Raw genomic sequence first — 72,089 nt, forward strand, 5'->3', positions numbered from 1 at the left:
TTTACCATTTTCCATTCCCAACCCCGATGGTGGCCGGGGAAGCGAGCGACGCAGCGAGATATGCACAAATATGTGTGTTTCGCTCGTGGAAAGGATTACCTTTTGGCCGGGTTGGCCGGTTGGCGAGGAGTATTATTTTGGTTCCCTAGAGCCGCTTCCACCTTTGCTACATCACCGAGATGGCCGAAGCATATTCATATCACTGGCTGGTAAGGGCCAAATGGTTCGAGCCGTTGTGCGTTCGCTTTCAAGTGCGGGTTTAGATGAGAAAACAAACAAAGAGTGAGAGGGCGAAAAAAAAAAAGCAGTACAGTAAACGTATAAAAACAAATAATCAATTCCGATGCGGAGAAAATCACGCTCCCGGCCCTGGCAATTGCCGGTCAAACACGGGTGCACTCGAGCTCACGAGGGTGCGGCAAGTTTTCGGTTCAATCTCTTCTCGAATTGCTCGAGCCAAAAACCAATATTGGCGCACGGTACGGTGACCGAGCGGCGCCTGGGAAAATAAGGCTGAGGCATTGTTTCTTTGCTACTTTTGGGCAATGCAATTTGCAGCGCTCTACACCTACACCGAGCCCGCCGTTAGCGTTGGTCACAAGCCCCCGAGATGAGTTTCCGGGCGGCTGTGTGGGATTTATATGTTTTTTTTCTGTTTTGTTGCTGTTCTGCTCCAGCTTTATTTGATCCGATTTTCCACCGCATCGTCCGAGTGCCTCCCCACCAGGTGAGTGAAGCTTTAGAAACGCAGCCATTGCGTTGCGTTTGAAATCGTTCCCCCGGAAAGGTGAACGCATTTCTCGTACGGTGTAACTTGCAAACGCTGCACTGTTGTTTGGTAAGTCGAAATCTCTTCTTTGAAAACCTTAGCTGAAGATTCTTTGAAAGCTTCGATGGAGATGGATTTGCCTGATTGCCTGCCGGTGCAAATCAAATGTTTAAACTACACCCGTTTACCTACACAAAATTCTGCCCAGAAATCCCTGTGCTCGTGGTTCGGTTTTTCCAACCCGGAATTAGCATCAATTGACTTCGCTAAATCGGTTCCCAGCCGGTTGTTCCAGGCCGCAAGAGAAAAAAGCAACCGAGAAGTGACTGGACATGACACTTTAATGTGCTGCCGACCGATTCGACCGTTCGACGAACTCGCCACCGAGAGGGTTAATAAACGAGCCCACCCTGGCGAGTGCCGCTCGTCTCGAATGGTTGTAATTGGAAAAGTTTTGGCAATGGGCTCTCCGGGCCCATGTTTGAGGCGCAAAAAGCGGAAGGACGAAATCAAAAAATAAAGAAAAAACGAAACGCCCATAAAAACGAAGAGAAAAATGAACGGAAGAAACAACCCACTGCCAAAAATGCACATGTTTGCCGACGCTAATGCCTGTCGGACGGACGGAGACGCTGCGTCAACATTTGCTTAGAAGCCACTTGCAAACCATTCCACGTACAGTCCGGCGGGCGGATTTTGGGGGCGGCGGCACGGCGGCGGCCACTTTAATCCTTCTCAGCAAATTTTCTTTCCACGCCTCAATCAAACCACCCGGTGCCTCGGTGGTCGCGCACTTTCTTCGTTCGGGGATTTTATGCTGTTTGAGCTCATTCGTCGCGATCGTTTTTATTTTCTCTCGCACTTCTTTACCCCAAAAGTCGACCAAAATCGTCGGGGACGGTTTCACCATACCGTTTGGTGAAAAACACAAAAAAAAAAAACAGAGGCCGCGAGAAAATAACATTTATCATAAAGTTTAGTGTGGCACTTTTGGAATCGTTCCCAGGCGAAAGATAAAGCCCAGCCCAGCCCAGCGCTTCGATCGTGCATTTTTTTTTATTTTGGCTCGAGTTTGTTTTGCACGAATAGTTGCCGGAATTGAAATTGATGGCGCACTGATGGCGTTGATGGCGATGATCGGGCACCGGACCGGTTAAGCCGGGGACGGCGGGTTTGACAGTGACTCCGAGAGGAGAGACTGCATCCGGAAGACAAACGTACTTCCTGCCAGCCGCCCTTGCCAGAGTTTTCCCTGGCCGGAAATGGGAAGGCACAGCTGGAGGCGCACCGAAGCTGGTGCGCGCAAAGTTTTCGCTGAGCGTTGGGAAAGCGCCCCTTTTGGGAAAGCGAACGCGCGCGCGCGCGAGGGAAGAGGGACATCCGGTGAGCCGGGTTTTCTTCCGCACAAAGTTACAAAACGGAGAGCAGCACGAAATGTTACTTGCTGGAAATTAACTTTCTGCTAAAGCATCATTACATGGGAGATTGACAGAATTTAGCGTTTGCTGGTCGCATGCTGGGTGTTTCTTTGGATTGGCTATTTTTCTCTCTCTCTCCCTCTCTCTCTCTCTCTCTCTCTCTCTCTCTCTCTCTATCTTTCTGAAAACTCTCTCTCTCTCTCTCTCTGAAAACTTTCAACCGTAGTGCTACGCCACGCTTCCCAGTCCAGTTCGCGCTAATCCCGGTGACAGCTTTGATTGTTTGCTGCGGTTGGTGGGTTGATGAGCCCGGACGGTGGGCAGCGAAAGTACGAGTTTATCTGTAAAATTGGAAAAGTTCGCCATCGCCCCGACCCGAAACTGCGGGTGCTGCCACTTAAGCGCATCTTTAAGCCTCGCCCAGGCGACAGAAATATACAGTCCATCGTGTAAATTATCTTCCGCTGCTGTGATGATGATGCTGCTGCTGCTGCTGCTGTTGCTGCTGCTCTTTGGACGAAGAAAAGCTCATCAACGACTCGAAAGCCGGAGCCATCGCCAACGACGGAAGCTCGACCCGTCGTTAAATGAGCACACGCCGTACCAGCGCCGACGCGCTCTCCCGGGCGGTATGTCTTAAAATGTAAATTTTATTAGCAGATTTTCATGTCGTCGTGGTGCATTTTCGAGCTGCACCGGGTTCATGTGACACCGTTCGGTTGGCTGTCAGCGCGCCCGGTCAGGACACCGGCGTTGGCTGTGGGGAATTTCATTACCTGTAAGTACCTTATTGGCGACGGTGCCACTGTCGCCCTTTGCGCTGAAGCTTGCGTTCGGCTTGTTATGCGACGCCCCTTGGCATGCCATGTTGGCGTTGACGAGCGAGCCATGGCCATCCTTTCCCAGGGTGGGTGCTTTGTGTCCGGGAGGCCAACGAAAAGAAGGAGAAAAAAAAACCGTAGGAGGTCTCCCAGTTCGTCCTTGCACCTTGTACGACACCGACGCAACCGAAGACCCTGGAACGAGCTTCCGGACGTGGTCGGAAAATTCTTCTCGTACGGCAGGTCTGACATCTTACCGAAGGTGCAACCCGGCAACTAACGGGACAGGTGCATGACACCGATTTTGTACGGCTAACTGGCTTGGTGTGGTGGTGGCTCGATGGGTGGACAACCTACACCCACTATTTGTCCGATCAGTAAACAAGTGATGAGAGACTGGCTGCAACGAGGGCTGAGCTCCAAGTGCCGAGTACGGCAAATACGCAGGAGTCACTTTGGCCGTTGACAGAACAACATGTGTCGAGAACAACGCATCGTTACATCGCATCGTCCAATAAACGACAACCACGGTCCGTCTCGTAACAATGCTTTTAGAGGACGTAAAAAATGTATGCTTCCGTTATTAACATCGGATGACAAATGGCAGCCGTACTTTCGAATGCCGGAACAGTCACCAACACACCCGCAGCTCGTCGAACTCCCAGCTGTTTGCTAATTTCCATTTTGTCACCCACTCACAACTCGCACAGATGGGGGGCACCATTTACCCTGCGCTAGGAAAAGCGCGCCATTGGAGAGAAAGCTCGGAAACAACACGGAAAACCCCCGTGAAGAGCAAAACAAAAAGAGTGCACAAAATAAAGAAATCCGCAACGGGGAAAAAAGTAAAACAAAATCCAACCCATCACGGTGGCAGCCCTGTCTGGTGGCAGCAGGTTCCGAGTTGCGAGACGAGAGTTTGTTTGTGTTTCTCATCCCCGGGGCGCATTATTTCCCCAAGCCGAGGGCTCGTATCAAATTGCTAGTGTAATTTTCCCACACCCACCCACACACACACCCAACGCGGCGTGTCATGACACCCGACCGGGTGTGGGCGTCCCGTGTACGTTGTGCAACCTCCCGGAGTCCGTTACAGCAGTCCTTTTCTCTTTTTTTTTTACGCTCACCCAAACCGGATGGTTGGCTGACTTACGTCGGTTGCATTCTAATATTGGAGGAAATTATTCATGGGCAAAACCGACGGCAAGCCGTCAAAACCGGAACAAGCTGCCGTCGCCTATCTGCGCCTCCACCGTGTGTGTGTGTGTGTGTGTGTTCATCCTTCGTTTTTCTACTTTGTCTTGGCTGGTTGAAGCGCTCATCTCGAAGCCCGAACCAGGACTGTCTGACATCGAACGTAACGCCACGTTACGCCGGATGGTGTCATGTTTTTCTTTTGAAGTATTGAACCGGTTCGAGGTTTGGAGTGGAAAATTCGTCGTGGCGTAAGGAGAAGGTAGAGGCAAAAAATGGCGGCGCCTTCGGTAAACCTGCAAGCTGGGTTTTTGATGTGGTTTCGCTCGAGGTGGATTCGACCGGGCTCCCCGACCGAAGCGGATGAGAATTCAATCAAAACTCTCTTGACTTAAGCTCTGCGCGCGCCAGGGATCAAGGAGTAAAACCAAGAGCTACCGAGTGGCGTTTCGCTTGAAGGGCTCGCTGCCCGAGCTCGGTATTAGAGGGCTTCGAAAGGGTAATCAGGTTAATTACTTTTTCACCCACGATCGAAAGGGGTAAAAGTTTGTGCGCGCCCAGCAAAAACTCACCAACCAGGCGGGCGAGGTGATTAAAAACGCCACCCGTTGATGGAAAATGGCGCGTGGTGCCGGGAGCGGACACGAAATGGTGTTGAAAATTGTGAAAATCTATTAAAATCAAATAGTGTGTCGCACACACTGACAGCGTCAAAGGGGTTACGGCTTTTTTTGTGTGTGCGAGCTGATCAATCGATGAATGGTAGATGTCAGTAAATAATGTCGACTAATACATCGCTAGCAGCTCACGCACCTTGCTGAATGGATCATCAGCCACCCTCGGGGTGGCATTAAATAAAGCCCTAGCCCTGATGTAGCAATTTTTTTAACTGATAAAAAAACACCTCTACTATCTTCGTAATCGGATCGGAACGGATAAAGGACTTTCTAGAACTGGATTGTACCGTGATGAATAGATAAGTTTACTCGAAACCACACCAGCGCATTCAAACGAAAGCATTTCGATTAGTTAAAAAAGCTTGCTTGATAAAACTGCTGGGGAGGCGATACTTTAGAATTGAAATAGTTCAAAGGCCTGCGATTATGCTTCTGAGAATTCAGCATATCCAGTTTTACGGCCGATTAATCAACCAAAAGGCGAAAGAGATATGTTGCATTTTTTTTATTGCATTGTTAACAACCTAATCCCGATTTACATTAAAGGCTAATGCAACGTTGCATATCCCATTGGGTAAGCTATTATTTTTTATAGAAACAATAAATGCATAAACGATGACCATATATCGTCCAATTGGCATCCTCTCTCAAACAAAATGTCCGTGAAAATGACCCACCCACTCGGTCACTTCTTTGGGTGCGGCTAATGAAACTGTTTTGAAGCGAAACTCATTACGGGTGGACTCAACCACCCACAATAGCCCCGGAAAACGGACGGAAAAACAATTATTCGGCGTCCCGAAAACCCACCGCTGCGCCAGTTGTAATCATTTTAAGTTTCTTCCCACCATTCGGTGCACTCGCGCGCTACCCGGTGCCATTTTATACGCGAGTGGGGGCCATTTATTATCTCCCCAGCACCGGTCAACACCCACTTAACGTGCCATTGTGGCTCGTAAAACGATTTGCCGGTACTTCTCCTATTGACACGCGTTTGCTCCGTTTGCGCGTGGACCGATGGGCGCAGATGGGCTTACCGGTGGACGATTGTTTGCGTGCGGAACCTGTCCGATTTCCCGCGCACTTGTAGGGGGAGTAAATTTCCTAGGCCCGTGTACGTGTGCGCTGTCGCAGCATGGCTGTGGCGTGAAGCGAGACCTAATTATGGATGCATGCATTAGATGCATTACTGTCGATAATTATAAATTCGACGCCAACGTCCCAGACGTGCTAACGTGTCGCTCGCGTGGAACCAGACGCGCCGGATTCGCTTGCCTGCGTGTATGTGTGTGTGGTTAGTGCTGCACGCAGTGACTCAATACATTCGGCATAATGTAACCGGCAGGATATGACTGTCAATCGGGCCGGAAGTACTTGGTCCGGGTTTCGGAGTTTATGTAGGTCTGAGCTAGGAGCCACACTTACCGATGGGCGATAAAATCCGTCACCCGAAAGGACCTTTTAGACGGGAGATGGATGGATGCATGGTGCGGGTGGTACCGCTTCTTCCTGTCTGCGGTAGATGGATGTCGGAATCGTTCCTCAACCGCACCGGTCCATCGCCGGTACCATTAGCTAATCATGCAGTCTGCTTGCGTGCAACCGTGCAATGGCGAGTTGCAACGGCGACAGTTAAACACTCTTCGGTTCGCTCTAAAACAAGCCGATCGCGTTCGAACTTCAAATTAGCTTGGTGACGATTATCACTGGAGCCCCCATTCACAGACGGGACAGTCGATTTTCCGCCCGGCGAAGTGTTCAAGCGAACCGAGCTTGTGGGAGTGCTTCCATGAAGGCGTCAGATGGTGGTCAGATTGTGGCGTCAGGAAATTGTTCGGGACTCGGAGAGATCAATAAATGATAAGCGAGCGAGTTGAACGAACAAGTCCATTCTCTAGGGAAAGGTGTCTTTAGCGAGGTACGTTGGGCATAAACATAATGGACATTATTTTGTTGGTAAGCCTAACTGGAAATATTAAAATGGGAAGGAATATACAGTGTTCTTCACCAACGAAGCACTCTTAACAACCAACGAAGCTGGAAATCGCAGTTGGCGATGGGTTTACAGAATAATGTTTCTATAATAACAAATTGATATTGAGTTTTGTTGCATGCCTGCTAAACACCCTACTTTAATGAAGACTGTTACACTTCTGAAGCACATTAAAATCGAATAACTTCCCAAACACACCGTGTCCCATATTCAAGCTAGGAATGCGTGACCAATGCACTGTAAAGCGACACCACATAGCCGAAAAAAACCCAAATAAGCATTTATTTACGCAAAGCAACAGTTTGTTATCGTGCCCGTCACGGAACCATCCACTCAAACCATTTATATTATTTTGATACAGAGTTTACTTAGTTATTACACAAGCTGGATATATCAACCCATCTAACGAAAAAACACAAAACATTTGTATGAAAACAATTCGAATATACCAAATCTATAATTGAGTATGAATAAAGAAAATCTGGCCAGAACGACAGACTTACTATCCGTTAAGCAAACCTAACATTTCGTGCTTCTATTCAAGAGCTATGAGTGTCCCCCTACCCAAGGTAAGGTCTCGATGTCTTCAACACTCCAGTATGGGAAAACTCTTCTAGAATTCCAAAGATCGCCTGGACGATCATATCCGTGACAGCTCCACCGATTACTTAGAGCCAAGGCTTTCATGACTTTTAATTATTCGTAGCAGGATAGTCAGTCCTGCGTACGAGGGAGGCAAAGACGAGATCCGATCCCGAATTATGTTCGATCCCAATGGTATGTTGATTAGTATTTAGATAATTGGCTGTAAATGTAATGAGCTTAGAATTGAATTATATCACCCTTTGAAACGATTTTTTTTCTACATACACAAAGATAAAAGCTCCGAGCTCATTTTATACAGATCAACGATTTATTGGCTTTGCAAATACTTCTCGTAGCCTACTCTGAGCACGCTTTCCAGAAACAAAACCCATACTGAGACGCGACCTTCTGCCACGATAACGCGGTATCGTTTACCGGATGTCAGTGGCGAGAGAAAGCAAATTTTCATCCCATGTCGCGTGGATTCGGCGGCATCCTAATCAACGATCGATAGTTTGCGCATGTCGCACGAAGCGGAAAGCATAAATCGAGCGTACAAATCACCCTTTTCGAGGAGTGCGCTGGGGATCCGTAAGAAGCAAAGTAAGAGAAAAACAAGAATCATTTATTTGCTCGTTCCGTATTCTGGCCCGCGCGCGGCACGAGCAAAGTGGATGAACATGATTTGGAAGCATAATTCCATATCTAAATTCCGGCAGCCACCGTTCGCGTGCGGCAATCCTGGCAGCTCGAACCCGGGTGCGCGCTATTTATTTTCCACCCGTGCGCGATCCGATGCCACCGACAACGACGAGCTCGTTTTCTTTCGCATCTCACTTTAGATCCTCTCGAAATTCGACCCCCGGTGCCTTTCGCATCAGCATCACCATCGGCTTCGTCGTCGCCAGTGTCAGTGTGCGCAAACATTCCGTGAGCCATTCCCGACAATTGACAATTGCCTCACCGGCCGGGCGCTTTATTTTTTTCCCATCCTTTTTCCGTTTCTTCACGGGCAAAAGTGCGTTGCGCGATGCTGCAGCCGAAATAAATTTCTATTCAATTTCAAACGATACACTCGTCGGTTGAATGTTTTATGCCCCCGCTGGCGGCACTCCGAGTGGGTGTTAAGGCTGTTTGTGTGTGTGTGTGTGTGTGTGTGTGTGTGTGTGTGTGTGTGTGTGTGTGTGTGTGTGTGTGTGTGTGTGTGTGTGAGTATCATTGTCGATGCCGGCGTACCTGTACAGGGAAAACTCGCTTCCGGGGACCTTTTTTATTTCTCGTACAAGCGCATGTTTCGCGTATCGCGCCATGTTTACGCGAGCCTGTTAGCGAGAGTTTTCCCTGTCGACAGGGGAGCACGGTGTTTTGGGCAGATTGCGCTGCAAAATTAGCAGTTTGTTGCTTGATTACGAAGACACTCGCGTAATGTGTGTTGCGTTCCGTTCAAATTGTATTTAAAACAACTTCAATCTGGACGGGAAAACCGAGAAGCATCGTCTGCGCACCACACAAACACACACGCTGCCAGAAATGTGGATACCCTGGTTTGGCTTTTCCCATCGAAACATGGCACATTGTGCAGTGGCTTGTGCCCACATAAGCCAAAGGATAAAGCAAATAAAATGCGCGTACCCGGGACGATGGAACTTTCCGTGCCCCGTGCACCGCTGGCCGTTGGTGCTGTAGAACTAATTTACTTTTAATCACATTATAATGTATGCAAATGGAAACACACCGTCAACACACTCAGTCCAGCTCACGAAAAACCTAACCCGTACCCGATGGACCTCATCTCACCGACGTACGCTTGGTTGCTAATTTTTCAGCCACTTTTCCACGCATATGCTCACGGCTCACCAAGCCGCTGGTGGCTCGAGGTAAATCATAAGTCAGCACAAAACCATCGCATCGCACATGGGAGGGTGACATTTGCGATGAATTTCATCACGAAACAAATCACCCGCAGCCCGGCCAGGGTAATGGATGGCCGGGTTGTCGAATGTGTGGAATCGACGTGGAGATTTCGTCCTTTTGCCCGTGGTCACGCAGCATAGCAGGCTGGGATCGTTCTCGGCAACCAACAGGTCGCTGGAATCTGTGCCGGCCGTGCCAGCCCTCGGGGTGGAGTCCTGAAGTACGAATCCTGAAGTGTAAAATCGGCACGAAATGTGATGATGCGCTGCCGGAAAGTTCCAGACCCGGTCGGGGTGCGAGCTTGGGTGTGGAATGACAGAAATTATAAACATTTCCACCGCCGGCGTGTGCGCCACTCGACTCATCCGTTAGAGCTCGAGTTCGTTGGAAATGGTGCCGGGTTTCCGGTCCATTCCCAGCCGCGTTCGGCCCCGAGGGGCTCCGATTTCCGATGGGAAATTTAGGAAGCGTGGCCAAAGGAAGATGTCTCTCGTTCGCTCTCACTCTCACTCTTTCTCTCTCTCACATGGAGAGTTAACCCGGAACCGGCTCGTCCCGGGCGGCACGGTGGTGGCACGGTGACGAAATATCATTTCACAGAGTGAAAAATTAAATTTAGGTGATTTAATTTGGAGCGAAATTAAAATATTAGCCTTTCGGCACCGTCACCGGCCGCGAGCAACTCCCAGCACTCAGCTCGTCCTGTGGGCCGTGTGAGGGGATTGGTTTGCTCAGCGATTTAGCCGATTTATGCAAATGCCGCAACGAATGAGAATCGTGTGGCCTCTGATCCTTGCGCCTGGGGTTGTGGTGGCGCGCGTTAGTTAGCTGGAATAAACGCAAATTGAATCTCCGTTGGTGCGCCTCCTGGGGTAAAAGGACACATTTAACGGTGCGGTTGCCGGTTTCCGTGGTGTTCATTTAAGTTTATTGATTGCCGTGTTGGTTACTGTTAAAGTTACTGTGATTAACAAACAGCGTCACTGTCGGACGAATGAGAAGTAAGCGTATTTAAATCGAAGCAAAAAAAGGTGAGTGAAAAAGCTCTCAAACAGGATGAAATATTGAAGTGTCTTTTATCGCAGGAATGGCATTTACAAGACAGCTAAAAGCTTGATATTTCACGCTACGAATGAGGATGATGTTTCCCTCCATTCCGTATGATGAGCTTATTAAAATCTTCTCCATCCATCGGCTGTGAGATGGTTCTAATTCCTGCCAGAAAAGGAATTGGTACGCTCTAAGCAACCCGAGCAAGAGCCCTTAAAGTTCCAAAGTTCAAGTCCGTCGTAAATGATTAACTTAGCAGCTAATTTGCAGTGTTATTGCCGCCTTTGCTTGAAAGCCCGCCTCCTGCAAGCTCGCAGCGCAATGGCGACCGTTCTGTCAGCTGCTTAAAGTCGACCCGGAAATAAATATGCCCGCCACTCGCACGGCTGTGTAATGGCATGTTCGAGCAGCTTAAAGTGTGTAAAGATGCCCGATAAGCCCCCGGGCGCTCGGTTACGCTAGACACTGTTTTATTATGCTAATGTATGCTCGCAAAACGAGATTAGCATCGTACGAGCGAGTCCGCAGGCGTTTGCATCATGATATTGCTCCAGATTGAGATTGAGTGTTTTTGAGCCAGTTCCCACCCCACCCAGGGTGGTGAGTTTAAGCGCCGAGACTATCGTTTCCTAAGTTCGTCTTACGATCTTGCCCCGTACCGTCGGTCGAGCCGGTTGGGCTGGGTGCGTTTCTTATCTGCTTTTATCGAGGCGGTTCACTTCCATCCTGGCCGGTTTGGCTACGTTACTCGGGTTTGCCGGCATGCCGAGCAAAGAAATAACAATTAATTTGATCGCCGCCAATGATGTTGCCAATGGGAAGCGTAAACCATATTGCTACACCACACCGAAGACGCTGCTGCTCGTTGGAACCGGGGCATCTTTTCGATGCGTAAGGTCCCTTTCGGTGCTGGGCCCGATGTGTTGAATGGTGCAATTTCAATAATGCTTTCGACGTTCGCCAAACGGGGTAGCCGAATTATTTGCCATTAGCATCTAGCCAACCGTGGTGTATCGATAAAGGGCTGCCTGTGGATGGGATAGAAATTCATTTTCATCCCACGGTACCATGGCGGTACCGATCCCGATCCTGGCCGGATTCAATTGCTTTTCGCAGCGAGCCTCCAATCTCGGTTGATCCGCAAAGAGGGGGTTTTTCCGGGAAACCGATCGTACGCCCCGGTGCTGGATGTTAAGGCTGATAAAGGTGAACTTTTTTGGTCCACCTGCGAGGCGGTGGCAAGGATTTGTGTCGGTGGTTAAAACATGACTTTCCGGCCGGTTCACCAACGCGCTTAGTCCGCGCTGCCGATGGTGATGGTGGTGGGATTAAATTCATTCGCATCGCAATCTCGCAACCACCGGGGTGTACGGGGCAATTTCCGGACGGGATCCGTGCCGCCAGGTGGATCGCTCCCTAGAGGTCTTTTACCCTTCAGAGGCTGGCTGGCTGGTTGGTTGGTTGGCTTATGTTCGGCTCACGGGCCGCACGTTTCGCCGCGTTCTAATCGGCATCGTTTTGCACCTCGAACGGACGATCCGGGGCCATCGTGGGCTAGCGGGACTAAGCACCGTCCGGTCCGGCCAAACCCGTCGGCCGGGGAGTGCGATTTGCGTTTTGCCAGCGTTTGCGATGAGGCATGCTTGCTCGGGAAAGGGAAAAACGAGGAGAATCATAAAAATCTGGCGAAAAAAAAACACCCATACACACTCACACGCAACCCACCCGTGGGCAAGATTCAATTTAATTTTTGATCTTCTTTTATGACTTTCAATTTCGGGTTAATCGTTCTCGGGAACGTGCCTGCCGATGCCTGCCGGGTTCATTAGGATCCGGGGGAAGCCATGGATTAGCCCTTCCAATGCGGCCAGCATGAGAGGGTGCCAGCTTTTTTGGCGGACACCAGCTGGCCACCCTTCCGGTTCCGGGCGCTCGCACGTCGTTGTTCGTTTCGCTAGCTCCGGCCGGTCGGAATGGCCACCCTCAAAAGGCTAATGTTGGTGAGCACTCGTCTGCAACCCTCGTCTCACTGGCCGTAATGGCGTCCGTACGCAATGGCCGTAGCGGCTCACATGGCTGGCTCGTCGTTACAAATTACGATCCGGCCAGCCGTTGGCCGGGTTTATTGAAAAGGGTTAAAATTAATTGGTTTAAGTAGTGCGCCCCTGGGTTCGCATCCACTTATCGGTACGTTGCCGCTGGACGGAAGAGCGAACCCGGGTTTGCTGCCTGGGTCTAAAATCGGCGTAACGCCTGCGGCTGTACCGGGTCGCGTGTTGCTGATGGAATAATCAATGAACCGTGCTTACCTTGAAGATTCGCTGCACGGTGGCCCCGATAGCGCCATCGGTCCTATCGATTTCCGAAACATTTAACGCGGTGGGTGGTGGTGAATTAAACGATTTCGACGCGCTTTTCGCCGGCGGCCGCCCTTTGATATCGGTCGCAATTTTAATGCCCCAGCCGAATGGTGCGTGGTGTACTTTGGTGCCTTTTTGACCACGCAGGTACACGCAGGTGGGCTGGAATCGATTAATGTCTACCGAAGCTAATGGCATGTGTGAGACGATAATCATTCGGTGTAAATATCGCATGGAAGCGAATGATTTGCTAGTGGGAATGTGGGATTGTGAAAAGATAGCACATTTCGTCCTGCATGGATGATGCGCCTGAATGCAGGCAAGCATAAAACACTCTGCGTTGGGAGCGACTTCGGGCAGCTCTTAACGCCAGCATGTAAAATAATCTGGACGTGGGCGAGGGACACGTAATAAAAAGTTGGACTTATTTAAATGTTAAAGAGCTTAAAAAATACCTGCGTATTATACCTGCGTACCCATTCACTCTCCCAAGAGCTTTGGAGCTCTCTCTTTCCGATAAGCCTTCAAACGAGGAATTGTGATGCGAAACGAACGAAGCATATTTTATCGTGCGTCCGTAAACGGTGTACTCCGCGAATTAATTCATGATGAAATGCAACATTTGATTCTGTGCCATAGTTTGGGTGCAGCCAAATGGAACGATAGCCGGCCGCTTCCGGCAGCTACGGAAGAAGTGGCTGATATGATGCAAGCATTTCGAATGCGAAATTGTGATGAAAATTAACGATGCTCGGTGGGGAATTATTGAGATTTACGGAAACTGGCGTGGCAAATATGCATGCACACCGTGAAATATTTTCCCACATGGTGCCGCAATAAGCAAATCCTGGATCCGGGAATTTCCTTCATGAAGCTGTTTTAAATGAGTAAATATGAATATTTGAGTTTCGCACTCGTAAGCGGATCCGCCGATATTTCAGCGAAAGGCACGGATAATTGGGGGGTAAGCTCATTTATTCGACGAATGTGCAGCCCACACTGATGCGAAGGATTTAATCGGTTGCCTTACGTAAGCCTCTCTCTCAACACAAACGCAGCTTAACTTTATACGTTCACAGGGCATTTTCCTTGTGCATTCGGAAAATCGACAAAACTGATTGTGCCGACAGCAGCTGCCTGTCGGCACAATCGCGGTACAATTGGGAAGGCTGGCTTAGGACGGAATAGGATTTCAAACGGAGCCGTGCTCCCGAGGGACCCGTGCTCGAAATCTCGAACTCGAGCACCAGCCGTTTGGGGGTAGAATTTCGTCAAGTGCTTCCGGGGAAGGCGACGATGGGTTCCACGTGCCGCACAATATCGGTTGTACGGGAGCGTACGATAGTGAATATATAAGGTAAAACGTGGCTTGGATTACGGGATTTTTTTTCTTTTCTTCATGGTGGTGAAATTGAAACCAATTGCGCCGTAAAGTAGGCCCTATTAAAGTTAGCGTTTGGCAATAAGTTACGCTCGGCGTATTATTTACCATTATACTGGCAAATGCACCGCCATTGCCGTATAAATATCCATCGAAATTGATTCAAGCGTCAAAGTATCAGTTGACTCCAATTACGCGATGTGAATGGGAGCAACGTTGAGATGAGTATCTGTTGTTTTGTAGCATATAATCGTTTGTTGTTACAATTTTCTTCTAAACGAGAATCGAATGATTATTTTCCATAATTTAATTGATTTCTTTTGTTTTAGCAATAAAACAATCCATATCCATTACATAAGACACCGCGATTTGATGGCATAAGAGCATTAAACATGATTAAAGCAAGGCTAAGGACGTCTATTTCTCTATCGATAGGTACGAATCAATAGGTAGAATTGCATTCCAATCCGTTTACTAGCTGCGACTCTCATTTGACACCTCGTTTTTGGGTCGGTTGGATCCCACCGAACCCATCTTGCAACCCACCGGCGTAGTTTGGATCCGTTTCTTAACCTAATCTACCCGATTCGTATCCGATTCGTACCCCCAGGAGTCGGCCACAGCTCGCAGAGACATCCCCCATCTCGGGATCGATTCCGGAACCCACCTGTGCGCCGAGTAATTCACCTGTTTGAATTATTGCCGACGGAATTGGATTTCGAGCTTGGGCCGTGGTGAACCAATCGGGACAATGTCGGTCGCGTTTTGGTACGTGCCACCGGTACAAGGTGTTTTGTCGAAGGTTGAGATTAATTTTATTAGCTCGATGATTGGGGTCCGATTGGTTTATGTTGTGCTCGGTGCTGCCTCGGTGGGATGGAAGAGTTATAATTTTACTTATTGCATCCAGCAGCTAGTGGTGACGTAGCGTAGCGTAATCATAAGCCCGTCCGATCGGTGCGGTACTGCGTTCGGTTGTGGTTTACCAAATTGCAAACGTAATCACAGTGGAGACGATTTTTCCATGTCACAAATCACCATTCCATCGTTGTGTTGTTGCGTGAAACAAGAGAAACTGTAATTTTAATGCAATAAAAGCGTAACGGGAAGCCACAATACTGTCGTTGTCGGCAAGCATAAGGACGTATGGGCTTGAAACAAATTCCAGGGATTCTGCAGCCAGTGCTAGGAGCTAGATCATATTTGAAAAAAAAAAAGAATCCTGGATTGTCACTGGACATCGGACGACAAAGGAACAAAGCTGGGTTGCCCACGCCAGAATCCCGGAAACCGACTGTGGGTTCTCATCTCGTCGACCAGGAAACCATTTCGAATCCTAATGGACTCTTCTCCCGCAGGCCATATCAACCGAGTGACCGTATATGTCGTGTTCTGGTCGCCGAACGAGAATGGTTTGGTATTAGGTTCGTCCTATGGTTCGTTGCCTCCGGGAATGGAGAGGAGTGCCAATTTATGTCGGTACGATTTGTAGTGGCTGATGTACTGCGGCACACAATATCTTCAATTTAGGTGCGAGTGCAGCGATGAAAAGGACATTTTTCTGCACATTTAAAATTTGCTTTTTGCGTATATCGGGCCCTTCGGAAGGTGAGCAGCAAGATGTACAAATAAACCAATCATCGTTAACTCATAAACCTTGCTACGTAGAGCTTTGGAGCAGAAGACTTTAGTCTGTTTTTACCCAAACCATGTGATAGAGCATGGTCTAACGTCCTAACAACCTGTCGTTTGCACACGCTTGGAGCAACCGATCGAGCACGGGATTCGTTCGTTTGGTTAACCCCTTTTTACAGATGGACACGAAACAGAGAAAAGGATTATGCTTTCCCGTGAACTTGCGAGGGGTAAGCACTCGGACGAGATTAGCACCACGAACCTACGAGAGCACTCACAGGTTCCAAGGGTTTATTCCGCATGCAATATCAAAAGCAAACACGAGGTTGCCGAGGTGATGATCCTAGCCGGTGGTAAAAAGAAGTAAGTGTTGCTGTCAGAAAGATAAGTTCTTGCAACGAGCAACGTGCCAATATGGCGCTAGCTCAATCCAGAATGCTGCAGCACTTACAGTGGGCATGGACGTTTCACAAACAACGGCTTCCAGGAAATGATTCTTTGCCACTTCTCCGGAATGCCGGTGGATTTCACGCTTGTCACGGATTTCGGGTGACTCGCTTGAAGCACATCTTTCGTCAGCCTTGCAACAAAACAGCCACATCCACCAACAGCATCCTCGGCGATGACTTTCGCCAATCCACCACTTCACAGATAAACCATCAATTTTCAATTAGGTAGGTGAGTTGACAGAATTTGACGGCCCCGGTTTCCCGAAGCTGCCGACAGCCACTTGTTTGGCATCCTTTTTCCGTAGCCCGAAAGCTTGGCCGCATTATATTCCGGTTTGTCATCGCACCCTAACGCGAATCGGTCCCCAAATGTCGGGCGGATTGTTTGGACACAATCACTGCCACGCGCCGTGGGAGCTATTTCAAATCAGGATCATCTTCGCGAGCTGTCCTCCATGCGATCGGGGGCGCGCCAACAAGCGCGTCAAAGCAAAACCAGATCGAACGAGTTGGGGCAGAGACAAATAACAGATTATATTTCACAATTCGGTTCACATGCACAACGTAAAAGGGGTAACAAACGCAAGTGCTTGGGCTCGTTCGCCGACAGCTTACTTCTTCTTGTAGACGTAGTCCAACTCGGACAGGTAGACGGCAGTCGGTTGGGGTGCAAGCTGAAGCCCAGCCAGCTGAGCGTTGTTCAGCAGGATCAGCTGTTGCAGAGCGGGCTCGGGAAGATTGACGAGGTACACCGGCTGCAGTGGTTGCTGTGGCAGCGAGTTGCGCTCCTCCAGGCGCTGGTTAAAGCGGCTAGCGAGTGTCAATGGAGCTGGACGACGGCCAGAGACTGCCTGGGGACGACGACGCAGCTTAGCCGAAGGATCTGACTCCGGTGCCGGCTCAAGCGTTGCCGCGTTGTCCTCGTAATCCTCGTACGCGGCCGTCGTGGTCACGACATCTTGTTCCTCTTGTGCTGCCACCGTCGTCGTCATCGTCTCGGGAGTGGCCTCAGTGGTGAAGGCTGGTGGCATCTCTTCGCCAGGCAGTGGGAATGCCTGGTCCGGCTTGGGATAGTGGTACCCGGAGGACATCGGTTTAGGGTAGTCGTAACCGGCGGCCGCAGGTTGTGCGTCCTGTTGCTGGGGTGCGCTTTCGAGCCGAGCGAACCGGGAGTTTGGACGTTGGCCACTGAAAACGGCACGGGACCGGAAGCGTAGCGGTGGTTCGGCCGTTACCAGAACGGACAGAAGTGCAAACAGGACGACGGTGCGATACATGGTTCGGTGTTTTGTGGGATTTCTGGGTCCTTTTTGGGTGCTGCTGAGCGAAAGCGGAAATTAATTGATTGACGAGATAAGCGAAACTGATATCGATTAAGCGTTCCGTGGCCGGTTTTTATAGGGATCGGTTTGTGGAACCGCGGACAATCCCTTCCCAAAAACACCGAGCGAGGTGTCACAGTGTCAACCGAAAAGCAATTACCGGCGCACCACCCCAAAACGTCCGCGTGCTGCATCACCTTGTTGAGAGAAAGCGAGAGAGAGAGATTGGATGAATGAGCGAGAAAGAGCACACTGAATTCCCACCCCACCGGAAGGACATCGGACGCAACCGTTTGTTTTTTGCGATGATTCACCCTAAGCGCCACAAAACCGACACTGACCCATTTAAGCCCTTCGGGTGGGACGTGTTCGACCTCGGCCAGGGTCAGGCTAGGGGTTTTAGTATCACCTGCTTGCCCACCACCCGACAAGAGCATTGGAATTATTTCGGGCGATCGTGGCCGGGCGCCGAATAGTGCCGCGGCAATTACGCGCCTCGACACGTGCACTACATTTCACGGTCGCAACCCCGGCGGAAGCAAATGAACTCATAAAATTGAACACCACCCGACGCTGGAAGGTAGCCATTTTGGTCGTGTCCTTCGTGCGGGTCGTCCTCCAACCAGCCGCGTTTGGTTCGTGCACGCAAATCGTACCCGATCTGCCAACAGGCGGGCACTGACGGATGCCGATCGAATGAGAAGGGGTGCCTTTTTCATTCGCGCCTGTGTGCGTATTTGTCGTTGACCCAATGCCATCGATTAGCGCTTGTGACACACGTTTGATGCGCTGCGTTTGGTGGGATTGATTGGACGCTCGAGCACGAGTATCCGGCGTACATTTGCCCCGCGGTTGACTGCTGCATCCTGCATCCGTCGTATTTTGGCACCACCCCGCGCCGGGTGTGGATAATGGATTGAGTTTTGGAAATTGGTGGCGAATAAATTCCTGCCCGTGCAGGATTGAGGTCACGAGTCTGGGAGGTGAGTTCGCGTTGGTGGTGAATCTAGAACGGGTTCAATCAAATTAAGTCCGTCGCTTGTTTTGACCAACGGCATGTGAAAGGCACATAAATATCGTAGTTTCTATTGCGGGTAAAAGCAACTCGGAAAAGTGCAATAACTTCACAGAAAAGTGCTGCAAAACATCCGAACCGAAATGTTAATGGAGTGGGCATTTTTTTAACATAATATGGATAATTTTCTAATATTTGTTTTTCCAAACCCTTATATAGAAAGCTGGAATTTTGCATTATATCTCTCTCTCTCTCTATCTCTCTCTCTCTATCTCTTTTTCTCTCTGAAAACGCACTCATTGCAAGCCGGAAATAGTAGTGTTAAATCTGTTCGCAAAGCTTCGCATGCTCGAGCAGCTTCCGGTTCGTCAAACACCACAAAATAAAGACACGCTAAGCTTTACGCGCCCAACGCCCAATCAGCATACGCTCTCGACAGCTGGTCTGCTAATTTGTGCTTCTTCAGTCATTTCAGGCATTTTGCGAAACCGCCATAGCAAAACGACCTCCAATGCTCCATTGCGAGCTGATGATTTGTTGGCACCACCCCTGACTTCCGGTGCGTACGGAATAGTGAAGGGATAAATCTTTGCTGCCACCGTCATTGCTGTCCCCCGGGGGTTGGCCTTCCATCGGAGCAGGCTTAGCGAGCTTACCGGTCCAGGATGCAGCACGCACGCACGCACGGAAAGCGCCTATCGAGCGATTCGCCGTGCCTTTAATCGAATTATAATCGAAAACGCACCCTAGGCTCACGGTGCGGTTTTGGTAGGTTTTTGCAACGTACGCCTGAGGCTTGTGGGCGAAAGCGGGGACAAACGCGGTAGAGTGCATGCGTGCGTGTGTGTGTGTGCGCGTGTGTTTGTGTGTGCTCTCTCGTAGTGGCATGTTTAATATTCATGTCACAAGTGGTTCAGTCGCGACTGTTGGCATTACCTCAAACTCGTTCGATGGAGCGTTGCGGTGGTGTGCGTGCGTGCCGGCGAGGAGCAGTGCGTGTGATTCGCGATCACCCCCACTTCCTACAACCACCCAACCCACCCACCCACACCGCCCACCCCCAAACACGCTCGCGGTGACGATTTCCGCATGTGATTCGCTCGTTTGCTTCTCGCGCAAGCTGCCGTTGTTGGGCGACTGCAACTGCAACAACCATTCCGACCGATGCGATTTGTAGGCCGTTGGCCGAGTGTTGGCCGAGGAAAATTCGCACACGCGGAAAAAGCCATTTCATCGGAAAGCGCGCGCGCTGCGGCAAAAATCATTTGCGCGCGGAACCGTGGTTGGGGGAAAATCACTTAGCGTTATTAAATTTTTGACAGCTGCTTGCCACGCCACGCGAAAGCCATCGAGCTGCGTTTGTGTGTGTGTAAATCGAGGGTTTTTTTGCTTGCTTGCTTGCGATCTAGCTGCCTTCTGCCATCTGGTGGCTTGGCAAGCTGGCCAGGAGCCGCACAACAGGGCCGCCTGAACGAGGGCCGTGGAACATTTCTTTGCCGGCAGCATTTCAGGTTGCCAAAAGGGTATGCAAAAGTGTGGCTTCGAGCGAATGCGAGTTGACAGCTGCGTTACGCGCTCTCGAGACAGTTCGCGCGGACCAGGAATCGAGCCATGATTGGGTGTAAATGTTTGATGAACCCATTAGTAGCGGTACTGTTTACCGTTGTTTGGGGTTTTTTTTTGCTTTCGAAAGAAGAGCATACCATTTTTTGTTTGTCCCCAAATGTGCTAAATATTGCATTAGATTGAACACTGTTCGAGTCTCGTTTTTTTTTTGTGTTGCCCTCTCCATTCGGCTCCCAACAATTGACGGTTGCCGTCGTGGATTATTTTCGCTTGATTGCACGGGAAAATGCGGTACTTTAAATGTCCACCGGCAGCCATTTCCACGGAACCGGCGAACTGGTGGCTTCACCGTTGGCCTGTCGGCAAATATTTGCTTCAACTTCCAGCCTCTCGAGTGGCATGCGAACGCACTCGTTGCCGATAAAAATCGATCACTCGTCCCTCATAATGCGGTGACTATTCGCGTCCGCATTTGCTCAACCTTGACTTCCATGCTGCCCCTCGCCAGTTGACCGAGCGCCAAGTTGACGATTTTAACCCTCGCGACCAGCAAAACCCCGTGACACGCGGTGACAGATTGTCTGGCCCGCGTTCAGAGAGGGACACCGGAGAAAGAAAAACCGGCTCGGGTAGGAGTGGAAAACGCAAACACACACACACACACGCGCACATTCCACACCAAAGCCGGATAGAGTGCCACCGTACTCAGGCTAGGAAGGGAGGTTGGATAATTTTGTTTTCCCTTCCAGCCTTGATGCTGCTCACATTTTGCTCCACTCCCAATGTTGCCCTTCTAGCTAGGCACGATGCTTCCCTTTTCGGACGGACACCGTGCCAAATACATGCTCAATCATCTAGTTCAAGCCCTCGGTCGCGTCCTCCATCACACCATCCCGAGGGTGTGTGTGTGTTTTTTTACTGCCCCGCCGGAAACAGGGCGCAATTTAACCGAACGATGCGAGGCCCAACATTCGTGGCCTTTTGGGGCTCGTGGCATCGGGCTCCCGTAACGGATCGCTTTTCTTCCACGAACACGCCACGGTGGACGGGTTCTGCTGTTGCTGCGTCACGATCCTGCGGACGGACATCGCACGAAGCGGAACGACGGAAGCGTTCTTACATGCATGCATCATCAATCGGAGGTCCTTGCGCGATCTAATCGCTTTGCTCTCGTCTTGAACGGATTGGTGGAGTGGTACTCCGCAGATGGCGCGTTGGTACCGGGATTTTGGGATTGCCCTTCCACGGGACGGGTCGGTGTGTTTGCTTCCAAGCGCGGACGGGATGCCGTCGACGCCATGCTAACGAACGATTTCGCTCTTTTATTGCGTGTCATGTGACGAGGGTTAGTGTTTTTTTGTTGGCGTTGCTTTGCGTTGTTGCTCGAATGCGATTTGGAAATACGACATCGTTGAGCGTGGGGTCTATCGGTAAATTAAACTCTTAACGCATCGTTCGTAGAATCAAATATCAATCCAATGTTTGCTAATACACGTGCGCTTGCAGAAGCACCGACGCCATTGCTTGGGCTTTCAGGATCCATTGGTGCTTTATTTCACTTACACTGATTAATACCAAAATGGATGTGAATGTGTCCGATGGAATGCTTCGTGTCCTTTTTCCCAACATAGCTCAACATTCCTTTCTTATGTGGATTTTACACACACACACACACAAAAACGCGTATTCGCGAGAAACCGTCCCGTTACCGCTCAGTGGCGACACGATAATGATGAAGATGATGATGCACTTGTCCGTGGCCTTTCGCATCGATGGTTGGTTCGTCGGTCCCCAGAGGGGGTTTAGGAGTTCATCTTCTTTGTTGGATGGTCGCTCTAATGGCAGCCAAGGGAAACCGGTGTCGCCGGCAAGCCGAATTCGTTCGAGACGTGCCTGAATAGAATGAAGCGACCTTCAATGACCCTCGGAGTGGTTTGGTGGCGTTGCAGCAAAAACCTTTTTTTGTGGCCGCTCTAACGCACGGTGCATGGCGCACAAATGCCTTCCCAACCCGGACGAAATGTGAGTGTTTACTCTCGAGGAAAAGGCGTTGCTTAAAACCGTGTATCGTCGAGATTGGTGACGCCGTACCGTTTTACAAAAAAAAAATGAGCGCAAAAGTATGCGACACTGCAATAAACAAACCAAACAACACCGTCAATTATTGCATGGGGAATTGTTGAAATTCCAACCTCCCGAAAGTGCCCGTTCTCAACCGACGCCACGTGTCAGTGTTGGATCACTTGGGTCGATAAATAGCGCGCTTTCGTCTCGATATTTGCTCACGGTGATTGCCTCTAATGACCGTGACCATCACCATCGAAGCCAGCGATCGAGAGAGCCAAACCAGCAAACGGGAATGGAGCTACGCCATTTCACGCCACCGCTCACCTGTGCTGTGCTGTCAGCCGGAAAAGAGACCGGCGATCGTTTGATGTTACCACGCAGGCCAGCGACCGGGACTGGTGACGTTTACAACGCTCCGTTTGGCACGGCATTCCTCAAATAAAGCAACTGTGACACGCGGCAATGGTGCTTCGGGATGCGATTCGGGCAAATGCAATCGGCTGGGTGGGCTTCGAATGCTTCCCAGCAGCGGATCGCCTTCTAGCTGCGGAGAAAGCGAACCGCGTCCCATTTTTGGTCGCACGTAGCTGGAGGAAATAAAAATAAATCATCCAACAAACACCGGACAACCGGGCGGCATATGATTTCAAAATACTATCCAACACACAACATTTGATGCTCTGCCAGCAAACTTTTGCTTGGCTCTTGTGCAAACATGCATCGCAGTCGCATTCATCGGTGGGCTGGGTTTGGCGTGGGTGGCATTTTTGTTCGACACCCCCACCCACACATCGGGTATGCAGAACCGCTCGAATGCAAATCGATTGTCGGCTGATGCCACAATAAAATATCACAAACCTTGCGTTATCCCTCGCCGGAGTTGTTGGCCAGGTTGGGTGAGTCCGAGTTCGATCGAGGGGCGTGATCTCGTAATATGGATATATACATTTCCTGTGGGAAAATAGCCCGTTGCAAAACCGGCACGAATCGCCAATGAATCGTACGGTTATCGATGTTATCATGCGCCACCGTGGGAGTTTTGCTGTTTTTCTCCACGCGGGCATCCCCTGGAGGGTGTTGAGCTCGAGCAAACATTCGCCGTTGGCATCCGAGCGAGGTTCGGATGCTTTATGCGATCCATCGACGGTGGGCTGGCGAGTTGAATCATTTTTCCATCTGAACCGGTATTATCGGCAGCGGTGATACGGCGATACGGGGCTAGCGCACCAAGGGCTATTTCGGGTCCCGTTTTGTCTGAATGCTGATCCTCGGGGCTTTTCACAGTGAAGAAAATCCTTCTCACATACACCCGTACGGTGCAGCTGGGTCAGTTCCATACATTCATGGTATGTCAGCAAATGGATCCCGGTCCGGCTCGATGTCCTCTACGCCTTTTTTTTGTCTTTCTTTCTTTCGATGCTCTTCGATTTGGTTGGTGAACCTCGTCAATTACGCGGGGCGATCCGTTCTAGATTCTAGTTTTTCCCTGAGCCGAGCAGTGCGCTCCAGATGTGTGTGCCTTCGTTTCGCGTTGTTTCCGCTCAACCGCTTCCTTGCCGAAAACACTTTTCTGGCTTCCGTTCGCGAGGAGAATGATAATGAACAACCGTTTTTGAGCTCGTTGCTGCCGGCCGGGCCGGGCCGGGTGGAAGGTGCCATCATTTTATCAAGCACGCGAAAGTTCGCCGTTATGAAGCGATTCGCGGAAAGTGCAGCACCGCTGGAAAATTAGTTTATCCTCGTGGCGTGGTCAGGGCGCAAGTTTTTCGGTGCGTCTTCATACGGGGCACCTGATTTTGTGCCGTGCTATGACGAAGCGGGGAAAAACAATGGGGAAAAACGCACAGAAAAAAAACCCCGGGTGGGAAAAGAGGCAAAAATATAAAGAGAATGTCGCCCGCGTAATGAGAACCGCGCTAGAAGGCGGGACCTCTTTAAGCTTCTGGTAGAGAAATTAATAACTTAAGTGAATTAATTAGAGCACGAAACGGGGCGTCAAGGCGCGGGCCCGGTGAAACTTTACCGTTCGCCCTTCGGTGGGACGTTCGCCACGAGGACAACCCCCCAGGGCCAGTTGCTTTAGGGAATTTAATTTAAAGTTGTGCCCTCGGGAGCGTGAAGCGAACGGAGCAAAATTCGGCCAGAAACTTAGCTACGAAATTAATCAGCCATGATTTGGCAGACACGGGGCGTGTTGTGTGGCCGCTACCGGGCCTTTTGTGTGTCTCGCTATTTTCCGATGCTCCATCTGACCGGCCGACAGACCCAGCGAGACAGACATTTGCCGTACCACCGTGCACTTGAACGTGGCGTTCTTGTGTCGGGGCTTTTTCACAGTAGGCGTTGCTGGGCTCGTTACACGACGTTTTCCTCGTGTGACCCGGCTGCGTTATCAATGTTTCACTCGCTTGGCCGTTTCCTTGGTGATGGTGGTGTGCTTTAGGAGGTGGCCCATCCATTTCGTCGGTTTCGCAATGCCGAGCCCGGCCGATTTCGCCACTGGCCAGTGTGAAAAGCAATTACGAAAGTGAGTCGATTTTTTCCCTGGTTTTCAGCTTCCTACTCTCCACAAACACACAGACACACTCACACGTTCAGCCGTTAACTTGCTTGCTGAAACAAACCGAAGGCGCGTGTGGTGTGGGAAATAAAATTAGTGACATCGACAGGGCGCAAATGAAAATTCGCAAAATTTTCAAATTTGATCACATTAACCGAAGCGCTCACATTCCCTGCAAAAGTGCCGGCTGTTAGAAGTGGCGAAAAAACACGAGAAAACAGAAAACAAATACACCTAACGCATAATTGAGTGCCCGCGTGCGTTGTTGGGGGTGTTCGTTGGGAAAACTTCGCCCCTATTTTGGAGAGGGTGTGGGTTGTTGTAACGAGTTCACAAATTTTTAGTTAGCGCTGAGTGTGCTTCAATTACGCCAACACAAAAAAAAAACAGTGTTGCGTTTTGGTATCGAGTAGCTGTGCGAGAAAGTGGTAGTTTGATTGGGTCTTACGGTAAATGCAGATGAAAGCCAAAAAGAACTTGGTCTTTGATGCCTCATAATGAGTGTTGCTTGATGCGTTTTTAAGCACAATGCGGTGGCGCACACTCCGCCAAACGGGTCGAAAAAGCTATCCTTTTAAATTGGTTTGGTTTTTGAGTATTTTATCATTATCAGTGAAATATATTAAAAGTTTGAAAGACAGAAAATTACATCTTGAATCCTTGCTATCAAAACATATACTGTGTTTTGCGAAGAATTGACATGTCTTCTTCTTCTTAATTGGCTCGACACAACCGGTGTACGGTCAAGGCCTACCATGTTATGCTTAGAGCTAAGGCTTTCATGACTTGGAAGTATTCGTTGCTAGATAGTCGGAGTCCTGCGTACGGAGGGAGCTCAGACGATATTCGACCCCAATACTATCGTGTGTTTGTGCCACAATGCTATCGCTTCGGCAATCGAGCCCTCCGATTGGCATGTAAATTCCAGAACATATGGGAAGGAACGCGTGTTTGAATAATTCACATCAACAGCATGCGCGAATACGATCACTCTGACCGAAACGAAGCTCTCCAAAATGCATTGTTCTATTGCACATTCATTACAGCGCGTATATGGCACGTCCGGAGGGAGAATTAGCCGTGCGCTTGCTGTGTACCGTAATTGCACTAGAAGCTTTTAGCGGTCAACCCCGTGCAGGAGCGCTAGTTAAGGGTATTAGGATTTTTTTCTCTCTCTTCCATCCTACACATTTCACAATGCAATTCTAGCACCGTGCATGCGCATCTCGCGCACCACGAAGGGAATCATTAAAAAAAAAGCCAGATAAAAGGTTTTATTAGATCCATCTTGTGCGCCTCGTAATTATAACTCGCTCGGGAGCGAACGCGTCGCTTCGTCGGTGTAATGGAACCGCGCTTATGTGGCTCGGTGTTGAGCATACTACACCCGGTCCCGGTACCCATCGGTGATGGAGTTTTTACTTCCCTCGTGTGTGTGTATGTGTGTGTGTGTGTTTGTGTGCACACAAAAGCGCACCGCACGAGTGATCCGGCCAACTTGCCGGTTTTCGGAGACGAGCGAACACAGCGCAAAAGCTCCGAATAGGTGCAGAAGAAGGACAACCTCCACACACACGCACACACATGAACAAAAAAAAAATGGCGAGGAAAATCGACGTGAGGCACGTGGAGAACCGACGGAATGGTAGCACATGAGCATTTGCAGAAGCATTTTATCTCCTATTCATAATGGGAGCTCACCTGGCAACCCAACGCGGTGTCGTTTCGGGTTGCCGGGCCGGGCCGGGCTTCGGGTCGCAGCCAGCCGGTGGGAGAAAAAACCATGCGACCGGATGAGGTGGCAACTGCAAAAAAAAAAAAAAAAAGAACTGGCCCCACTCGGTGACAACAATGAACTGGGCGGTGATGGGCCATGGGAAAGTAGATGGGAAAGCCGCGGAGCGGGCAAAATAAATAACAACCGCACACCACACACCGGTGGGTTGGATCGGTTCGCGCAGGACCTGGCGCCAGGGGTGTCGTTGTGCCGTTGTTAAGCAATAAAAATGGCCACCGTCTCCTTTCCGGGAGACAGCCATTTCGTTGCCCCGAGCCACCGGGCCACTCGCGGTCCGGTCCCATCGCGGCCGTGTATAAATAATGACAACCGCGCTTCTACGGTAGCAACGGAGCGACGTATCGGCTGCTGCATTGGCAAGTTCAATTCCCAGCACCCACGGAAGCTCGGATGGATGGATGGTGGAAGCGCGAGTTTCAGAAAGCAGCGAGGTAGACGAGTATCCCTTCCGATTCGAATTCGTTCGGAAGTTCCAGCTGGCAGGTAGCTACACGGGTACAGTAACGCTGCAGGTAGACGGAGACGCAAAATAAAAAAATAAAAACCATCGAGAAAGTGCTGCAAAAACGCATGCGAGAATTTTGTGTGTGTGTCTGTGCACTGCTTGCTGTTGGAAAATTTCTCCCCCAGCACCGGTGGTCGGTGGAAAATTTATGCAATTACAATTGTTCCTTCCTGGGTGGATTTGATTTTACATGCACACGGCCACCACCACCCGAGTAACCAGGGAAGCGTAAAAAGGAACATGCAGTGATTGAAAAGTTTGCATGTTTTTCGATTGCTCTTTCTGATTTGTTGCGTTTAAAGTTGGATCCGGAGTCCTCCGGTGTTCGTTGGCTGGGTGAGGGAAAAAAACCCGAGTTTCGAGCGAGTAGTGCACATTAATGGTATCGTTTTTTTTATTCTTCTTCAAAGCAATGAGTTAATTTTAACCCTCTCAAGCGTTAAGCAGCGCACGAGTGTGACGCACTAAATGTATTATTCGGTTTTTACATTCTTGGGCACTTACAGGGGATTATTCCGCATGGCACATGGAGCACATTTATGGCCGGATACATTAGCAACATGATGTGAAAATTAAATAATAACTTTTTTTCTATCAAACGTTTGTTCGTATATAATGATACAACACATTGAGTTGGGGAGCTGTGCAACTTTTGCCACCGACCGAAAGTTATAAAGAATATAAAACACTATTTGCGGGCAATGGTAATGTCGTTGCTGTATTTGATAACGCAATGATATATACACTGCCGGACCAGCGAGCCAGTAAATTCATGTTATCGAGCGTTATATTACCGGAACGGTTCGCTAGATTTGTGGTTCGCTTGGTAGTGCCCATAATTATTGATTTAATTAATTCGACACCGTGCTTTCTGCCCTCGCATAAATCCCGGTGAACCACTCGTTTACCTTCCGTTGCCAGGTGTGGTGTTACTACAGCGTTCTGCAGTCAGGATCAGCTTTTTCAGCTCAGTGAAACACACCGACCGTACGTGGGTGGGTCAGCGAGCGCAAGCGGTTTTTGGTCAAAAATACTAACTCCGTACTTGTTGGCGGTGGGCGATGTGGTAGCATAAATCATATTTCAGCGGCGTGTGCAAATGCTAACCCTGCGCCAAACGCTTCATAATGTGATAATGACTAATGAATTAGCCGCTTTTCGGCGGGTTTTGATACCGTGCATTGTGCTGTATGCCTGAGCCAACCTGAGTGGATCTCATTTAAACTTTAAATCGAAACCACCTGACTAGGTGATTCTGCATACACCATGGCTACGTGAAATAATACTCAATTGAAGCTAAGCTTGCCAGTGGGTAAGCAAGTATATAAACATGAAAAAACGGCGCAAAAGGCATTTCCATATTAAAATTACGTGTAATGCTGGAGATATTCTCTTCTCGCATTACTGGATACATAGCCAGGGGTACTGTATTGCTTTTGCTGTTGTGAAACTAAACCATCCACTTGAAAGAGTGTTTGCTAATTACTTCTTGGTGCAGATTGTGCACCCTGAATATAAATTTCGCTCGACATGTTAGATATGGCTGATTGTGTCTTCATTGAATAGTGCAGGCATTGAAAAGCTATTCTTGCCTTGTTATGCTCTGTATTGATTTTGAAACATTGAGCTCTAGCTGCAGAGATTAAATTGCAAATTGTGGTGTTTGACCTTTTTATCGTTGAAAGGGGTGGTTTGTAACATTGCTTTGCTCCTTTTATATCCAATAGCTATCGTTGTAATGAATAAATGATGAAAATTGTGGAATTTAATCTCGTTATGCTCATCAATGTGCGTATCAGATAGCAATGCTTACGATCAAACTGTACCACTTACGTCCAATACTTGGCAACTAAACGAGAGTCTAGTGAAACAAGACACACATTCAACGTTTTGCTAGAGTTCTGTAGAATGGAAATTGATTCCACGGCATAAGAAAAACTCAAATGGTATCTTCTGCTTTGCATTTCGTACCGGGCGCAAGCCTGACAACTCATCTGTGATCGTTTTTATGATCCCTTTTCCGCCAAACTAGGATCATCCCATTGTGGTACGTTTTTTTTTTACACACGAAGCCGCGGCACCCAGCAGGGCAGCACGAGAGTTTCATTAGCCGTTACGAGCAGCTCGAGCTCTTTCGAAAATGACTCGGATCATGTTTTATTTCTACTCCTTTTTTATCCGTTCTCCACTCTTCATTCCATTCGGTTGGTGTTTTCATTACGCCGTTGTTTTTCTCTTTTTTTTGTTTTCCATTTCCCCTGGCCGTTTCCGGCCGGGCACATGTTGTCTTCCGGTGAGGTGGCGCGAGATCGTTGCCACCGGTTACAGTTATAGCGACCGGATGCGACCGGCGCTGTATGTAATTTATATCCATTTAAGGGCGTGAATTTTCCGCTCACCGTACAGCGGTCCGGTCTCAAGTGTGCGCGTGTGTGTAAGGAAGGGGTTTTTCTGCCTTCGACCATATCGCGAGTTATCCCGGGCTCGGTCGGGTCCTTCACCGGAAGGGCCATCCAAAAGGGTCTGTTTGGGATTTCCCGACGGTGCAATTTGTGTATGAGATTTGAGGCTGCAGGGGCCGATCGGGACCTCCCAGCCGGGCAGAATGGTGGCAAGATTCGGTCGAAGCATATACGAGACCGTAAAGACGCAAGCGATCCGCATCTACGTTCGGAGCGTACGTTCGGGAAGCAGATCCGCTGGAAAGTGTAAAGTGGCTTCGAGCGGACGCAAACGGCGGCACAAAAAAAGGCGCGGTTGTTGTTGAAAATCGTTTCCGCCGCCTGAAAGCAAACGGACGGAATTAAAATGCGCCATCCTGCCGCGAACCAGGACGATCCAGCGACAGGAGCCAAACAATGGCAAGATGGTAGCAAGCGAACCACAGCCAACCGGTCCGCTCGGAGCGCCATAATCCCTGCAATCCTTTCCCCGAGAAGCGCTCGTACGGTGGGTTGCAACGACTCCAACCATCGACCTCGGCTTCCCAACGATGCCCGATGGTCAGGATGGCACGCGGAAAATGACTTCCACCCGTCGTCGTCGTCGTCGTCGTCGACCGTCCCGAGAGCCACCTAAGCACGTAACTTTTAATGGAATGGCCCCGGACCTACGGGCGCAGCTTTGGGCTCATAATCTGCGCCTCCATCCGGTTAACCCGGCCGTTCCGGAGAGGCGGTACCGGACAATATCTGCCCGCGGCCAGCCAGCCGGTAAGCGCTGTGCCGTGATTTTTGGCGTCGCTCGCCGACGAACTATTAGAATAGTCGTTCGCTTGGGAACATTTTTAATATGTATTTTATGGTACTGCGTGCCGTTTTATATTTACGAGCTGCTTCCGAGCTACTTCCGAGCGGCCTCCGGGCGCGCCCGGGGCTCGCGGTCCGGCCATTAGGCGAGTTTTTAAACGCCACCCTCGCTGGTCCCAGCCACCAGCTTCTTTCGCCTTGAGCCATTACATCGCTTTCGGATCTACCTCCGAGCGAGACTGGGGTGTCCGTGGGGCCCGTGCGGGTGGCATGCAAAAACGGAAAGGAATTGTTTTATTGCTTTTTTCCGACCTCCGAAACCACAGTGGGCCACGCGTGGGCGTGGCAGGGCGGACCATCGCGTAGAAAGTGGCCCGAGCCATCGGAGTTGGGTGTATGGACGCCGCCGAGAACCAACGGTCGTAATTTTGGTTCTAATTAATGTGACTTTCAGAAGTTACCGACTAGTTGAATACTCACCGCGCCACCCGTAGGTCGTAATGAAGCCTGAGTTATATCTAATGAACTATCTGGCGCGTGGGGACTGGTTGCTGGTGGAGGCGTGTGCGGAGAACGCTTTCGGGAGCGCCATGCGAGTTGTAAAGCAAACAAAGGCATACGGTTAATGGCCGGTGGAGCTAGGGTTGGATGTGAAAGAGCAGAACACCGCGTTGGAGCGGTTGCCGAAGCTCGGAAAAGCGTGAAACCGAAAGGTCGAGTGAAAGCGCCGGCGAGTTTTGTACGCTCGGGTGGTTGATGATACTGTCAAATTGCCTACCAAATGTATGCTGCCTGCACAGTGGACGATTGGTGTGCTGCAGAGAGAATTAAAGGTGTTATCTGTTTGTGCTGAAATCGGGTAACGTCCATTCATTGTCGGATTCGGAAGCTTCCCAGATTGCTAGATTCGTGCAGCAAAGGATTGTACAGTTGATTGCATACATTCAGGCGCCTAATAGACAGCACTCCTTTTTTGTTTCTGACTAAATGTACTTTGCTGGACGGTGGAAAATTACATTCTCTAATGTTTTCGATTAGGTTTTTATTATTTTGGTGCATTGTAAAAATTTCACGATCCATTCGCGAATGGTCACCCAGGGAAAAGCAAGCTGGATGGAAAACCACAACATCTTGCTGGGGAAAAGCGTCTATTGCTGTGCTGGGGTGCAAAATACCAGTGTGATGCGCCTGTGGCTACTCAGAAGGTCAGAACTTGATGCGCACAGCCAGCCGAGACTCTGGGTATCGTCCGGAAGGCTGGACATTTGTACGACACTCGTATCGTCTGCCGGTCGGGCTACTTTCGCACGGAAGTCCTGCAGCACGTCGTGTGAGGCGTAACAAATGTCAAATTTTACGCCCGGTCGAGCTGAAGCGTAGTTTGGTGCCTCGAAGTTGCACTTTTGTCACCCGTTTGTTGTGTGGACGAGTGGCACTGGCATCGCTTCTTGAGAGGCAGGCAGTTCGCTTCCGGGCTCATACAAAAGCTCCATCGCATGTAAGGATGATACGGGTACTGGTCTGAACAACGACCCACTTTTCAGCGCTCGCGACGATCCTAGGTTCCAGGCACCCTATCGCCGGGAATGTACAATCCATTTCCAGCACAACGAACGGCTGGGTACACTCGGGGCTGCCAACTCCTATACGCACGTACACTCGCTCGTTCCGGCGCGTGCGTCTATCGCGAGGATCAAAAGACGACAACCCATACCTCACAACGCTCGCATGAAAAATGCAAAAACAATTCCATCGCCATATTTCAATCATGACTGACTGGCTGACGCAACCCCCCGGTGCGAGAAAATGGTCGAACAAATAAGTGGCATGCGTTGGCTGTTGTTATCGTAAAATTTGATAAATAATCTACATAAAAATGGCTCCCTTCCATGCGCTCGTGCCATGCCGACGAATTCCAGTCTGATGATAGCAGCGCACAAGAAATATTAATACACCGGGTGTGCTGAAAAGCGAAGGGAGAATTTGGTGTGCCCGTGCTTGCGAAAAATGGGGTGATTACGCCCAAGCATTCCAAAGCAGGGCTTAAAGACCTTCTGGATATGGGCACTCAAAAGGATGCGCCGCAAAGAAGTATGGCGAGTTTCACAACCTCAACCTGCAGCCGCAGGTTGTAATGAAGAAGTTAATTTCAATTCATGCCTATTTTGCGTACGATTTCCTTTCCGGTGGCTTGCAAACCGGATGGAAACCAGAATCGCTGTTCGGTTCACCCACAATCACACGAACGACCAGGCGCCTCCATCGTGGGGGTTGTGGGCGCCTTCTCGCAACCGGCGGGGCGAGCTTTGCTTAGCGAGCCGACAGTGGCAGCCCTGCCATTTTTATGCCATGGTAAATGGAATGACACTATAAATCAAAAGCAAGCACTGCACGAAAACTGGCGCGTTGACGCGGAGAAAAAAGTTTACCCCGACACAGTGGCTTTTGGGGTGTTTATCTTTTTGTTTGCCGTGGTTTCCGCCACCACGACGAATCCTTTCTGCGTCATGCACGGCAAGAGCATGCGGAGCGTTGCGTGAAACTTCGGCAGGATCCCCACGCACGCCACTCAGCGGATCAGTGATTTGGAGCGGTGTGCGTTAGTGTGAATGGGTTCGCCTTTTTTGTTTTACCATTTGTTACACCCCGAGAGTCGTTTTTCTTTGCCAATCGCAACGCTGCGAATGATGAGGAAGGACATCAAAATGTCCCCTTGCCGAGGTTCCGGACCGCACAAAAGCCGTGCCCTTCGATCCGGTAGGTGGTGGTTCGAATTGAAAGTCGGTCCACAGCGTCCGAGTCGCTCAGACTGCTGACAGCCCAGGCGCTGCCAGTGCCTTATGAATGGAATCGATTTTTATGTTTATTGCTTATTTTATGGCCGGAACGCATATGTTGACAGGTAAATTGGGCGCCAGGAGGGAAAATTTACATAGAAATTGATGGCGAATGGAAATGACTGGCGTAAAAAATGGTTCCCTCGGGCTGGGACTGGGAGGAAATGCAAACGTTTTCGATACGATTGCCAAACGCGGCACGGGCATACCGGCAAGTGCCCAACGTGCAGCCCCCCAGCAGCCCAGGAGGCTGCGAACTTGGCCATTCGCGTCGTAAAAGGCTTGCGACGGGGCTTGGTAGGGCTACACGCGTGAGATCGTGCGTATCGATTGGCACCAAAGAGAAGGTGGGTCGTCCCCATTTCGCATCGGGCAAGGTTTTGTGCGGTGGCTGTTTATGCACACAGCTATGTACGTGCATCTTTAAGTAGCGAGTGAAGTGAATGCAAATGAAAGCGGTCCAGCTTAAGGTAGTGCCAAAGAAGCGAAAGTTGCAATGCGTTGTGCTGTAGAAAAATGTATAAAACCAAGGGAAGAGTGATATTCTACAGAAAAGGTTCACAAAGCGTGCATATTCCAACGGTAGATGATGGAGATAATATCGGCAGATTTTATCACGAGCTATTGGCTGCAAGACGATTGACTTGCGCGATGTAACAGTTCATTGTTACATGCCGATATTCAAACAAACTAGTCATATAAAACAATTCGCGAGTAAAAGGTATCATCAACAGTTTAGACAGAATATTATCGATGAATGTTTCAATTAAGTTTGAGTCCAGACGATCGTCCAGACGACGATCTGAAACATTCGAGACTATGTTTAAATCGATGTGCGGGAAACTTTAGCATGAATCGACCATCGAATAAATGATCTCTCTTTGAGCTCTTGTTGCAGTTTCAGCTATCTTTCTGCTACACTTTTTAAAGCCAATAAGTAACTTTTATTTATTGTTGACGATTGGGGGGGAAAAAAATGCAGAACATCACAGAATTCCAAAGCTGCAAAATTTTTGTGCTGATTTTTGCCGTTTGTCTCGCTCGGAAACAAATTGCGAGTAAACATTCCGATTGACGTGGAAAAACAATTTTGCGTGCGTCGAAACATTTAATCGGTATGTTGTTTGCTTTAAACCGATTAAAATCCGTCCCCACGCTGGATACAGCGTGAAGCTGGATCAACGCGGCGTTCGCTCCTGACCGTTGGTGTGGCGTAAATCTCTTTTGTCGTGCTTCTATTTGCTCGCGAAAAAGTTTTTCCACATTCAGCTGCCTTCGGAAGTCACAAGTCCCTGTAAGCACAGCTAGTCGAAGAATCCTGGTACTCGGATCGAAGCACGGATAAGGTCGGAAGCGGTACTTGCTTACGATAGGGAAAGATCCGACTGCGACGACGACGACGACGACGGCTGGGCTGGGACACCGGCAGCGATATATCCGGCGATGAAAAGTTAAAAGCAATGGCTTCTTCTCGTGGCAATCGGAGAAAAAATTGGCCGAGTTCTCGCTGAAACCTCCGACCGTGGAAGCTCGTGCCGGGAAACAATGGTGACGCGGCAAGGTAGAGCGGAGTAAACTTTTCTTTATCTACTTTCGCGCATTGCCCGGTGTTTTCATCTCGATGTCTGTGACTGACTTCTGGCAGCCACCGTGGCAAGTGGGACGCAATCGAATGAGATGTGTCAGCACCGTGCCGGTTTGACGCTGCTCTGCTTTCATTGCAGGTTTTTCTCCTATCGGAAGCAATTTTTTGTGTGCTCTTCGCTTTGAGCCATTCCAATCCTTTACCAACGTGCGCTGCAAGGACATGTAGGAAGATAAAACGGCTTCAACTTTCCGGGTTTCTTTTTCCTGTTAACGGGCGCAGTGGGCTCGAAAGTTTGAAGAGCCGTCATGCTAGGGGATATTTTTATTTACCTTCGTCACAAATTTGATCCACATTTTCCGAGTGTATAAGGCAGCTAGAAATCATTTTCTTTCAGAGTATCGGCGCAGCAAACGTGGGCAGTAATGGTCTCTTTGATTTTGTTTTTGATTTTGGTTTTCGTCAACAGATTACTACACAATGATACGAGGAAAGTCATTTTTCTTCAATCGCTGTATACGTAATCTATCGAAGTCTCCACGCTACCATACTAAAATGAAATCAATATTTCAAGAATAAAATGAATTATGTCCCTTGAGACATGCATGTCATGTTATTAGTTAGACATGCAGATTGATTGATGATTTAATTAAATAATTCGTTAAATGTTCTTTCAGTTAATGATGTATGGCACAATAAATGACAATTTATTTGTTTACTTTGATACACTGTAGCATTTTTATAATTATTTCATCACTAATACATCGCATATGTTGTTGATGATTAACAAATGATTGCAAAACAATGATTTATAAGATTTCATATATTGTTTGTTGCATGTTTTATGCTTATGTTATCATAAATATTCCGTGTAAATCGCTTGTCTATCTACCACTTAGATTATAGCTTCTCTCTATTTATAATCTAATCTTAGATGGCGTTTCGTGAGACTTTGAGTATTACTTCCGAATATTGCTACAGTTACGTTCATAGCTCTTTAATAGCTCAATCGCAGTACTATTGAATAATAGATTATGACTTTAATAGAGTGCTGAAGTCTGCGCTCGTCGACACGGATTTATTCCAGTTATACCACGGTTAGCAGTCTGGTAGTCAACACGATAAGCTTGGTATTACGGCAGCCAGTTGAAGCGCATTTTCAAATGTGCCATCCAGCTACCACGTTGTTTCTAGCAGCTATAGTAATCATTCTTCTACAGCTACAGCTTGTTGGTGGGTTAATTGTTTCTTGGAAGAAATGTCCCCAATTGTCGACAGTCGAAAACAATACCGATTGCGAGAAAAGACCCTCCCCGTGGAGTTTGATTCCTCTGGCGCATATACCAGCCAGCTCAAACAGCTTGAGCTTGTACTATAATCCTTACGCACCGTTGAGCTGTGTGCTTTTCGAGTTCTACTGCCGAAAGGATGTTGTAATTTTTGGGGACTTACGCTTTATTCCTCAGCAGCAGCCAAACCGGGTTTGCCCGGCTTACAACATTCTATTCGATGGGAGCCATTGGACGTCGACTCTGAACACCAACCCGGAAGTCCAGCATTGCAAAACGATCAAAAAGCACCTTTCGATTAGCCAGTTTGCTTTCCATCAGGATGATTTCATTTTCATTTACGATTGTAGGCAGACTGGGAAAAACCAACACGTCACAATCGGTGCCTGGTTGCTAGTCGATGCCAACGCGACGGCACCAAAGCGTCAGAGGATCCTTGAGACAGTACGTGTTCTCACAACGAAGATATCCGGCTTCAAGCAGGAATGGTGGGTTTTCCCGGACGTAGCAAACCAATGCAAAGAGGAAACTTGCAACTATTTAGCCAATTGCCAAGTAGATCCAGGAGCGCAGGAGCCTACAAGCCTTTCTTCTGATCGCACTAAATCAATGTATTTGATTTTTGCACCATTAATGTTTGGTGTTTTGCTGATTTCGATGCAAATAATAGTAAGAAAAGCATCACCGCAAATTAGCAGAGTCTCTCCAGCATGAAATGTCACAATTGGAATTGATAGAAATAAGAAGAAAGCAATCAGGAATAAATTGTTCTATTTTTCTCAATTCAGCGAAAGAAACATAGTGATGCTACAATGCGTTTGTTTTGTAGGTATTTCTTTTCATTTTCTCTTGGGACAATCTTTCGTTCCAACATGCTGCAACATGCTGCTGAAGCAGTGTTAACAATTTCAATAAAATTAATCATCAAACTTGTCCCTTTCTAGCAAGGTTGGGTCTTATCATCATTAAGGTAAATTATTGCAATATTCGGTCCAAAAAATATAGTTACTACAGACGGAACATTAGGCCAGCATGTTTTATTATTTATTGAAAATACCAGAAGCACTTGTGTGTCTTATGACATACGTACATTTTTGATTGTGCAATGCAACAGGGGTGCGTTGAACATAAAACACCTTTGCAATAAGCTGCTGTACTTAGTACAGCAAGTGGACGAATAACAACCGCACGGTAACGATGCAACTCAAGTCACCAATCGTTTTGATACTGCTGCTGCAGGGGTCTACTTACCACGCGCTCATTGTACCGTGGAAGACATGTCCCGTAGTAGGGATACTCAAAAGTCCCGAATTCAACTGTGAAATCCGAACGCAAAATTGGCAGCTGATCCCACTGGCGCACATTCCTGGAGGGTCGGGCAGCTTGAGCTTGTACCACAACCCGTACCCACCGCTTAACTGCTTGATCGTTGATTTCTACTGTCGCAAGGATGCGTTCATAGTTGGGGATCTGGTTATGGCACCACGTCAGAACTACCATATGGTGTGTCCAGGATATAACATTTTGGTGCGCAACGATGGCTGGAAGGTGCACATTAGCACGAATCCAGACTCAAAAGAGTGCGAAACGGTAGACAAGTGGCTCTCCATGGACGTCTTTGTGTTTGAGCAGAACAATTTTATCTTCATGTACGATTGTCGGCAGCTTGGGGCTAATCTTCCGGTAGCGATCGGAGGCTGGGTGTTGGTGAACGCGAACGCGTCGTCAGTCGACCGTCAGGAGGTGCTGCGTAAGATCCGCAGCCTAACGATGCTGATTCCCGGTTTCAGGGATGAATGGTGGGTCTATCTGGACGCCAACGACAAGTGCATCACTAACACCACGTGCGATTATTTGGCGAACTGTAAGATCCTTCCTGATGCAAATGAAATGATTGTTTCCCAACCTGATGCGGTCGAGAATGAATATTGGATTGTGGGATTGTTGGTTTCTGTGATGATCGTTTTGATCATCCTTTCACAAATGATTTACAAGCATTTCTTGCAACAGCTGTGCTGTAAATCAGCGTAGTAGCGTGTATGTCACTGTAAACGCATCAGTTCTACCAAAAATTGGGTTCATATAAATATGATATATTTTTTGCTATGCAATAGACAAGACTACACGTGTTGAGGAATCAATAAAATAAAAAGTTAGAAAAATCTGTTTGCATCTTTAATGTTAGCAAATGACTGTTGGCTTTCTTTAATTGTTGGTCTTCATATAACAACGTAAGAATATAAAAATAAAATCCAGAACCAGGGAATGGTTAGTGTAAGTGAACATAGAGCACTTTTTCTCAATCAACAGTTTATATTTCTCATCTTGAGCGCTCAATTTACGTTGGTTAATTATACAGGCGATGCACGAGAAGCAACAAGATAAGTTAATTTTTCTCTCGCATTCGAGTCTCAGGAAAGAGCTTCATCAGAAGCGTCTGAATTTTTCCGTCCTTGACGTATAGAGCGACTTGAGAAGTGGAGTAGCGTGCTGGAACAGAAGAGAACGCGTTAAACAAGGATCATAAAAGAAAGCTAGAGAGTGAGAGAGACAGAGAGAGACAGAGAGAGAGAGAGAGAGAGAAAGAATGAAAGAACGATAGTAGACAGCTGAGCATAGCAGGTAGTCTTAAAAACTATTTTAAAAAGCGAGTGCCATCAAATCAAGACATTCTTTTCTCATCGTTTAGCGAAGGATAGTTTTTCTTTGGTACGCTAAGACAGGTTTTGCCCTAGCTATGAGCTACCTTTTGCATCGCATTTCAATCTAATAGTTTCATTACCATCCTCGTCTCCATCGAATTCGCACCGTCGCCTGGGCTTGCAGGAGCGGTCAACCAATTAGTTCCTTGGAGAAAGAACGGTATCTTCCGGTGGCCTTGGCGGAAGTGCCTCATTCACCATTGGCATAGGCTACGAAGGCATTCATTTCCCGAGCTATTCGCCTTCTACGCCCACGGCCGGGTGAATGGAGAAGAAAAATCAGCTAATTTAAAAATAATATCAATGATTAATTAATTCGACTCATTAAACTTTGAAATGGGTTTTCTCCCGTCACCATCATCCCATCGACGGCCGGCCCGGAAGATTGGAGAAAGCTTTCTCAGATGAACGGTTTTTATTTCTTCAGCAGGGATTATCGTGACAGGAAGGAAAAATCCATTCACAGTGAACGGAAGCACAGAGAAAGAGCTTTTGGTGCAACGCAACGGAGAACGGGCGATTTAAGACCAAAGTGCTACTTCTTATTTCTGCGATGATGAAATGGAAAACCAAATCTCTCACATTGTAATGAGTTGCATCAAGCGTGCCGTTTAACGTTAACTTATCATGTTGATGAACTTTCTAAAAAAAATCCGAAAAATTCTAACGTTGACTACGTAAAGTATTTGAATGCATTTTTGTGTAGTTGCGATCGCGTCTTATCTGCTCGTGCCAGATAATCGATATTTAGGTGTCCTTCGTCGACAGTTCCCAAGTGTACGCTATTGGCCATAGACCTATCGTTGAGCCGCCTTGCAAACCGCAGAAGCGTACGGTTAATATTGTGCCGTTTTTCGTCAGTAGACATACCGCAGGAAAACGTGCAGCTCGGAAGCTTCATTGTAGCTGCTGGAAGGCGCAGGAGCAAATCTTTCGAATGTGGAGAGCGTGCAAACCTTTTAGCGGCTGGAATATGAGTTTCCCTCGGGCCCAGTAGGGAAACGGTTCCTCCCGAGGGGTCTTTATTACGTCTACCGTCCATAAGACAGGAACACAAACGTGGGAAAAAGCCGGAAAAATATAAAGTCACTACCGGGCATGCCGAAAGGCGACGGCTGGCATCTCAATGAAGCGTTCCGGACTTGACCAGCGTAAGGAAGCCAGCTCGGAACGTACGGTCGCTTACGTTGAAAGCTTTCGGGCCCTCGTTGCACTTCATATTTCTGCTGGAAATTGCTTCCGCTTGTTTCGCTCATACGGCACTGCAAGCTGCTGAGCTGGAGAGAGCGTTGTTTTAGACTCACAGTAAAAGTGCTCGTTCAAAGCGGCATCGTTCGCGCGGCATAGAATGTGGAAAATGAAAAAAAAAAATCAATTCTACGTCGTAGGCCATAGTGTTGTTATATAATTGTCCAACGGTATGGCTTCTTTAACAAGAAATAAATCTTTCTGCAATCTTTTTGATCGTTGCAGCATCAATTCCACCAAAAATATCTTGCCAACTTCGCACAGACATTTGCTACCCCAATCACACCGTGTGATACATATTTACATTTAATTTGCTTAAGCTGAACAAACAGCGCCTTGAAAGCCAACTTTTTGCGTTAACGATACGTGCTGGTCGGCAAATCGAAAGCACAGAAAAATCCTATTTATTTAACAAATAGAAACACACCTTCAAAATCACCCCTAAGTCAGCTGCGGTAACCAACAAGCCAAACAAAGCAATACGAAAGCTCACGCCGGTGAAGGAAACTCAAAAAAAAGTGTAGAAAAATAAACTTGAGGCAAACATCAAACGAGAGCGCCCAGCCGTTATGTATCTTTCGTTTTTTATTATTATCATTTTTTCTTCACCAGCTTACGTTCGCCCGACTCGTTTACTGATCGTTTTATGCTTTGTTAGGCGAGGAAAACGAGCATAAATTGTCCTCCCGGCCGGGTTGGTCTCTCCTTGAACCGGGGAAGTGGTCCCGAACCGACAAAGGAGATCCGAAATCGGTCACCAACCGTCGTCGGAAGGGGTGATTTTTTTTTCGGCCTGCGGGAAAATCCATCCCTTGCACCCAAAGAAGAAAAAAGCGGCCGGCCACCGTTAGTGGGGTGGCTTGAATCATGCATTTTTTACTCGCTCTCCGAACCGACGGGAAAGCCACACTCACACATGCGCCCTCGGCTCACGCAAACCGGATCTAACGGGACCGAACAATCGCTTGCTAATGATGTACAAAGAAACAAAGAGCCAAACCGGATGGTTCAATTTTTTCCGGATGTTTTCCTCGCACGAAACCCTCAACCGAAACCCGGGAGAAGCGATCGGACAGGAGGTCACATGCGCCCGGCGATCTTCGGAGCCACCCGCTTTGGGTCGAACCCATCACCCGTAGAAGGGTCACGAATGGGAAGCAACCGGAAGCATACCCGTCCCACCACGAAGGACCTTCGTAAGGGCGGATAACGCGATGAAACGGCAACGATGGGGCGACATTTCGGCGACCCTTCGCGAGCTACCGGGGGATGGATGATTTTCCTTTTCCACTCTCACAGGACTTCTCGTTCGTTTGGGGATTTTGTTGTTGTTGTTGCTGCTGCCGTCTTGTGTGTGTGTGTGTGGGGTTCCGTGACAATTCCCATGCTGGGCCACAATGATGACATGACAAATGATGAAAATGGCACCCGTTTCAGTGGGTGATGGTGGGTGATAAGTACGTACGGTTGGATTGGACGGGTTGTCGTTTCGTTTTACTTTTTCATCGCAACCCCCCCATACGTCATGCGGCAACGGGTGAAGCAAATGGAGCTTTCATTTCCCTAGAGCTTATTGTGTGTGTGTGTGTGTGTGTGTGTGTGTGTTTATGTGAAAATCATTGAGTACCCAATCAATTCCAATCGCCGATCGATTCATCGCACTTGCGGCAGTAGAAATGCGGCCACAAGCGATTAGACAGGCACCTGATTCGCGAACAGCACCTGAAAAGCGGTGAAACTGTAACAAAGAGCGTGCGAGAGGAGCAGGAAAAAAATTAAAAGAACCACCTTTGCCCGAATCAATTACCTAAGTAGCTGCCGGTGGCAAACTCCCGTCGTCACGAAAGCGGGAAGTGAGTGATTAGAGCGGTGTAATTCCCAGCCAATTCCGGTCCGCAAAAGCAGCACGAGCGGGTCCTGCGGCTCAGCGGCGAGGTGACGCGGCCCCGAGGACACAGTGGTGAATTATAAATTTCCATCTGCACCCAAAGCTGCTTTGGCGCTCGGCGGGTAATTTATCATAGCCCCGAATCAACAGATACACGTGCCGTGCGCTTGCCGTGCCGCATTCCGCATTCGGTCTTTAACGTCGACAACCGGGTAGCACATAAATCTTGTCCCGTGGCTTAAATTCCACCGGTTCAAGGGAAGCGACCGTACTCCGTACAACTGGCTGAACGAAACGAAACGGGCTTCCGTCGACATAATAAGAAAGTAGCGCACAATCGTCTTAGTGACCGTAATCTGCTTACACGGTGGCATCATTATTCAGCGACTGCCGGTTGGGTGTGGTTCGGCTGTGGGAGACAAAACAAACAAACAAAACGAAAACAAAGCAATACAAGCAACAAAAAAAATAATAAAGCTGCCAGCGAAAAAGGAAACTCTGCTGTCTGCAGATCGCGGCTGGTTGTGCGTGTCCTTTATCGGTGAATCCCGTGCGAATTGGCCCGCTTTCGCTCGGGTTGGTGCGTGGAAAATTCTAATCACACCAGCGCACGGAAGCACGACACGATAGCTACCGATCGGCAAAGGTGAATGCGCTTGGAAGTGGGGGGGCTGGAAATATCCTGATTGATATTTATGTACACACGCTTCATTTTCGACGAGGTAACGGATGTGCACGGTTCACGCAAAGGATGAATGGTAGGATGATCTGCTCGCTTAATAACTCTCTCGGAGGGCAAAATTAATGTACCATTGATTGATTATTTGCGCCTGGATGACGAATATGGGTACGAATCTGTATGCAATCCGATATCATTCCAATATTTCGAGAGCAGTTTTTAATAACGTGTTTGATATAGGGCACTACTGAAAGTGCCCATATTCTACGAAAAGTTAATTTCGGTTTCAGGTTGTGTTTCGGTTTTTAATCGGAATGTGCACGTGTCCGCCTGCGTAAATGCATGTAGTTTTCCGCTTACTGTTACATTGATTCACGTGTATTCCATTTAAAGGCACAGCTTCCCAGTAGCATGCAGCATTTCGAGGCGAACAAATTACAGCTATCGTGTAAACGTTTCGAACCGATCATGAACCGCTTCATTCCGCAAAGGATACACACAAAGCTCGTGCCCTTTGCACTCTATTTCTTTCACCCACCTCGAGGAACGCACAAAAAGGCACAAATGCGCCACATGTCACCGGCGTCTTAAAGGACTCAAATTTATGCACCCGTAATACATCATTTCGGTTTCTTCGTTCGACGTTCGGTCGAAAGACAAGATACCCACGGGGGTGGCTCTCGCAGCTAGAAAGAACGGTTGTCAACCTTTTCTCTACGCGGCGTGGTGTGACCCAAAGGACCCTTGCAGAAGAAAACCCTACCGAATGTGCATGAGTGTGAGAGAAAGAGTCGTAAAACCGGCCGAGAAGGATGAAAGCGAGCATGAAAGACCACGACATGACGCTTTACGGTACGGCAACTGTGTTAGCGTCTTGGCAGGGAACGTCAACGTCGGGTCAATCCGGCACGAGCACTGAAACGGCGTCGATGACTCCACCGGCCGGGCGAAGCATGAAGAATGGCTCAATATTTTCATAACGTAAATTGAATTTAATTGAAATTTATTTACGCCATTTCTTCCGGCCGTAGCCCCGTCGGCGCCAGTGCGAAGCGAGTTTTCAAGGCATGATGCAACCGCACCGTACGCACGTCGGTACGTGCGCGTCGGATGGCGCGTCGGCAGGCGTCCTTACCATATTCACATATTGATAATGGTTTAATGCGGGGGAAACTGATACCCCATGCCGGGTTTTGTCCTGGACTGCTCGGGCCGGAAGCTCTTTCTTTTAAGCGCGTCTGACACGGTGCTATGTCGAGCAGATGGGAGTCCTTCTTGGTGGGTGGATAATTTATGGGCTGTTTATACCGGGTACTGAGCGAGTCAGCCTCTCAGTCCCAGCACGGGACCAGCTGCTCAGTTATGAATTTCCAACATCACGTCACCGGGAGGCACGTACCATGAGGCGCTTTCATGGGCGAACCTGAGCGGTGCATTAAAATTGCATGCGTTTGCGAAATGCCTGTGAGGCAATTAGGAAGAAAGCTTTCGTTCGGTGATCGGGACCAGTAACAACTGCTAATGACTTACGACTAATCAGATAAATTACGGCACCCGAACGCCCCACGCGCACGGAAGGTCACAAACCTAATTGATTTAGTAATGACCAATCAACTGCATGATCGCTGGGAACGATGGATCGATGGAAAATCGGACGCGTCCACACCACGTAACCTGTAGCTCAAAACATCACCCAGCGTGGTGCAAAAGCCGCACGTAACACCCAACGGATGCAATCGAGCGCATGACGATTGCATCGTTTTAATTACTCAAAGTACCGGGAAGCTGCCGGGGAAACTCCGAGATCGGTGCATCGTCGACGAGGGATGATCGTGATCATGGTGCGCCATCGTCGACGACATTACTTTCCCGACCGATTCCGGCCGGAGCACTCAATTTAAGTAATTTCACTCGCACTCGGGCACGTGTGTGTGTGATGGTGGAGCATATTGGCGTTGTTCGCTCCTTTTCACGGCTGGTTTTGTCTCATGCACTGTCACTAGACGACAGCGGTGCAACAGTTTTCCCTCACCGTGTGGGCACCCTGTGGATGTGGTGAGATATGGTTTTAAGTGAAACTTTACTCGCAAAACCCACCGGCCGGGACTCGGAACCGGGAATGGGTCCGAAATTAGCCGTATAATCAACGAGAGCGGGCGTTCGAAGCAGCCTGCAATAAGAAGTGTGCATTCGAAGGCACATGCCAGGGTGGAACGTTTGCTCACCCGGGTGTAAGATGACGCCCTCACAGGACGCCCGGGAATTGCATGGTTGCATCAACCGAGTTCGGCAGCCGGGCGGCACATGTCAACGAGGGCACAAAGAAAAGCGAACATCCGAGCGTAAGAACACGACGCTTCCGGGCGGTGAGCGAGCTCTTTCGACCCGGTTCCGGCGCTCGGGCGGTTCCGGAGATAGTAAAATTTAATTGAAGCTAATTAAATGTAATATAATGCAGTGCACGGAACGAGCCCGGCATCTTTGTGAAGACCCCCGCCCCGTTTGTGGCTGGAGTCACGGACGCACGGACGGGGGGCACTAACTTCATTCGGAAGCTCGGGTGGTGGTCGTTTGGAGAAATGGTCGCTTCATTACTAGTGGCTCCGGCGCTATCAGTGATCAAACAGCTCATTCGCAGGCTTTGTTTGCCTTCGTCGGATTGCCACGTCTCGGGTAGCTCCTGTGGGTTTCGTAGATGTCGAATTTCTTGTTCCCGGCGAGGACATTGCTTCGGTTGCCATGGTTACAGACCGGGGCGCTTTCGTAACGAGCTGTCAAACTGCTTGGTTGATTAATTTGCCTGGCTTACTGAGACGCGGTTCGAAACGACGCGTATAAGCTGAAAAAGCATATTGAGCTGTCGGAAATGTTGCTGGTATTCAAAAATGTTCGATGAAGAAGAAAAAACACCCTTTTACTGATGCGTTCCGGGAAAAACGAGCGAGCAATTACCGATACAAGTCACTGTCGATGAAATTAATATTTACATCACACCGCCGGTCGTTCGATTGTGAGTGCAACCTGCCAGAGTGACATAAGCGCTGCGAGAATGTACGCCCCCTTCATGTCCCGTGCGCTCCAATCCATCCTTCCATCTACGCTCCCTCACGAAAACCGATGGTTCGTAAATTATTCAAACAATTCATATTGCGTCTAGCGAGGCCGAGTGGAAATGCCTGCACTCGCAGTGCACTTGCCTGCACTCGCATTTGCACCACCCTGCCACCGAAAGGCACCGCAAAAAGGCTTTCTGCAGGCACCATCAAGCAAAGCACCGAAGCGATATGCTGCCAGCGAAATCATAAAGACCTACCGCCAGCATACCACCACTGACGCCGGTGGCACGGGGGAAAAATTTTGTGCCCATCGTCGGAAGCTTTCTTTTTGTCTCCACCACGTTCGATGCCACTCGCGCGCACAATGTCACTAGGGCTGGGTTGGGTTTTTGTGTGTCCTTGCAGTGGTCGTCCTTCCCCTTCCCCCGCCCCCTGTAGTCGCGGAATGTCACAGATCCTCACGTACGGCATGGCGGCTCGACGCGGCGTCGTCACGCTTTTGTATGCCGCTATCGATGGCAAAGTTGCCCGAATTGTGGAAGGCGTGCGAGAACTCGACAACAGCTTTCCATCTTCCAGCAGAAACCATGGCTAGTCGCCGGAGATACGATCAGGCCGCAGCCTACGGGAGTTTTTCACCCCACACCGCGTCCATGTTGGTTGAAAAGTTTCTCCACCCAAGGAAGAAAGGCTGCTCGCGATGACCAGGCGGCCCCGTGTGCACGAAGCGTTTAGCACCGCTTGAGGAAAAACGGCCGAGCCCCACACGATTGCCAGGCTCACCGGTGCCAAGGCTGAATTTTTCATTTCGATTGATTCAATCATTCATGCACTCATTCGGAGGCCTCCCACTCGGTGTCTCGGTTGTGCTATTTTGCTCGAACCGTACGGCCGCTCGTGGGTGAGTCGTAAAGTACCGTGGGCTCGCCAGAAACACGTCGAAGACGGAGGGATTCGCTTTTGAGTTGAGTTAGCTAACAACGCTTCGTACGCGAATGCGTACATGAAGGATATAAGCCTTTGATTGGTCAACAAGAGTATGAGTTTAAGCTTCTGTTTTCCACAAAGAACGCACCGGCGTAGCAATTTTCCAAACTCTTAGCTTGCTGTCAGTCCGCGTACCTTTAAAGCAGTCACCTGGGGATTGAAGCGAGCGAAAATATGAAACGAAACCCATCGTCGGTGGTGGATAAATAAGGTGATAGAACAAAAGAAAAAGAAAAGAACTCCGCGCACGACTCCTCCACCGGGACCGGGATGGGTTGGATCGGTGAAAAACTTTCACCATTCCTTCGACGCCCCGCAAAACGGGCGGTGGGCGCCATAGTTTAGGGAGTTCCCGACCGATCGGTGAGACGTTCGACGTTGATTTCATTATTGAGCGAGGTGTGAGAAAGCGATAGTGGCGCGTTGCAATTTTAATGAGTAATTCATTCGTTTCGCGAACCGTACCCACTGATTGCCGAACGGATGGTTCGCCCACCCTTCGAATGGGCTCACCCCGAAAAAAAAAGTAACCGAGGACGATGGTGGCAGGTGGCACCCGGGATCGGTTTATCAATAAATGATGTTTGCACTTCTACGCTTCTTTCTCCCGGTGTGGCGTGTATTGTTTCGCCGATCACACCGTGGCCGTTGCCGAGCGCGGCGTTCAATTGAATTGTACAATTATTGCGCTCCTGCTTCCAAATTGAAGTGGAATTACTTTTGAAAAGTTTGATTCGGCTTTCGGATTGTGTGTGTGTGCTGTTTTGGGATCGAAACAGAAGAAAAAACAGTTGTTTTGATTTGTTTTGCGTTGTATTTTCACGAAGCAATTTCTACAATCTACAAGCAAATACAATCGAGTAAAGCTCCGTTATTGTTCAAATTAAATCCATTCGTTTTATATAGCTTTTAGTATGAATTAATTTTGCGCCTCATTGAATGATTGTCTTGTAATTGATATTAATTGTGGCTTCCTGCGGATTGATTTTCAGTTCAGTTTAATTAAAATGCATAATAATTTGACGGGATTCAGCTGTCGAGCAGTATCAAATTCACCATTCATTCAATTGTTCGTTGCAGCGCACCATTATTATTGGCGCGTTAATAAAGATTCCTATGAAACGTGAATAAATCGCGTGAAACTTAAAAATTGCCAGAAGCGGTGGCGTTCCAGAACTCCCAAGCATGTCCTTCATTCGCCAACGAACGTCACCGGAAGCGAGATATTGTGGGATATGTTTCTATCTAGTATTTTTTCCACATTCGCGCACATTCCTGTTACAACTGACGACTCGTTCGCTTGATGCGCCAGTGCCGGCAGGAGTGATTTTTGCGTAATGACTGGCCTGCCCTTTCTACCTAACATTCGCGCTACAACGCGGGACGCATGGTCGTGATTCACTTTGATTCTGAATTAAAATGGTTGTCTATCACCAAGATGCCTGCCTTGCGGGACTGTTTTAACGAGCCTGTTCCACGAACTGGCAAAGCGAAGTGAAAAACGAACCATCGCGCGCACGCTTGAGTGCCCATGTTATTAGCCAGCCTGTTATTAGCCAGCTGGCTGTTTCTTAGGTTTGGTTTCGACCGAAGCTGGCAGGCTTTTTTGCGGGGCGATTATTTCTTATCGACACCGGACAATCCGGTACCATCGCGCTGGAGCCACACCGAAAGCACCAAAGTGGTGCTGTGTTATTTGATTAGAATTTATTGACTTTTGGTGGTGAATTTTTAAAGCCCACCGAGCGAATTGACAGCCCACGGGAGTGGCGCGGCGCTTTTTCTTGTGCTTTGTGTTTTTTTTCCTGATTCCGTCTCGGGCCTGCTCCATCGCCATGGTTGCCGCTTTTCCGGCAGGGCTGATCTTTGGATGCTTTTTTCGCCGGTTGCTAATGCTACGCGCTAAGTTCATTCAAGCACTTTAACATTGTCAGTGGAGCAGCAAGCAGCCGCGATGGGGCGATGTAGAGAGAGAGAGAGAGAGAGAGAGAGAGGGCACGGTTGGTATAGAGAGAGAGAGAAAAAAATCGCATCCATCTTACTTGCTGCCAGGGTCTTGTTAACATGGACTTTTTCTTGTTCCCGGTAAATCAAGAAAAAGGCGCCCTCGTTCCTTTTCCATTCGCGCTGGGGTAGGGTAAGTTTTACGAAATTTTCCCACCTAGCCACCAAGCGAGGGTTGGGGTAAAAGTACGAAAGAAAAACACCATTCATCTTGCTCGTAGCGTGTGCGTTAGCAGGCGTGCCGAAGGCGCCGGTGAAATCGCGTGGGCAGATAAGAGAAAGTGAGTGTGGCAAGAAGCGTCGCGATGGCCAAACGAAACAAACCTGCTTGTGAGAGCGTGATGGCGGGTGAAAAACGGAGAGGAAGCAAAAAAAAAAAAGAATAACAACAAATGCCGAACTGAAGCTGCTTTTGGGTGGTGAGCTTTTGGAGAAAAATCTTCCCTCGCCGGCCCGAGCGAGCGGCGAAAAATGATGGCAAACCGATGAAAAAGGCGCGTGCCAGGTTTGCAGCAAACCGTGGAATAATAATAAATTCCCGAGTTTTGAATGCTCCACCCAAAACCCGGCTAGCTGGTTGGGGTCGATGGTTGGGTCCCTTTTGCAAAAACCGAAAAGAGCGCTGTTTTTGAAACCGGTTCCGCCGGTGACCAAGTGGCTGATGGGCTGCCGACGGTTTGCTTACTTTCCCGGCGGACCTCGGTCACGCTTTTCACCGGGTTGCGTACTTCCCAAAAGCACTAGGCCGATCAGCTGGCGGGGTTTTTCTGTTGGAGGGTGCGTTTTTCTCCGCCGCGTCCGGATGGTGCTGGGTTTTCTGTTTTGGTTTCCCATCGCACCGGCTGGTGCCACAAAACTGCACCATCCGGGCTCGCGGTGTTGGTTTTTCCGTAGGCAAATGCGACGGTTTCGACCATCGATCGGGTGCCCGTGTGAAGGATTCGTTTTCGTTCGTTACGGTGGCACGATGTAACGGATGGCTTTTTGTTCACATCAAACCACCTTCAACGGGCTTTGTAATGGACAAGATTCCGGTACGGTTGGGATCCTTTTCGATCTTGGGTGGCAATCGGTATCCGCCCTGTTGGGTAGGCTGAAGTAAAGAAGCTTCGTTTTTGCGCGAACAGTTATGCTCCCTTCAAAAGAAACCGAACTGTTGCTTTTGTATTCGAACGGCTAGATATTTGCAAAGTATGCAAACTTTTTTTAAAATTAATTCCACACAAACTAAGCACTGGTATTATTGCTGTACCTTTTCGCTATTGCTAAACAAAGATGTTAGTATGATCCCTTTTAACTGGTTTGAGGCGTTTCATCAATCTCAATCCATCGCTAATCATGCTTTATTTAAACCCATTCTCGATGATTTATTCCCAAAGGCTAGTGGCTCTAATTATCCATTCTTCTCGGAAACACGCGCCAGTTAGGCCGAAATCGTGCGAACAGACAATATTTTACAGTTTGATCTACTTCGCCTGCACCGCTTCCAAACCGGCCGCTTGTGATGAATTATTACGAAGCTCGCCATTACTGGCACGTACCGGTGGCAGAATAACGCGACACTCTCCGAGATGCTGCCCAATCACGCTGTACGGCTGTAATTGTTTCGTCGCTCTTAATTGTCTCTGGCTCGAGAAATCGAGGCGCTTCTTCGGCTACTTCGAAGATCGCACATCGGTTCATCTGTGCGCTTGGAAAATGTGGCCCTCTGCTGGGTGGCAGGCGTAATTTTGCCGCATAAATCTTCCCAAAACTTTACGTTTCGGGCCAGATAAGCGCCATTTGGTGCCGGTGTCGAGGATGGAACGTGACCGGGTACGGAGGTCCCGTAAGGGTCGTACTCACTGCCCGTTGGACGGGGCCACGAGAGTCGGAGTTGGGAAAAATAATTTAATATAATTTTAATATGATCTTACCGGGAAGCCAGATAGCGTCAACGCTGCGCCTGTCCCTTCGACACGGGCTGTGGGTTTGTTGGATCACGGAACCGTAAGGGATGGTTCGATCGGGTTTCACTTTTCACGCGCCCAATAGCAATGGCGAGCACCCAGCTGGCCGAAGGTGGCGAAGTGCACCGGGCATCGTTTCATCTTATCGCAATGGACACCATCAAACGAATCGGGCGAACCCGTGTGATCCGTTTGCCGACACGAAGGCAGCGTGTCCTGAAGCGAAGTCGCACGGGACAAAGCTTTCCGGGAAACATCCAAAAAGCACCTGCCGAGTGCGTCTCGGTGAAGCATGCTTTGATGTTGTCTCCGGCGAACGAAACGCAAGCGAAGCCATGTGGGTTCTGGGACTCGCGTTTTAACCCAGAAGGCGAGTTGATTTTTCGTAAAGTAAGCGTGTGTGTGGATGGGTGGGTTAATAGGGAGAACAGTAGCATCGGTCGTCGCCGGTGGCCACGGACCGTCGCAAACGAGTGCCACCGCTCAATCACGGTGGCTCCAGCCGTGGTTTGCCTTTTCGTCACTTATCAGAAAATTCCAATCGCAGCCGTGTCGCTTGCGTGTCACTGAAATATGCCCGGAATGCTATCAGCTGTAATAAATCACATCCACACATACACACGATTTTTGGGTGGCTTTCAGGTGGTTCGCTACACGCTGGGTGTCTGCGATGCCACGGAGCCGTACGAGCGAGGAAAGATAGTCATCTGTCTACGGTTGGCGCATTTTTTTTTGTACCAAACCTGCCAGCTCGTGTACAGCCAGCGCTCGGAGACGTGCGGACGTGTAGCGTGAGATGCAGGGACCGCTTTGAGGCGAGCTTTCGACAGCAACGACGCTGCTACGAATAATGAGCTCGACCGGTAGTGTTGCGCACGATGTGGTGGGCTTTGGTTTTGGGAGTTTCAAAATTAACTTTGTCGTTGGAAGCCGACCCGTGTACGGTGAAACTCTGGCTAGGAATTTTCCCAGTAACGAACATACTTTGTGTGGTATGGGCGAGAGTTCGACTTGCAGCAGGATTGGCGCAAAATGCTCAGAATTTGCAAACCAATTTTATAGTTTCATTTTGATGATGCATCTGTTGAAATAGACTGCGCTGCGTGAATGGGAAAACGTGCGCTGATTGCGCTGATAATTGAGCACTAGACGATTGATTTAAAACGGTCTCCCGTGAAGAGCTCACTTCGTTTGTGCGCTGGCGCCCCAACGAATGGACGGGCGACATTTTCCAGCCCAGCCCAGCATTTGACCAGCAAAAGTTATCTGATCGACCATTTGCATATTTAATGTAAAACCACAATCTCGCCGACGCCCATTGGCGCACACACACACACACACGCACACACACACACAACACAAAATGAAATACACGATTAATCGCTTGGGACAATATTTAGCTGGCCATTAATCTTCGAGGGACGAAACCGGCGAGGTCCGATTTCTTTCGCCCCGGCGCTGCTCGGCGACCCAAAAATTAAGTTAACATTATCAAATTTCCCGTCGCAACCGAAATTGGCCCCCGCTTTCCCAGTGCCGGTGCCAGGCGTGGGGGTTGGGTCTGCCAAATAAATAAACCGCATGCCGCCCGGTGCTTTCAGAATGGCTGCCTGGACCGGGCCGGTCGAATCGGATCGCGTTCTGGCCGGGAGCCGAGGATACGCAAGATGAAATTGGGTTCTTGCGTTCGGCTTGCATCGGGCGATTTATGGCCTATTAGAGAGATTTATACACTACGACAAAACTTGTGGGCTGACTTATGCGACGGGGAGTTTCAATCGGGAAAAACCCCCAGCTCGGTGCGTGAATCGTGGGTGATTCGCTGGAAGAACGAAGAGGTGGGCGAGCCGCAAGCGTGAGATTGTGGCAAAAACCGCTTCCGGAAAGTACGACCCCCAAATGGACACACGGGAGCCCCCGGGGGTAGTGGGTGGCGCATAATTCAAAAGTTGAAGCAAATTTCCATCGCGTGGTTTACCTTTGGCTTCCGATTTTTCTTCTCCGGTCGCAGGCCGCGACCAGTGCAGGGACCGGTCTGATCGCTTCCGTCGACGCTGGTAGGAAAAACTTTAACAATGAAGGTCTAATCCGAAGTGTATTGCAATTTATTAGCAACACGTACCGGGCGCCTCCATCGGCCGTGTTCTCCTGTGAGATCGCGTCCATTCGTCCTACCATCACCACCACGAGAGCTGAAGCGCGGACAAAAGCCCGAACGGAGGGAAAAAAGAGAATAATGAAACACGTATCCAATCGCAGGGAAAATGAGCTCAAGTGCGGCGGCGAAATTTAAAATGGAAAACTTTTCCCACCCTCGACCGCACACCGCGCGTGACAGTTCCTCGGCGTTGGCGTCGGCGGATCGTTAGAATACCGCACACTGTGGCCAAGCAAGGGGATGCATAGAGACGGCTGAAAAACTTTGCCAACAGAGACAGAACCCGCCGACGACGAGCGGAAGGCAGTGGCACAAAAACCACACCTATCGCTTTTTATTTATCTTCGCTTGGGGCTGGCATTAACAGGGAGAGGCAAATAATTTAATTTTCCTTTTTCGCATCATCTTTTTATCATCGCGTTACTGCGCCTTCCTCGGTCGGTGCATGTGTCTAGGGCTGTGCAGGATTCGCGCTTACGAGCCGAACCGTCTTGGGTGCATTCACGATTTGCGTTGCATTATGGTTTGTTGATTTTTTTAATTTCAAATTCCGACTTTGGCGGGCACTTTTAATTAGATTTCCACGCATTCAGGCGCTGTTTTTTTGGGTATTGTGTTTCTCCTTTTTTGTGTGCCTGGTGTCCAATTATGATGTTTGAGATAAATTCAATTGTGCTGATTCCTGCTGCAGCAGGTGTGTCTTCTGGTAAATTAGAATATTTGCTTGTGCTTATGTACGTTTTTTGATCAATTGTTGTGCTTCACATTGGTCGATGGCTCGTTAAAAACAGTAAGACTGTTCGATCAATGTATATGATGGATGAAAGTCTCAGTTCTTCGAAGGCTATTGCTTCTACAAAGGTTGCGAATTCATAAGAATGATGATAGCATCGCATAAACTGCTAAAGATGTTAGCGCGTGGTTGAAGAACAACCCGGCAATGGTCGCGATAATTTGTCAGGTCATCCGAGCCTTGATTCGGCCAGTTGTTTACTTTCCTCGTTGTGGCAAAGGTCGACCGTTCACCGTGCGCCCGGTGACAATTCTCGGGAGTAAAGCGAAGCGGTTGGACGGTTGGTTGCCTGTGGCCGGATACGGTAACATTTATTAAAATATCAAAGAGAAGCATGCAGCCGCTGCCGGCCGAAGCGGAGGAACTTTTGCTTCTCGTTGCTCGAAAACTCCTGCAGCGTCTCCTGAGCGCTCGTTCCGGCCCGGCTCTCGGAACACCACTCCCGGCACCGGTAGCACAAAACTTTCGGTCGAAATGGGCAGAAATCAAGTTTAGATAACTTTGCCAGCGATTGTTTCCCTTCGGCTGGCAGACGCTTTGATCTCCTCCCAGAGCAGACAGACTCGTCGGCCGGCCAACGGAGGACCAGCGACGGCTGGTGGCTCTAGTGCGCTGTCGCTAGGCTTCTAGGTTGGCCGTGCAGGTACGTCTGCTGGCCAGACCGGGAGGTACTCCGTAGGCGCAGCACGAGCGCGGTGGTTTCGTTAGGCAAGATGACAAATCAATTAGCAAACAATTCGACCTCAACAGAGGACCCTTTCGGTGCGGCAGGCAGACTGGGCGCAGCTGTCGAAAGGGGTTTCTGTGAACTTTGCTTGCCTTCCAGGCGCCCGATTATTGAATTAATCCATTAATCCCCATGATTTTCATCGCCATCAGACCGAGGGTAATTGAGCGTGAAGCGGATCCTCCTGGCATGCGATCGAGCCCTTGACGTGGGCTGTGAACCGACGCGAATGCGGAGCGCAGTTTTTGTTTGTTCGCTTTCGATCCGGCGAACGTGTGCTTGTGAAAAGAAATCTGCAGTTTTGTTGCAAAGCGGAGGGAAAATGGTGCGAGAAAATGATTTGAAAAAAAAAACCTATCCAAACTTTGATTAAAAAGGCAAACATGGATAAGACACATCAGATTCAAAACCACGAGTGCTTGGGAATAATGGATGTATAAGCTGCAAGTGACAGAAAATCGGATGTGATAGAATAATGAAAAAAGCATGCGGTATGTTTGTAGTGCAATGCTGCGAAAATACGCAAGAAGCACTACAGCTAAAACGCTCCAGATATTTGATCAAATAACGGTTCAGATGCTTGTGCACACCTTGCGTCAAGTCGCCTTTGATCGGATGCGTTTGAACCGTTTTTGTGGAATGTGAATTTGAAAATTATGAACTAGAAATGGCAGCCGAGGTTCGAGCAAGTGCGGGATTAAAATTCCACTACCTCGACGGTCGAAATGTGCCGTCTCCATTCATCACGGTGTGGCGGCGCTGTCATAATGGTCACACTTGTCAGCACTGTCACAAATGTCACTTACCGTGACTATCCATCGTCCTTCGGTTGACTGCCGGTGGTTTTCCGGTCGGTCGGGGCGTCGAATGACGTTCGAACGCATGGCTTCGGGTTTCTCGGTGGGGAGTAGCCGGTGGCGCCTTGGTAAACGGCATGCTAACGGTTATGCGCGGTCTCGAAGCGGAATGGTGGACAAATTCCACTGCCGCTGGAGTGAGCGAGACGCCGAGCCGTAGAGGGAAAGTGCACCGAACGAGTGATGGTTGCCAGCTGCACCTACGGCTTCGGCACTCGACAGTTCACAGCGTGCACTCTCATGGGCACGTATGATCGTACGCTATTTTAAACGAATGGTCGTTGGTTGCACTGCGGTTGCTCCGCTGAGCTAAACTTACCTCACCGGCCTGTCCCGGGGTGACCGCTTTCCTGACGCTTTCCGTCGGTATAGCGCCTGAATATAGCGCATGGGGAGGATTGATACGTTTCTAGAGTCACCGCAGTCTCCCAGGGTACTGCAGGTGCATGCGAAATTCTTATTTACGATGAATGGCCTTTTTAATGATCTTTTTCACATTGGCGAGAAACAAGTGGAAAATTTGTGATTCGTCGTTAGAAAAGATGTTACAACAAGCGAAGCGACGAACGTCTTATCAATCTGGCACAAGTTGGACGGCTGTGTCTGTCAGCCGATAAAGCTCCTCTCTTTGAAAAATAGTTAAAAAGGCTAATGGTAAACTTTAGTTGATCATATAAAGCTCCTTATGTATGAAAAACGGATATTTCACTGTGTGCCATTTAGATAGAGCTTTCCATTCTTTCAATTTTTGGCCCTTATCGGTTGTAAAAATTCATCTCAAATAATTTTAATTACCTTTCCAGCCACTAAGGTTAAATGATCTTGCGGAACAATTAGTTAAATTCCGAAAATCAATCAAACTGCAGTAAGAAAACTGATGCGTATAAAACCATACCCAGAATGCACGCGTGGAATGGTTAAAAAGGGGTTAATACGCTGTAAAGCGGGCGCACCGCTTTACCGTTACTCCAAGAACGTTGCAGTGCATCCCTTACCATCGCCCTGACCGTTTGTTTATGCACTTTTGTGGGAGCATCTGCATGGATTGAAAGTTTTGTAGTGAAATATTTCGGGACACCATAGCCACCCCACTCGTACCATTTTCCTCCGGGGGGGTGCGTTATTTGTATGGCGATGGGGCTGGAAAATATTTTCCATATTTCACCGAAAGCCACAGCTGCAGCTTTTCACTTTTTCACTCCACTATCGCGATAAACACGAGCACGCAGAACAGAGCGCACTGGCGTGGGTGGCACAAGGGTGGTGCACTTTTTTCTCTCGCTTTTCACTTTTTTTTTCATTTGCCTTCCACCCACTTGCATACTTCGCACACATTCGGAAGGTGAGCTGGATGATGAATGGCTGTGTGTTGGTTAGTGAATTTGTGCAGCGATGGGCGCACATGATTCTATGAGTTCGTACTTTTTTTTGCTGTTGTTGTTGCTACTCTTGTTGGTGCTGCTTTTGCTGCTGCTGTCTTCCCCCGCAAGCCAGGCCCGGGCCTTTCTTTCGGGCACCGAGGTGTTAGTTTGTTGCTCCAAGCAAACACGTTACACACGGGAGAAGTGTTTTTTATTCGCTCCACCGTGTCGTGTTTTCTGTTGCGTCGTGCAACGGTGCTTTATCTCTCTCTCTCTCTCTCGCGCGCGCGCGCTCCGACTGGCCATACCTGATGGTGGAAAACACGGTGATGACGGGCGCAGAAAACCATGTTGGCCCCGGGCGCAGAGAAAATTGATTTTTCGACCTTTTTCTCAACGCGGACTGCCGGATGATAAGGAGACGCACCCAGCCGGTCAGCCGTAGTATGATTGTCCACTGTGGGCGACCAGGCGCCTCCATTGGACTTGTTTGGCCGTAGGCTTGCCAACTCGCCGAGCAAAATGAAGAATAATGGCTATTAAAATCTTTTGCGGTGACTCAAAGAATGAACAAAAAAAGCACAAGAAACGCTGGTATAGCGAACGAGTAGCACAAAAAGCGACCGCTTGGCTAAGAGGCGTCCCGGGATGAAGCAAACGCGGACATTGTTCGTGTGGGGATTGTCTTCCAGAGAAGGCCCGCTCGGGTGGCACTCGTACGAAGGATCTATAATCACATTATCCGATTTCCGTGCACACACACACACACACACACGCAGACACCAACACACACGTTTTATGCGATTAACGGAGGATGTGCTCGTCGTCGATTCGTCGACGGGAAATTTCAACCCAGCGCTATGGTCGAACTCCAAATCTGAATATCCCTCGGACCGAGGGAAAACAAACAAAAAACTCTCTTCCATTTCAGGCTGATTTCGCAGTGCACAAAAATAAATTGACAGTGAAAGAGAAAGAGAGAGAGGACGACAGATAGATAGAAAGAGACAAAAAAAGCACGTCAGACTGTAACGGTGAACGAGGCCGAAGTATGATAGGACAGGAAAAAAGCTTGTGACGAAAATTGAGGCAATAAAATTAGATCGATAGTGAACGAGCTCAGGTCGTATGTGTGTGCGTATGCGTGTTTGTGTGTAGAATTTGGCTGCAAGAAAGCCATACGCAGACTGGAGTTAGTGGCTTGCAGTGAAAAACAAATTTGCATATGCCCATCAACGTCAACGCGTCGCAGTCATGCCGAGCGGAGTTGGCTTTGTCGGTCCATCCGGATGGATCATTAGGTTTTGACTCCGGAAAAGGCTGGAGGAAAAATAATAGTCGACTAAACTGTGTCGGTAACAAAAAATTGCAAGTGCCACAAGCTAGGATAAAGGGGCGTACGTTCACTATTGCGAGCCAGAAGGTGTTGAAATTGCGTAGTGCGTTTCGGGGAAATAAATCTCGCTTAGCGTGTCAGCGTACGCAAGCGCACACTTGCGTACGAACACTGTGGGGCGTCCTTTGCGATGCTAGGCCACCCATCAGCATGGGATGTTGTCGAGCTCACGTTGCGGTGAAAGCTACGGTTGGATGAGGAAAACGCATCGTAATGGCTTTTCCCTTGGTACAGATTTTTCACGGACATATGAGCATTGGAGTGCGTTCCAATGGCCATGGACATAAATAGGAAGCGCAGTCAATATAAACTCATGACTCCTTGTTGTTAATTCAACTAAACTTCTTTAACATCATTTGCTTGTATGAATATAATACGAAGCAAAGAACTGGAGCTACAGATTTTTGTTAATATTTTACTAGTGCAACTCAAACATTACATTCAAAAACATTCAAAAGCTTCCAAAAAATTGATACACCAAAACTTCCAATATCAAGATGATGAAATACCTTCACCTCAAAATTGAATTGTGTGCCTGAATGTATAGAAATACCGGCCAATTCCTAAAAGCTCACGGCAGCGCTAGGCATCTGGCAAAATAAAATAGTTTTATCGGCCAAAAATTCACAATTCTCAGCGCGTCCGGTAGAACCGGTTTTTGGGTGGAAAGTTTTTTGGTCACGTCACAATTAGCGTCACTCGCAGTGTGACGGTCCTGATGGTGTCGCGGCTTGCATCACTAGGCCGTAGTTGCTGGGTCGTTTGGCCCGAATCATTCACCAGCACGTCGGCGTTGGCCGGGTGTCGATACGGAGCTAAATATTTGAGTTTTTATAATCCCTTCAGCTGCAGCCATCTCGCAGCCTGGCGAACCAGCGGAGGCTTTTGGAATGCGACGAATGTTCACACGGTACAGGCGCGTGCAAAAAAAAACCAGCCGTTGGGGCGTGTGGATTTTCTCCTGCCAGTTTGGCTGTCGAGGGAGCGCGCGGCCTGGTCCGCCCGGTTGGTCCGCCCAGGGCTTACCCGATGCCGTAAAGGGGTTTTTACGCGCCCCGCAAATGGTGTATGTTTTCGAGATAATTTTTTTTTGCTCCATTCGGCGTTCGCCACGTTCTTTGAGCCAGAACGCAAAGTCACCGAACGAGACTGTCAAGCGAGATGGCGGCGTGAAATGGTTCCGGTGCTAAAGCCATCGCCCGAGCCTCGGGGTGACGAGCCCATCGTCCCGGCGAGTGCATTCGCGCTTCGACTCAACTTGTGCATGTGTGTGTGTGTGTTTGTTTGCCATTTTTTATAAGGCTCAACCCGCCTAGAGGCTTAGTGATGGCTGCCACTGCGACACAGTGTTAAGGTTCGTGGGCCATAAATTTGATATGAATTGAAGTAAACATACAACTCCTGCCTCCAGCTCGGTGCAAATGTCAACCCATAACGGGCCAAACTGCGAGTCATCGAGTCCGAGTGCCCATGTTTGCGCGTGTGTATGTGTGTGAGAGAGAGAGAGAGAAAGAAAGAGAGAGTATGAAAGAGAGAGTACGTTAGAGAGAGTAGTTTACTTCGCACCGCCTGACGCCATCATCACCAGGCTGCAGGCGATCGCTTCTTTGTGCCTTAAAAGCTAACCCAGCTGATGGTTAGCCCTCAGGGGCCACCGTCGGCAAGTGTTGCGACGGTTGCGCACCGACGATGCGGCAGATGAACAGCTTCAAATCGGGCTGGGTGTCATCCGGGAACACATCCGGGCTTCTACGCGTAACCCGAACCACGCCGTGCTGACCCATTACTAAAGGGCGAGGGAATCCAGAAAATAGAGCGCTCTGTCACGCCTGAGGCGGCGGTGATAAAGTGCTTTATACTCATCCTATTTTACGGCAAAGATACACCTTGCGTGGCACCCACGTGGCGTTAGCGATCACGACACAGGTGACGAGCGGAATGCCAATTGAAATTTGCCGTTTTGCTAGCGTTTTTTTTTTGCCACGCCAGTTCGCCTAAAAAGCTCGAGGCCAAGAAGACGGCTTTCGTCGGGCTTTTCCATCGTCATCGATGTGTCCTTCGTGTCTCGCTCAAGCTTTTTGCTGTTGGCTATCCAACAGAAGAGCGGACGCAGCTATCGGACGCAGTTTATGGGGCTTTCACGGTAACAGACTCGCGAGTACGAAGCGCCTTTTATGCAAATCCATCTAATTAGTGCCCGATGCGGACGAGCGTTGAGACAGGTTTGAAAAAGCGGAAAAAAGTAGTCGCTTTGTTCTTACGCAGAGGAGCAAGACGTGATTTGAAATCAGCCTCGTGATGCCGTAATAAACTGATGCAACCAAAAAAAGGATGCAACGATGGCATTTAGCAAAAGGCCTAATTAATGCATCCACCATTACGGTTTTTTGCAACGCGAAAAAATAAAATCAATCACGAACGTTCGTCGGAAAGAACTCTGCGAAATAGCACGATGGTGAGTATCATAGCTGGTATTATACTGCTGGAACGATGATAAAATTCCTTGTCACCACTACAAATTCCACCGCTTGGTAGCATGTTCGCAGATGTTATATGCCAATCGCTACTCTCCCCCACACTTGCCATCGGTTTGAGTTTCGCTAGCAAAGTTCTGTCCGAGCAATTTCCGCCGAAATTAGCGCGAATGTCGGAAATTTCGAAATTTTTCGTTGCGCTGTGTTATCGGTTCTCGTGCAATGTTCCCAACACGTGTACGATGCGGCCGATGCGGCACAGGTATCGAGTGATGGGCTGACATTGTATTAACTTTCCCACATGGCAGCTCGAACCGCCGTGTCCTGTTCCATATTTCATTTTTATGAGAAACACCATGATACATGAACACGACTGGGACGCTGGAGCGTTCGGGCACCGGGGAGGGAGAATAGCCGAAAAATGGGTGGGACTCGAATAGAAAAGGCATGTAGGGCGAAGCTTAATGGTTGGATGAGCCCACAGTGGGATAAGCACCACAAATTTGCATGCAAATAGTCATTATTCATTTTGTTTGGAGAAAGTTTTATTTTTGTTTGACCTTTTTTATAATATCCCTGTTGTGAAGCTGCAGGAAGATAATTATGGCTATATTTTATTGCTTTTTTAAAATAGCGAGGCGAAAAGCTGATAAATGAATCTTTCTGGTCAATTGTGCGCTCCGTTCGCGCTAAGCTTCGGCAAGGGACTAGCGAGCGCTGGGTGTTGGGATGAAGCTGAGAGGCTAACATGACACCGAGGGCATGTAGGGCTGATCAAACTCACAACTTCATGCCCGTGCTGCCGAAGCCCGGACTAACCCGGTGGAGCGTATTACACGAGGAATAGAAAATTTATACATTCTAATTTACGAGCCCACGCGGGCCGAGCAACTGATCCTTTGCGAAAATGCGAGCCGCGTTTTTTGCCCGGAACGGATAGCAAGCCTTGGCAAATGGGTTAGGTGGGACTATGCGCACCGAAGGGTCCCGATGCAAAACAATACAAAAAACAGAAAATATGCGAACCAGCATTGGGAAAATGTATGAACACACGGTATCGAGTCACGTAACGCTACCGTGCCTTCGTTTTACGATCTCGAATCGCAACGCAAACAGTACGCAGTACGCGGCAACGGGTAACAAATAAATAGAACCACTCAACCATGTTTTGTGCAATGGGTAGTAACGGAAAAATTTGAATTGCAACTGCATTTAAAGCAGTCCAGTTGGGTTGCGTTGGGTAACGGCAAAAACAACACCACTCTCAACAGCCTGTAGAGGAATTATTTTGATTGGATGGATTTAGTTCGCATTTGTTTTGATGAATGCAGTGCCCCGTTGGTATTTCTTTTTGGTAATGCTGGTGGAATTTTTGTTTTTCGCACCAGTGCTGGAGAGCGGCATGGGGTTGGAACGTATTTGAATGTTTGAAAAGGAGCAAAATAAAAAAACATTCTCTCTAATGATTGATGAACCCGGTCGGGAATGTTGCTAGAGTTTTGCAGCAAAAAGTGGAGAAAATCATTTCAGTGCTAAAGTGCAGCTACTAAGCGCTGTCCACCTGTGAAAGTACCGTGCAGTTCATAGGTCGTTTACCAAGCTGTCACCTGGTTGTCAGTCAGCGTTTTGTCCGCATCGATGCAGCTGCTGACAGAAAACGGGCAAATAAACTCCCACCTCAATGGAGCGAGCGAGAATGCGTGAGAGAGAAAGCGAGCAGCACAATTTCTCCACATACAAGACCCAGGACAAGTGGAAAAACACCGTGGGAACCGAGTAAGTGGTTACGAGAGAAAGCCATGTGAACGGGGCGCTTATCATAGCGATGGCAGCCGTCGAGCCGTAACAGACCACTATATGGAACCATTTCCCGGCGCTAGCTGAGGGGTGTTCTTCTTGCGTCGCGTAAGCATGATTGCGTGCCCACCGAGACTAAATAAATAAATAACTGAATAAATCAAACAAACGCGTCCCGCCACGAACAATAAGCACGGGGGAAGCACGACAAAATGCGATGCCATCAATCATCATAAATATTTCATCACCACCGTTTTTCTCATATCAGAGGTTCTGTCTCATCGGTGCTGCACTTTGGGGCAAGCGTCCTAAGATTGCGCGGTTGTGAGTATGTTTTGGTTGGTCGTGTGCCTAGGAATTGCCAGGTAAAGCGTACACGTTGCACTTGATGCAAAACTAATTCCACTTGTACCGTTGTCATGTTATTGAGCGTTTCTTCCGATGCACATGTGAAACAATACCGTCGTATATTATTAAGAGATATGTTATAAATTATTCTTTTATATGAGATTGATCATTTATTTTTATTTTAGTTGCAAGAATTAAAAAAAAAAGTATCTTCTTGGTTTATGAGCTTGAGAATTATGGATGAAAGACATTTCAATGTCAATTTGCTTTCTCAAAAACGAGCCTCGGAGCTTCTTTAACGCAGGTTTATTTTTTGTTCACTACTGCCCTGCGATTGTGGAAAATGCACTCTCGTTTGTTCTGCTTATTACATCCGCAACCAAGGCCGGGATTTTTTTTCCCCAGGTTAGTGTTATTCAATCTACGTGGCATTATTTTGTAAACCGGAACATACAGCACCTTTGATAGTAATATGAATAGCAGCAGGTCCGTTTTGCGGTACATTAGTCTCGAAAACTCAAGCACTCCGGTCACAAAACTCCGCTCAAATTACGACCCGACGTTCCATACCTTTGCACCAGTTTGTATGGACACCGCAGCACAATGGCCGGCGAAAGGCTTTCATGGGCCAGTGAAAAGCGCTCGTCTAGCGTCAGGTGTTCACCGTCCCGATGAGACATTCATCATCAGTGGCGCCTTTCACCACCCTCAAAGCTCTCAGCGCAATTGCAGAGAACGGCTTTGTGTTGCCTAACTACGCTGCTGTTTGCAGATCGTTTGTTCTTGGGATTCTTTAACACACTCTCAGCCAAACAAACAAAAAACATGTGCGTACACACAAGCTATTGGATTGCCTTTTTCCGAGCCCTTTCCCGGCGTGGCAAGCAAACCGAACGATGCAAGAAAGCTAAAACATATCGCACTACAGCAAGAAAATCACACGAACTGATGAGGTCATATTATTGAGATGTCCTGTGATGGGGTCGTCCGGTTTGTGTCGTATCGGTCACGACGAGCAAACTGGACGTCACTGTAAGGCTTTGGTGCCTTTCCATGCTAAACCTGTGTGTCCTGCCCTCGCGTAAGCTTCTTTTGAGCGCTTTCGCAGCGATCATAGCAATGAAAGCAGCAGGTGGTGGGCATTTAATTTGAGCCTTGCACACACAAACCTGAACCCCCCGAAACGCCTAGCAGCTCGGGTTAGCTTTTGTCCACGCGCAGTGGCAAACGCCATTCCGGTTGAAGGGGAGTTGACGTCAACGGAGGCAGCCTTTCAGCAAACAAATGCACGTGAGCCAGGAGGCCCCCTTTGCGCTTGCGGTGGATGCTAATGGAGTTTTCCTGTTCTAATTAATTTGAGTGCTTTCTTTGCATAATTATGTCGCACAAAGTTGAGCGTTCGCTGGTGAACGAACGGACGGTGTAACGAGCACTTCCGATTGTTTTCTGGCTTTATTTCTCAATCTGAGCGACACTTTTTCTGGATGCGATGCGGATGCGTGCACGTTTAAGGGCGCAGACAGCAAAAATTCATAATTTGTAATTGCATTCTTATGGGATATTTAAAGTATAAGCATTTTTTTTAACCATGGCCAGTAATTGGTTAGTAAAAAAAACATACATTTGTGCTGCCGTTCAAAGATGCTCTGGCAAATATGGCATAAATAGATGGGGAGTAAATGAACCAATCAGCTCTCTCTCTCTCTCTCTCTCTCTCTCTCTCTCTCTTTATTTCACGCAAACGGCAGACGGGTGTTGGAAAATGCTTCAGACAGTGTTTTTGGTGGGAGCATTCATACGCGCCGCAAATAAGCTTCACCCATATAGCTCACGCGGTGCCAATGCTAGGTTTCGTCCTTTCAACTTCTCAACGCGTGGGTAAAAACACCGCATACACCAAGTGATTTGCCCGGCTGTCCTGCTCGCCTATGATAAGGAATTGGCAGCGAGAAAAGGCGCGAACGATACCGATTGTAGCAAAAGGAGATACTTCTCGGGGCATTAAACGCGCCACCGTCGACGGTCGATGTGATGTCGTGTGTACGTGGAATGTAATTAAAATTCTTTTCTCCCCACGTGGTTGGGGTGAGGTAAGTGTGAGACTCGTCTACCGTAAACCATCGCACAGATTACCGAGTGCGAGTGGAGAAAATAAATTAAGACCAACGGGGGGAGGTCGCGATGAAGATGGCGAGAAAAAAAAAATACGACACACAAAGTAAGCACAAAGTAAACCTTTCCTCCGTGAGGCTCTCCTCGGTAATGAGCGAAGTCCTGATGAGCGTGATGAATACCTTCGCCCACCTGTGCCTATACACGGCGTGCACATCTTGCGCGGTAACAAGCCTAGCACCCGAAAAGGAATTAAGTTATATGAGGCCGCCCGTCCTCTTAGGCAGCCCTGCCGGTCACCGACGTGGGGGCGCGTTTCGTATGGAAATGAACGTGGAGAGGTTTTTCCCCATTTATTTGCTTTTCAGTTTTTCCCGCCTATCTCGCGCCGCGTTGTCGCTCCTGCCGACTGCACATTCATTGCGCATCACGACCTAGAACAAAACAGGCCGGGAAACTCTCCCAGTGCTCGAGCGATCACCGTGCCTCCATGAACCACCCTGTGGCATGGGGTTTGTATAATTGGACGAAAAAAAAAGCAAACGAAAACCTCCCACAAACTCGCGGTGGGTGGACATTAGGCGGTGCGGGAGAGTGAATAAATACAAAACTCGAGAAAAATGTCGAGCTCGCACGAGCCTGTGCGAATGTGTGCCCATTTTTCTTTGAACGGTACCGTTTTTTTTATCCTCGCCTTTTTTTCTTTTCCACCCCCACGAAGAAGCGTGGTCCCGCCCTGAAAGCCGCGGTTAATATTGCATGAATTATGCTAATATAAATAAACATAATATTTTAATCGCATTTCTTTGGCAGACTTTCCGCTCGCGGTTTTCGCTCGTTTTTTATTTCGCTCTCTCTCTCCTATCCTTTCCATCGGTTTTTGTTGCCCTGTGCGAATGCGTGGGTGTACGGGATGTGGGGAAAAATCGGAGCCCTGTGTCTGTGCGTTGGTACGCGAGTGCGGTTTCAATACCGCAGGTTTGGGGTTGGGTACTTCAAAGGTAGCTTTCTGCCCGGTATCTGATGAGTTCCTGCACGGCTATTGCACACAATGAGGGTGGAATTATAATTCCATCTCCTTCCAAGGGACACGCTTAACAATGGAGGGCGTAAAGGGCTGGAACCGTTTGCGTAATGCTGCGTGCAAGCGTTACTTTTCAAGTGGATCGTCTGGGTAAGACGCCTGTCTGGAATACATCCGATTGCGCGCGTGTTTGATGGAGTTTTTTTTTCATAATAAAATTCATCTATCGAAAGAGTTAATTAATTAAACGAGCAGTGCTTTTCTTTCCTTCATCGCCTTTCCCGAGCATACGCGCTGAGCTCCATCGGTGCCGGAAGTAGTAATATTCCCCTAAAGGAAAACTCATTGTCGAAGATTTCCTTCTGCCATGGTTGGTGTTTGTTGACGACGGCTCGAAGAGCGAAGCATAACGGAATCAATTATTGATTTAAATTCAATCTCCGATGGAAATCTCAGTCCGCGTCATGTAGCACCCTCTTCGCTGCCAGGCTTCGGTCCAGCGTTCGCGTCAATACCGAGGTAATCGTTGCATGATTTATGGGCCACATGCGAAAGGGACCCCACGGGTGGCACACCAGTATGGCAACCGATTAGAACTGGGCCCTCCAAACGAGGACGGCCCAATCTTGGCCACCCGATCGGTCCGGGCGTAATGTGCCAACTGCGCCGCACGCCAGTGCCGCCGCCTTTTAGCAGTAACTTTTCAGCAAACACGTCTAATGGAGCGACATAAACTACGACCCAAACAGATGCTATCTCGGGTTTTCCATTCGGTAAGCCCATTTTCATTAGGGACATAATAACTTTATTAGTCCGCAGCCGTCCGGACCCGCCGCACTGGCCGGCAATTTTCAGGCCGGATTGATCCGTATCGGCAATCCGGCATCGAGAAACGTGCGTGACTCGGCTCGTTAGAGCGCTGAGGACGATTTTATTCGCTCGCTTGCTCCAATCTTCCACCGGTGACGGGATTTGATTCACGATGCCACTTGCCATCTTTATTAACGGTTTCTTTTCTCTGCCGCCGCTAGCACCAGCGGTGGCTCATTAGCATAGGCCGCGTCGGTGGCTCGGGAAACCGGCAAAAGGGTGTCCAAGGGCGTAAATATGAATCGAACAGTAAAATGATAATGCTCTGCCACCGGCCGGATGGCTCTGGGGGGAGGGTTCGCTTTCGCCACCGGGTCCGGGGCATTAGGAGCACCATGAATGATTGATTTATGTCCCAATAATTAATTTTACGATGCAAAGATAATCGAGAGTGGCTTGGTTGGCTAAAAAGTGTGTCCTGTGTGTTTCGTCTTCCAACACCGGCCTTGCCCGAGTAATGCGGGGCTGGATTGTGTTCGAGAAAATGGCCATGGATAATTTATAACCGGCCCTATAACGCTTGTTCCGTGGCTGACACGAATGGTGCTTCGAAAACACGCCATGCAGCATATGGGTCTCATTCAATTAGGGCTTTGACGTAGCTCGTGCGCCGCTGCTAATAATAGGAATTTCCAATGAAAGCCCCGAAACTGTTCGAGATCATTTATTTCAATCATGAATCGCCAAACAATGCTTTATTGGCTCGGGCAGCGCATCTCGTTTGTTTCTCGCCAACGCACTGAGGGTGTAAAAAAGCACAACACACCCACACACAGACAAACACAAACGAGCAAGCCGCAGCCGACACAGTTTGTACGGCTTTGGTGTGCAGAGCGAGTAAACAGGCGGCCGGAGCCAGGGAAAATTTTAATTACAGGTTTTTTCCGGCCCCATTCTCGCCACGACCATCCGTTTGCCGTCGGTTCGATCATTAGCCCGGTCGCCGTTCGCCCGGCAGGCTGACTTCCGCTGCAGTTCATCAACCCGCTTCCGCTCCATTGGCCTCTTCCGTGCTTCCGGGAAGCTCATCCTCCGACCGGGCCGACCGGATGCGGCGCCCTACGTATGGTGGGTGGAGCAATTAAATTTCCGATGCTAAATAAACTCCCAAACACGCGTGTGTGGTTCCTCTTCTCTGGATTTTGCTTTCACGCTTCCGGTGCGGCTGGGATGCCTTTCGTTGCTCGAGGTTACGCCGATTCGCTGCGAAGGTAGATGGTATAATATATATATCCCAAATGGGTGCTTGCGAAATTCGCCCCGAGGAAGATCCACATTTGGTTTCGACATTTTGGATTATGAGCTTCAGAGCCATATCGTATGCTGTGTGCGGTGGAGAATAAAAACCTCGAACTTCGAGCAGACGCACTGACGCTCGAATTTTGCGAGTCTTCAACTTCAATAGGCGACATTCTAGATTGTAGGTCAAAGCACAGCGCTTGAACCACCTGCTCGGGAAGTTTTTCTCTGTTTTCGCCCAGCAAACACGGCGCTTCGACGAACACGACCTGAGGATGCTCAGATTAATTTTGAGCATTCCGGGTCTTATTAGTTTCGGGCCGGGACAGTAAAGCTTTGAGATCCGTTCTTCTCTGCATAGTGAGCGTCGAAAGCGTCGGGTTTACATTTGTTTATCTCGCTAGCACTGGCAACCACCCGGGTGGGTTCCTCGAATCCCTTTCACATCGGTGCTGCGTGGGTGGAAGCGCTACCAAAACCCACACACCGTTGGCTGACAGCACTTGGAGTCAAATTAAAAAGCAAAGAATTCACCACATTCACTGGAAGCTTGTTCGCCTTCACTCGAAGTATAAAGATAATGGACGGAATTGCTGAGCTTCACATTCTCGGTGTGCGATGAGTCGTGTGTATGGTTTTTTTTTCGGCAGAAAAGAAACTCGATTAAAGTGCAGACCGGTTTATGTTAGAAAAGCGTGGCCTTTACAATGCGCCCGAAGCATTTCATTAAGTAACCATAGTTAAACATAACTTTTTGAAGGTGTGCAAACATCACGAACGTACTTTGCGATGGAAAGCGGATAAGAACTGGTGCCTTAATATGTGCCATTTTAAAATTCGTCGCATGTCTAAACTGTTGCATATTTTACGGCGTTTAAGCGTAATAACGTAACGAAACTTTATATAACGAATAGAGAGAAGAGCTTTTCATCAACCAAACTTAACAATTGCTCGAAGTTTAACGTCGCCATAAACAATAAAACAAAATATCAGTGGAACCAGAAGCTCTGAGCGTAAAATTCAAATTTCGTTCGCAATTCAATTTGCACTCTTAATAGCTTTGCTAACGGTCGTACGCCTCGAAACATGCCGTCCGTTGTCCGTTTGCCACGTGTTAAGTGTACCATCATGTGCATCGCATTCACAAACCCAAATCGGCTGTCAAAACGGAGCAGTGCCGTTCAATAAACAACCCGTATCGGAACCCGTATCATGGGGCGCTAGTGCATCAAATATTCAATTAAACTCACAGCCTGACAGCGCCTGGCTCCGTCACTCCCAAGTGCTAAGCCCGATTATCTCGTCGGCCATCGGCTTCAACCGGGGTATCGGGAGCAAAATCCCTTCCGAGATGGCTCCTTCTCGCTCGGAAAATGCTTCCAATGTTGTGCCCTAGCACGTCACCACGCGCCTTTCTTGCCGACTGTGCGGGGTCACCAACCACTCGATAATCTCGGAGGTGTTTGAAGAGATGTTGAGCGAAACGTCGTTCACCGGCTGTACCCGTCCGGGTGACATTGTTTGAGAAAATTACATTCCCATTCTTAACCATGGTGGCGCTGGTTGGTAAGTGCTCGGCTCGTGCCCGATGGTTTTGCATTTGCGCTATCGACGTTTAGATCAAGCGTTGTTGCCACAAAAATATGCACCGTTTGAGCTTCGTGCGTGAAAATCGCACAAAACGATCACGCAAATCCATTGGCCCGTGCGTGAAACATAAAACGTCGCTCACACGCGGCTCTACAGCAAGCTAACGAAATTGATCCCATAAAGCAGTTTATATCGATCAACCGCACCTTCGAAACCGATAGTTTTCTCCTTCATGGCTCGCCTACACCGTATCACGTTCACCGTACCACCGCCGTGGCAACGTGTTGCATGTTGCGGATGGAATAAAATAAAACAAAAACTTTTCCGACTATTATTTACCGCCGGGTGGCCTCGCATGCAAGGACGAAGCCCAGCAGATCCTGGCACACCCTTTCACCGACACAATGGTGCTGACAACGACAGTGGCGATTACGCCGTCGGACATTATTTTATCCCATTACATTCTTCACGTTTCCACCAGCCAGGGGAACGCTTGCCTAATAACAGTATCATCGTCTTTATCGCTTTGCCAGCGCTAGTGCAATCGTCCTATTTTGCATAGAGATTCGTGTTCGGTTACCGACGGGGTGGTTTTGTGTGAGGGTAGGAAAATTATTTCCCAAGCTGCACTGGGTGCCATCCTTCGGCGGTACGCTAGCGGTTGGATCGAGTTGGCTTCTGTGTGTGGGGTTTTTTTTTGTCTTCATCGATGCCGCTGTGCTGCTTGCAGAAATGGCACAGCCAGAAAGAAGCGCGTCGCCGGGGAAGTTTGGCGAACCGAGTCGTTTGGGTGCACGACCGAATAAAAAAAAGACCGAACACGCCATCTTACGTACACGTCCAACCGTCGAGATCTTTCGCTGCGGGATCGTTTCGTCCGGTTGGATCGTGCCACTGGAGCTGCCCGAATGGATTAAACCCCGACGGTGTTCTTTGTTCGCGAAGCCAAACTTGCCGCGCGAACAATCGGTCACCTCGGCAATGGGGCGGGTTAAACAGGGATGGACAAAAAGAGGAAAAAAAAAGAACCGAAGAAACGAAGGGCCGGTGAAAAACGGATATGTAACCTTCACCGTAATGTAGCCGTTTTCAAGCGCATTATGCTTCCTGCGCCGAAACGCTTCAATTGCCCTCTAGCTGTGATGCTATCGGTTCGATTTTTGCAAACTATCCCCACGTAGGGCTCCACCGTGTATCCCTCGCGCGTGAACAAAGCATGTCCTGCGGCGGGAGCATACCAAAGAAGTGAAGCAGAGTGGAGCATCGCAAGGAAGCGCCATCCTGCAGCGGGATTTTTCTCTCAGTCCAGTGCCTGACGTGCAGCGTTGTAAATGCGATTGGCAAAACTTTTCCGGTTCATTCGCCCAGAGGATGCTAGCATTCGTGCGGAGGCGGTGTCCCGACCGGAATGGCATTGAATATGCACAATGTTTCATCCAATTTCTGGACGGGCCGGGACTTTTAGGGCCAACGGGCCGGTACGGGTTCTGATTGACTTCGTATCGTGGCGACGATCCACAGCCACCGCAAAGGGAAAACGCAACTCGGAATGAGAAAGGAAAAAAAAAAACAGACGGCATGTCGTATGCAACTTTATTGCAGGAACTGACTGATGGGATAGGAAAATCGGGTTTTCCACGTTCGAATGCTCGCCGAGTAATTCCGTAATCGATATCGGCGCGCTCACCAGACGAAGAAATGGTGTCTCTGATCGATCGTTGTTAAATCCATCGTGTGCTGAGCAATCCGTAAGATGTTTAACATTCATAGTTAAATATGACGAAGCTTTGGAATGAACACAAGGACGACAAAGGATGTGAGTATGTTTGATATGTTTCGTACTCCTTTTCCACCTAATAGTTAATTATAATCCAAGGCTGAACAGAAGCTATTTGATTGCTATCCGTCACCGTACCAGCTCGCACCGACACAGCGTATTTAATTCATTGTAATTGCATTGTTTTTTTTGGTGCTGTGTACTGTCCTTCGTCTGATGTAATATTACATGAAAGAAACCACGGCAACGGAGCATGAAAATAGCACTTCCTTGGGTTGAAGCGTGTATGCCAGCCAGTGGACAAAGTCCGGTCAAAACTCGGCCATCGTTCACCAGCACACCGAGCGGTGGCGGCAGCATCGAGAGCCCTACAGCCGCAATGCTATCTGTCTCATCTCAACGCACCGGTGGTTCCCTTTTGTCAGCGCTTTACCTTGCCACCGGAGTGCTGAACATGCAAATGCCGGCTGCATACTGGCTGCATACTGGCCCTGGCAGCCGGATGCCGGTGCCTTTCCGGTGGCCCGAATATGAAGGAAGAGCCCAGTTTTCGACAGTTATTATGACACGATAAATTATTCCACTCCCGTCCTGGCCACGGCCCAGCATGTCAGGCCGAGCTGGTCGTGAACGTGATCTTGGTTTGGCTCGTTCCATCCCGCTCGTTCGTTTATCTCGCTCGCTCATGCTCTCTTTATCAAAAGCATATGGCCAAGGGCCGGTACCAAGATTCCAGCGATTCAATTATGATGTCCGGCGCCATGGTCACTTTTGACCTGTGCGCTAGTATTCGGTTCCACCACCGGAACGGCCATTTCTCTATCCAGGCGCTCTCTCACCACATGCCATTGAGCTCTCTCGTTCTCGTTCGTTTCGGTTCGTTTTCGAAAAAAGGGCACAGATGCAAGATAGTGGCACTATATTTTGGTTTTTGGAATTTGGTCACCACCCCGTCCGCGTGAACCACGCTAAGATGTGCTCCGATGGTGTGGCTTGAGGGATGTAATATGTCGTC

General features: G+C 48.8%; 1 protein-coding gene across 1 annotated transcript; it reads right to left on the reverse strand.

The window, feature by feature from the left end:
• Positions 1-16,822: 16,822 nt before the first annotated feature.
• LOC128720936 (uncharacterized) lies at positions 16,823-17,554 on the reverse strand. The gene has a single exon (XM_053814638.1). It carries the CDS (start codon positions 17,521-17,523, stop codon positions 16,858-16,860), a length of 666 nt encoding a protein of 221 aa, XP_053670613.1. The 5' UTR covers positions 17,524-17,554; the 3' UTR covers positions 16,823-16,857.
• Positions 17,555-72,089: the final 54,535 nt, after the last annotated feature.

Source organism: Anopheles nili, chromosome 2, assembly GCF_943737925.1.
Source record: "Anopheles nili chromosome 2, idAnoNiliSN_F5_01, whole genome shotgun sequence".
Classification (NCBI taxonomy): domain Eukaryota; kingdom Metazoa; phylum Arthropoda; class Insecta; order Diptera; family Culicidae; genus Anopheles; species Anopheles nili.

What these genes read in the sequence shown, in the direction of transcription:
- LOC128720936 (XM_053814638.1), bottom strand. Translation starts at nt 17,523, where the DNA reads ATGTATCGCACCGTCGTCCTGTTTGCACTTCTGTCCGTTCTGGTAACG.